The sequence below is a fragment of the Lytechinus variegatus genome, chromosome 19 (genome assembly GCF_018143015.1).
Source record: "Lytechinus variegatus isolate NC3 chromosome 19, Lvar_3.0, whole genome shotgun sequence".
In the NCBI taxonomy this organism is placed as follows: Eukaryota; Metazoa; Echinodermata; class Echinoidea; order Temnopleuroida; family Toxopneustidae; genus Lytechinus; species Lytechinus variegatus.
In genome coordinates this window covers 3874941-3939092 of record NC_054758.1, presented here as the reverse complement: position 1 = coordinate 3939092, position 64152 = coordinate 3874941, and the positions used below count along the sequence as shown (strand labels likewise).

At 37.0% G+C, this 64152-nt stretch overlaps 2 protein-coding genes across 2 annotated transcripts; one reads left to right on the top strand and one right to left on the bottom strand.

The window, feature by feature from the left end:
• The first annotated feature begins 8737 nt into the window (after window positions 1–8737).
• Window positions 8738–39764, top strand: LOC121405724 (catalase-like). The gene is made up of 11 exons (XM_041596665.1): window positions 8738–8931; window positions 15465–15642; window positions 16692–16802; window positions 18256–18437; window positions 28534–28824; window positions 29403–29483; window positions 30670–30822; window positions 31897–32035; window positions 32805–33043; window positions 34866–34934; window positions 37421–39764. Exons 1-11 carry the CDS (start codon window positions 8881–8883, stop codon window positions 37448–37450), a joined length of 1524 nt encoding a protein of 507 aa, XP_041452599.1. The 5' UTR covers window positions 8738–8880; the 3' UTR covers window positions 37451–39764.
• A 4806-nt stretch (window positions 39765–44570) lies between these two features.
• LOC121406219 (tyrosine-protein phosphatase non-receptor type 23-like) lies at window positions 44571–46655 on the bottom strand. The gene has a single exon (XM_041597241.1). The coding sequence runs from the start codon at window positions 46653–46655 to the stop codon at window positions 44571–44573; it is 2085 nt and encodes a 694-aa protein (XP_041453175.1).
• Between the last annotated feature and the right edge of the window lie 17497 nt (window positions 46656–64152).

Below are 64152 nucleotides of genomic sequence, written 5' to 3'. Positions count from 1 at the left end.
TATAAATATCATAGATCTCGAATGTGCTGATTTTCGAATTGTATATTCCTCTTCAGCATAGTAACATTGATTCATTGTTTTTGCCCCAGTCCAATTTTCTAAAAAGCTGGCATTAATAATCATATCTATTTGCTGGAATTAAGTAATATTTTACTTTATATTATGATTAACGTTTATGAATGAAATTCATATGATATGGTATTGTCAAACAGAGAGAACTGTGCATATTTTGCCCTGCCAAACTATATTTATTGTTAGGGAAACGGTAAAAACATGTAATTTACCACTTCTGTATCTGTTGTAAATATATCTTCGCCATGAAATCTCTCATCGATATTTATTATCTATTTTTAATGAGTAAATAACATAATCTTGTAACCTATGGACATATTACTTTATCCAATGTATGGGTACTTAAAATCCAGTTTTATTTGTTTATGTCTATTTCATTCATTAGTATTTAGCAATGCAATTTGGTGATTCTAGATTTCATATGAAAACTAGTTATATATACGATGTGTGTACAATTCCAGTGGCCATGCTACTTAAAGAGCCCATTTTTCATTTCACGTTACTTAAATGTATATGCTTAGAGGGGAAGATTTAGACTGCAATAAATAAGGAGTTGTGTAAATGTATCAATCTGAATGAAGATGTGCCATTGTAAAGCAAACTCTCTGGCCAAAAGTAAAAAAAAATTATAAAATTGTAGGTGTAATTGCATGGATTGAGATAAGCATACAATATTAAATTTAAGTATTTGGTAGTCTGGGGGGTGTTTCACAAAGATTTAAGTATGACTCAGACTCAGACTTGAATGCCTAGTTTGGTAAGGTATAAAAGGCATGACTGCAGTCGTCAGATCATGCCAAGCGGACACGCACTACTGCGTATTGATCAATAAGATTGCGTATTGCATATCATGTACCATTCAGCATCTAAGTTTGACTCTTAGTCATTCTCAAATCTTTGATGAACACCCCTCCCCTCCTGATATTTGTATTATCTTCAATTACATTTTTTCAAATTATACATTTCTCTTCATCTTGGTATTTATATTAACATTTCCTCCAAGTTACCATTCTCTTTCATTGAATACTTGTGCATTATTAAAACGTGTTCAGTTTAGTTCTTGGTACTGGAATACTCCATCGGCCATTTCTTATGAAAGGTTTACAATTTTTCTCTTATTTCAAAACGCAACAATATTCTTACTATGTTGACATCCTAATTGTCTTTTTCAAGGTTTTCAGGGTACTGGTAAAATTTCTATTTATTACTAATTAAAATATGGTATTCAGTTTATCTTTCAAGGTTGTATTCTATAGGAAAGTGAATTTTTCAGGATGGAACATTTATTTAATGTATTCAGGGTTAACATATCCATGAGATAAACATGTAAAATAAGATGTGTATAGTTGTCATTTGTGACAACATTTTAGGGATGTATTTACCAATATAAAGTGGCTAGACAGATATCCCGAGTCTAGACACAACACTTACAATATTTACAATTTTTCCCAGCTGTATAAACAAACTCTGGTTCCCAATCTTGGGTTTAGAGAGAATTACTTCTGTAGTCTTATTTTTCAGCAGAGCTTTATCCATGTGCAATTTTATCTGAACAACAGTATGAGAGAATAGAGATGAATATTCATAGCTGTAGTCTTGGAGTCACGCCCACACTGGGATGTGGTCATGAATATTCATATTGCACCAAGGGAGTTATTAGTTTGACTTTTCATAATGCAATTCTGGGGTCGGTAACACAAAGCTTAGCATTGATCTCAGAACATATCTTCATGATCGATTACATTGACTACAATGTACAATCAATCTTAAAATTGATTATATGACCAATTGCTATGCTCTGTGTCACAGGTAACTGGTGTACACTTTCATGAAGAGACATTCAGTTTGCAGCATATTTCAAATGTTTGAAGTGCAGTGATAGAACTTAGAAGCTTGTTTTAAAGACGAGCTTTAACAGGTCTTTCATTTTTTTCAAGCACACATATCTTAAGCAGATCATAGATCCTATGCTAATGGCAGTGTACATTATATCCATCCTCAAGAAACATTAATTGCACTTTAGTTTATCCCAAGAAAAGAAATTGTAAAAATAGCTCACATTGTGCCTGGACGCTGTTAAATAACTCCAAGCACTGCGCTACTCTAGGAAAAGTTCAAACACACTATCAATCCAGAATTATCGTCAACTATAAGGATATATTGCACTGCTGAATATATCATCGGAGAAGTTTGAATAACTCACTCCCAAGAAGGACGTAAAAAAGAAAGTTCTCACTACTCTCTGTATTTTATGAAAAGTTTATACATTCTATGAGTTCGATGTTAAACTCCCTCGCGTTGCTTGCACGATGGCGGGATCGGGATGTGAGCATCGGGCGGGTCCAAGCACAGCCAATAGAGATGGTGCACACAATGTTTGAGTGCAGGCTTGTAAATCCGGTCCTGGTGTTCTTGCGATAACAGGTGCTTGGTCCGAACTCGGGTAATCACATCTCTTGCATCCCATTGGTAGGAGTAAAGAGAGTTATCAGATCAGATAGACCTTTCTTCACAGGCTTGCGATCCCATTCGCCAGTCTCAAACATTTAAAGAGCAAAATGACCAGTGTAACCCTTTTCTTAAGCTTGTGGTTCATAATCTTAACAACCTGAATGGATGGTCATGTATTGAACTAGGTGAAATTCAATCATCGGACATCATTTGGACTTAGTCTAAAATCAGGGCCTGGTCCCTATTGAGTAGGTAAAAGGAAATAACATCCATTATAAATAGTGGGATGTTACTTTTTGTTCAACTTTAATGAGTTTCTGTCCAGTTCTAGGCACATGATCATTAACTCTGAATCTATAAAAACCCAAAATATTTGAGACTCATTTGTATCGGTTCCTTTATCCGGTGACGACTTTTGTACAGGTGGTCACAGTGCAAAGCTTAGGGGAATTACTGAATTTAGCCATCAAACGGTTAACTGAAAAATATTCAATGCTAAGAAATATGTAACATATTTTAGATCATGCAATGGTTTGCTTATTGATCAAGAGTAGTAATTTCATCTTAAATGAAAACAAAAATAAACACACACAAAAATCTTTGATCGGCACTGTTAGTCATTAAACTTATGGACGAGCTGAAAGTATTTCTGCTTGATTTGACTAAAATTGTTGAAACGTAATCGTTCATAAGATAGGATCCAAGCCTGTGAAGAAATCCTCTATTTGATTTGGAAGAAATATTAGTCTTGTGTCTGTATCCTGTGGTTACCCTGTGCTAGTTTTATGTAGAGTAGGAGTGATTTTTTTTTGTTTCTGTTGTTGTTGGAAAACCAACAATGAAACCAAACTAAGTCTGCACTTTCATTGTAGCATAAAGTTGGGGTTAGTATACATGTATTCAAGACATTCCATATCTAAACCTTAACAATACATATTTTCCTTTTCTTTTTATTTTTGATAGTCACTGATCGACTTGTGCATTCCTAATTCTAACTTTACATTTTAATATTGAGTCATTCAATTTCACCAGTAGTTTGTTTATTATTTTTAAGCCGACTCCTGAATATATCGCTGTATGTATTCCTCACTTTCTGTATCTTACGGCTGAGTTATCCCTTATTTTGATGCTGATGTATTCATTATTTGTAATGACATAAAAAGGAAGGCTGTTTCAATTTACATAGCCCCTATGTAGAGTTAGGTCATTTTTAAAATAATTCTTGGAAGAAAAAGGCAAAAAGAAGTTGAACCCGGGTTACCAAAGACAAATTTCTGTTCATGTACTTAATGTTTATTCAGTACTTAATATTCCTTTTTCTAACATTTATTCATTCCATGCAATATGTCTCATTCCTTAGCATGCATTTTTAATTTTTATATTTAAAACATTGAAATTGATTGTTTTTCATCCAAATTCTGAATTCTTTTTCATTGTCCTCTGGTATTTTACAAAATCCTCAAAAGTCTAGGAAGTATGTTTCTGGATTTTAAATTTCCTGTCTATAGCTTGGCACATTGAGGAAATATCCTCCAAGATTTTTTTTTGTTTTACTCATCTCACTCTGCACTTAAAGAAACGAAATATCCTCCAATTTTTTTTTAACTCGTCTCACTCTGCACTTAAAGAAACGAACGTGTATCCTTGCAAGAACATTTCTTTCTAAGATTGCTTCATATCTTGATGGATTGTTGATAGAAATGCAGTATGCACCGAAACTATATGCACCCAAAATGTAGAAATGGAGTATGCACCCAAATGTTAGAAATGAAGTGTGCACCATAAGTGGAAATGTAAACAGTCCTCAACCATAGTAAATGGTAGTTGTTTGGGGGGGTCAGAATCACCTGTTTTATGTATAGTCTTTAGAGTTTCTTAAATAAGGACAAGAATATTGGATTAACATCGTAGGGACACCAGGACTGGTCCTACAGCCTGCAAGCAAAATTGTGCACCATTGATTTCCTTGGAGTATTGTTTAACACTTAAGAAAAAAATACCTGAAAAGTGGTATGTGGGACTACACACAATTCTTTATGCACAAAAAGTTTAATACAATATTCCAAGAAAATTACTCCCAATATTCTTGTCCTAATGAAAGGCTTGATGCTAGAAGTTTCCAGCTTGTAAAAAAAAACCCCTTTATAAGTAAATATTTCGTCATTTTGGTTCTTTATACATGCATGCTTGTTATATAATTTGACGTAAGTCCCTTGTTAGTTTCACATCCAATTCAGTGTTGATATCATCAGTGCTTGATGTTCATCATAGTAGGTTAGGATTTTTGGAAGATCTGCAAGTGATATTGCAAAGGCAAACATATTATCTACATTAAGTAACTGTCTGAAGTCATGTTAGTCAACATTTCATCAATATTTTGATGTTCAAACTAGTAGTCAAAATAGGGGAAGAGTCGATATTAAGTGATATACCCCTGCCCTTACCCAATTATACACCTACACCCATGCACACACAAATGCAATAGCTTGAATTATGTTTCTGAAAAAGGAGATGATTGATCAGAAGTGAAACACAAGACTTGCATCACAAATTTAAATATTTCATTTACCATTTTGTATGGATCTGTGTTGTGTGCTGATACATGTATCTGGCTTGGGGGAAAACAAATGGTTGAAAATATAGAATTATTTCATGTTTTTGCACTGCGCTACCTGCTATTTGTTATTAAGATGTTTGATATTGGTATATATTTGGAAAGTGAAGTGAAAACAAGAGCATTTAGGATGGTAGTAGTATTCAGAAAATTACGTATGAAATCCCTTAGCAATCGATATTGGTCCCATGTGTAGGCATTGATGTTGTGTTTTTAGAAGGGACTCCAAAATAATTTTTTTAATGTACATGTATTTAGAGTACAGAGGCAAAAAAATAACTATGCTTGGTCTGAAATATGAATGGGTGCCGATTTTTTTTTTAGAATGGGAACAGACTTGTATACTGCTAAAACTATGTTGATTTAACACCAGCCGGAATTATATATGTCCACACCAGAGAAGTGTTAAAAACACCAATTTCGTATTGGTCTAACACCAGATAGTTGTTAATACAACACCAATTAGTGTTAAAACGGCATCGGTTTGATTCCAGACTGGTGTTGTTTTAATACTTCTCTGGTGTGGACATATATAGATTCCGGGCTGGTGTTAAATCAACACCGGACTTTTTGCAGTGTACTTCAAGTATCATGATTATTAAAATCTTTAAATTTGGGTTTCCTTTGCAGGGATTATCTGTTAACTTACAAGTCTGTGCACAGTTTCTTGTATATACTTCTATCAGTTAATTAAGAAGATGTTAACTACTACTCAGTCTTTTATCATCCAAATTCTTTGTCTAACAAAACTATGGAAAAAATGATCAGAACTTGTATTTGCTATATGCCATTGACATACAGGTATATGTATGCATGTAGGTGATATTCTCTTACATTATAACATTTCTTAAAGCTACTTAAATTAAAATTGTTTACAAGTGATGAAATCCTTAATTGCTGCAGCTTCAAAGCAAATGCAAATTTGCGAACATTTACAGCTTCATCTACTAAAATCTTATATTTTGGAGAAATCACGCACATTCTGTTATTTTCATCTATTTGAATATATATGTATATGTTTTATTTGAAATACTGTAGATGTGTTTGCATCGAGTTAAACCAAAGTGAATAGGTCATTAATTTATCTTCAAAAAGCTTATACTGTAATATTGTATCAGATTCTCTTTCCATCCATAATAGTTGTATAAATGAATAAAATAGAGAAAGAAGATAGCGGACATTCCTTATTTTTCGGAATCTATCTGTGGCTTTGTGAAAACTTGTATCTATAGTACTACTTCTATATATCATATAATTCTGGATGTGTTCTTGAAGTTTATTGTGTATTTATGAAAAGAAATGAACCAAATTTTATCAGAAGATAGGTTGGTACATTTGTATAAACAGATTCCTTATTCATTGTGTCCCCTTTGGTTATTGTAAGCATAGTTGTACAGTACAAACTGTGTACATAGTCTCCCCCATAGGTTTGAAAGAATAAATGTGTGCAATTGTCCATGTAAATGTCACAGTGAAGAGAAATATTGTCTTGTGTTTTCTTCTTGATGTTGCTTATTTCACATTAAATATAGGAGAAAGGAGATGAGGGCCTATTTCATTAAGAAAATATGTTTATGGGAACTTTGCTATATTGACTGCTACCATGGTAACAGAACTAAGCCGATCCAAGTTCAGTTTTTTCATGGGAGCTCCCATAATGGCAAAGATACCATTTGTGAAAGAGGCCCCATAACAAAAAGGGCTAATGCTATTTTAAGTTGGATAGAGAGAGGTAGGAAGGAAGGAAGGGATGGAGAAAAGAAGAAAGCAAAAGAATGGAGAGGAAAGAGGAAGGGAACGAAATGAGTTGAATAGATGGGAGGGAGGGGGAAAATAACAGAACAAGGGGAGATGGAAGGAAGAATAAAAAGGAAAGAGAGGGCAAACAAAATGAGTTGAATAGAGGGTAGATGGGGTGGAGGGAGAAAAAAATAAAGAGGGGAGATGGAAGGAATAGAAAAAGCAAAAGGATGGAGGGAAAAGAGAGGGAACAAATGCGTTGAATCTGGGGAAGATGGGGTGGAGGGAGAAAGAACAGAAGGTGGAGAGATGGAAGGAAGAATGAAAAGAGAGAGAGAGGGACAAAATGAGTTGAATAGATGGGAGATGGGGTGGAGGGATAAAAAGAATAAAAAGGGGAAGATGAAAGAAAGAAAGGAAGGAAGATAGGAAGGAAGGAAGAAAGAAAGAAAGAAAAAGAAAGAATGGAGAGGAAAGAGAGAGGGAACAAATGTGTTGAATAGATGTGAGGGAGGAAAATGGAAAAAGAAAAGAGGGAATGAACAAGAGAAAGGAAGAGGAAAGGGGAAGAATGAAATAAATGAGAGGGAAGGGGAAAGGCAGAAAACAAAAAGCAGACAGGAGTGCCTGTTTTTCAGCTCATATTAAAGATTTCATGATCTCATTCTATCATTCAGTTCATGGTCAGGTGTGAAGTATGAATGTATAAGAAGAATTAGCCACGATTTTTCCTCTTCCTGCGAGTCCATTTAACTATAATGTTGCAAGCAATAGGTGGCGCACTCAAGACATTATAAAGCACAAATCCATAAATTCATTTATCAGTGGTTAAAATCGCTATAGAAAATAAAAATGAACCTGCCTATGCCATTATTTTAATGATCCAGGAACTTAACTTAATCAAAAGCTAATTGTTCATATTTTTCATTAAAAAAAAATATCTTTTTGACATCACCCCTAGAAAACAAAAAAAAGGAAATTTATTATTCACTATATTTTGATTTTTCTTTTTTTTTCATTGCTAAGGCTATCTATAAATAAAACTTGATATTTGGTGATCAAGACTCGAGAGATATATTGATATAAGATCTCCCCCCCCCCCCCTCTCTCCATCTTATTCCCTTTCTTTCCAACAACCAGTCTGCCCAATGAAATAACTGAGAGAAGCCTTTGGTCCTCCGTCATATTAATGATGCAATACTTCTTTTGGTGTTAATGATATCTTTAGTATTATTTATTCATGTTTTTTTTAAGAATTCTATTGCGTTATGTTTTGTAAATTTTCCCTATTCATGTTTAGGTCAACTTTATGTGGGGTAGACTTTGAGTTGCTGAAAAGAAAATCTAAATTTTTCCAACAAAGCAGACCTATTTGATAGTTTTGTCTTTTGTTGAAAATCAAATAAACCAACGACCAAGATGGTATAAATTCAGAAGTTTGATATTAATTAATTAGGTCTCAACAAATTGCATGGCCTTGCAATAAGCTTTTTAATGTTTCTGTCAAAACTAGTATATATGCAGCCAAATCTTTACTATTTTTCCTCATTCTTTCTTTTCTTTTATTTTTTCTCTCCTTCTTTCTTTCCTTTTCTCTCCCGCGATGTGGCCTTTAAGATTTAAAATGTAAGATTCGTGTGACGAAGACCCGTTTTTATCAAATCAACCAAAAATCTCTTTTTTCTGATTCAAGCAATCAATTACGTATGCAAATTTGTGTATTGTGACGTTGGGGCGAGCCTTCACTTTTCCAGCCAATCAGCGATGCGAACTGTGTGATATAACCACAGACTACCAGTGACCTCCATCGAGGGTTTGTGAATGAGGTCAAAGCGTAAATTCAGTGTATACAGGCATTGGCTAATCTCTGCGGAGCGTCAATCGCTAGCGCGCGGGCGGCTTTGGGGTGCACTTGTTTTGATTCCTGCTCCCGATCAAGACGTGGATTCGCTGTTCTCTCTTCTTAATTCCGCAGCAGTACACAATAATATAAAATTGAAAATATGGCAAGCAGAGACAAGGCATCGAATCAGCTGGAGGATTTTAAGGCTCAGGTATGCATTAAATTTATTCATTATATGTTTGAATTTCTACATGTGCAATTTTAGCCGACTTGCAAGTTGCAGACTTGTTTCGATTAATGAATAATGTGTTGTGTGTGGCGATGTGGGCAACGCGCCAGGAACTGTCGCAGTGCAATGATTAATGGTATTTTATTTTGGAACTAGGCCCTAAATAATTTGGGCAGTGGAATGTGGGAAACCATGGCATGGACACATTTTATATTATTGTTAAATAAGTGCATGGTTACAAATTTATGACAAGTCAAGACTCAAGAGTACCAAGTCCTCCTGACCTTGTGCACGTGCATGTTGTGTTTTTTTCTAATGTTAGACCATGTAGACAATATTAATAACGATGTCAATGTTTTTTTTTTAAATTGTGACGTGAAGACTGATGTGTTGACCAACTCCAGTCTCCACCATGGACTCATCCTCATCCCTAGACAGCTGGCAGCCGTCTGTTTCGAGGAGTTTTTTAACATAAAAAAAAATTCTCCTCCTACACTGATGGCTCGCTATCGTGCAGCCACCATTACTACTTGCAATGCAAAGTCCCCCTGGCCCTGTCGGGGCTCTTCAATTTTTGTCTTTAATGAATAAAGATTTGAAAATTAACGCGACCGAAATGCAAATTGATATTACCTCTTGGCACAAATTGCCAAAAAACAGAAAATCAAGTTAAAAGGAACAAAAACAGTGACTTACCTGTGAACAACCAACATTACAGAGACCGAAGCTTTTGGTCTACCTCATCCCCTGCTCATTAGCCAGGAGGCTCCTGAGTCCTAGAGAGTAAAAATCATTTACTAACGCATGCTTACCCTCCATAGAGCCAGGGATTGCGTCCCATTCATGTGCTTGTACTGCGAAAAAAACTGAATTTTTCGACCCCGAAATTTCTACTTCTGATACTTCTAAAAGATCTAGCCATAAATCATGTAAATGGGTAACCCAGGGAGCTCCGGCCCAAAGCAGGCCGGATCCCAAGACTTGTCCGTGTAATACTAGGCAGACATGGGTACTCTCCAAAATGGGGTAGAATGGGGTCACAGTAGAACTCCAAATAAAAGGGGAAAAATAAATTATGCACTTTCCTTGATTATATGGATGAAGGTCTATTGTGACACAGAGTCCTGACATGGAGGCACAAACTGGACCCTCAAACAAAGGAAAAGTTAGACATTTTCGACCTCCATGGCGCGTTTCTTCTCGGTATTGATCGGCCATTTTGTTTTCAATTTTGAAAGAAGGAGAATGAACGAGACAGAACTTTTCCTTTTTTTGAGGGTCCGGAGTAGAATTCATTAAAAAATGTATTACCCAAAATGCATTTCAAAATATACATGTAATAAAAATAAAATCCAGCGTACAGTGTATCAAGTACCCAAATTTATCACGTCAATTTCTACACAATTGAACAAAGCACAGACAAGTAATATGTTTTGCACCGTATGTAATTCTTGTCAATGTGTCATATTTTTAGGGACTTAAAGGGGAAGTTCACCCTGACAAAAAGTTTATTGTAAAAATAGCAGAAAAAATGATAAAAAATATTGCCGAAGGTTGAGAAAAATTCATCAAATAAAAAAAGTTATTAGAATTTCACTTATTTGATTTGTGACGTCATATGCGAGCAGCATTTCTACATAGCGAATGGTAAAATTTCAATGAAATGTCATTTTCTCAGAAAATTGAAAATGGTTTTCACTGTACCTTTTGTATATCAATAGACAAATCATTTCACACCCGATCATGAATAGAAAACAAAATTAAGTCATCAGGAACCATACAAAATTTGAAATTCATGCATTTTATATTACATAACACATGGGGCAGCTGCTCGTTTATGACGTCACATATCCAAAACTTTGAACTCTAATAACTTTCTTACTCTTTAACAGATTTTCCTCAAACCTTCACCAATATTTTTTACTATTTTTTTACTATTTTTACAACAAAGTTTTCTTCAGGGTGAACTTCCCCTTTAACTAGCAGAATTACTCTTGTGTCATATTTTTGTAAAGCACCTTTAGCATGATAATGGAAAGGAGCTGTATTCAACTCACTTTTATATAAATTTGTTGCTGAAAATAGGCAAAGTTGGTGTTTTCTTGTCTATCTACTGTACTGTATACATGTATATTTTCAGTAAAAGCCCTGGATTATCTAGACAACTATTTGACTTTCAATCTCAGTATCATAAAAGACATGAATGATAATAATTTATTTTAAAAAAAGGGGGGGGGGGCAAGGGAAATAAAGAAAGGTTAGAAAGATTTTAGAAAAAAGAGAATTTCTATTTGATATTTTATTTCATTACTTTTGTTAACGAAAACAAAATTGAAGAATATTCATGATGACTGGTAACCAAATAAATAAGAACATCCCTCCCCCAAAAAAAAAACTTATGGGAGGGGGATCAACTACAAAGGGAAGAAATGGGGGCTTGGGGCAAATTCACCCTAAGATTTCTACAAGCTTTTATGGATGATAAATTAGCCTTGAATTTAAGCCTAGTCATGCACTGTATATTATTGGAATATTAATTTCAGTTTTCAACCACACAGGAGTTGGTGTAATGTAAATAAACGTGATATGCAGCTTACATGTACCTTTTCAATGGCAGTATGATAAATCTTGTTCTAAAGAATGAATGTTGAAAATTATGAAGTTATGAAGTGAAATGTCTTTTGAAGCTACAGTGGCATACATGTACAATAGATTTATCTTTTCTTCTTCAGAAATTTGCATTGTGCTCGAGATGATAATAGATATTCCTTGCTTGCATAAGTGAACTTTGGAATTGCGGGATATATTGTTTGATCGTGTGATCTTATTGTCTTGTCAAGTTTTTCTTATTAAACCTTATCAATCTGCCCTTGTGCATATTTTCCAAGTTATTGCTTGTTTTTACGAACCATGGTTTTCTTTCATCCATCTTGGTGAATTTGGGTTTAGCTCTGATCAAGCTTTTAAAATATATTCTTAGAATGTGTAACAAATCGGGTTACTATGTGTACATTTAGATGAATTCCTGAAAATAACCCAGATCTATACTGCAGCTGAAATTCCAAATATTTCATGAAACTACAAACATGTAGGATTGCATAATTCATATGCCAGAATTTTGATGTTTTTATTTTCTGTTTTTTATCTTTATTTCATATTTCTGGGCAATGCCATGATCTGACCCGCTATATGTGGGACGTTTATGTAATTTTCTGTCTCTAATTTCTTGTTGTTTTGACAGTCTGAAATGCTGTCAAATGACCATGACTTGGTCAGTTTATAAAGTGAAGTAAGACTTGAGAAAAATGGGGATTAGACATACAAAATTTGGATCATTTGATGAAATTTTTAAATATTTTTTAACTCCCCCCCTGATTTTCTTTACTACATGTATGAGCCAATCAAATCAAGTTGATTTCAGAGGATGTAAACTATATTCCAAATTTATTATAACTAGTGTACCATAGGTGTAGGCCTATAATTTTATTAGGGGATGTATTTAGATAATTTTGTAAAATAAAGTGTGTAGGTACTTGTGTGATTTGCAAGCCTCAACTGGTTTTCAAAAGGGCACTTTTTACAGTCTAAACTCTAAGAGCAAAACTTTAAAAGGGCACAGAAATACCCAAGGACAGTGAAGGGTCAGTGAGGTCAATCAATAACCCTGGCCTGTGATTTAAAGTATGACTGAACTGACCAACATTGCAGGTATGTTCTCTGATTTACTGTGTGGTATAGTTTCAAATAAGCTTGAGATACCGGTAGTTAAGTCTTGTAATTTCTTGCTTATAAGAATCTAAAATGTTTTTGAGAGGATAGTGACTTTGCTGCGTATGAAAAAAATATTTTTCAGACTCAAGAGAATCCTTTACACTTCACTAAGAATTAGATTTAAAAAAAAAACCCTCTAAAAGTTGACAAGTTTCTATACATGTACAACACCTTGCAGTGAGTTTAACCAATTTCCTCCCAGCGGATTTGGAGCGGGTGGATATTGGATGCGACACTGCTTGGCTCGGTGGCTTCTTAATAGCGGAATTACAAGGTCAATATCGGTGTGTGACGGCACCCTTTGCTGAGTGGATTGATGGGTGATTCACCTTGTAACGGAATCCTGCCTGTCAGGAGAGTTACATCCTGTGTTTACAGTGCCATCTTGGCCATTTTGATCTTGCAATCTTAGATTCAAGAATTTGTTCATTCCATTTAAGAAAAAGACACAATTTTCAAGATTTACATTTACATAATATTCAATTTATTTTGAAAATGGCATTGATTTCACAAACAACAAAAACAATTTGAATGGAATTGGGTCACTGCAAAAGTAAAAATAAAAGGCATAAATTGATTGTAAGATTGGTCTTTATTGTTGCCGCATAATTGCTTTGATTATGTTAAGCGGAATCAGTGACAGTGCCATTTTGGCGTCTTTGGCATGTACCTTGGTGCTGCCCCTGCGCCCTGCAAATACACTCGGTGAATAGCACTGCAAGAAGTTTGATTCACTTTAAAAAAGAATGTTTTACTGAATTTGCTCTATACAGTACATGTATGTGTATAAACTGTAGACCATCTTGGTTTGAAAAGTTTAAAGACTTTTATATAAATGCAAGCGTACTGTAGATTTTGTAAATTGCCAAATAGTCTACTGCCAACTTGTTGACTTACCACATGGTCTACTTTCCTTTAGTCTAATGCCATTCCATCCATCAACATTTTGTCTGTTAAACAACTATTTGGTCCAATCATTAATTTGTCTAATCGCCATTTCGTCTCATACCCAGTTGGTCTACTCCATTTCGTTTTCATTCATTTTGCATTTTTAACACTTTTTATTAAACCATATGGTATTTGGACTAAATGGCTATTGGACCAACTGGTTGTTAGAAAAAATGGTGAGTGGACTACTTGGCAATTAGACCATGTGGTTTAGTGGACAAAACTGAAAGTAGACAAAATGACAATTGACTCAGCATTACACAAATTGAAATAAACCCTGTACATGTATAAACCTGTAGTGTGCCCGTGAACGACACATGCCTTTATTTCACATCTCTCTACATTTCTGGAAAGATGCCTGTTCTTTTCCACATTTCTAATGTTGGAAGGCAACGCATGCATGCGTACATTTCGGTTTGTTGACACTCGTCGCCATACCGAGATATGCTCCTCCAGATTCACCATGATTCATCAGAAAATATCCGCAGGAAACTTCTATCAACTGTCTCCAGTTATTGCCTATTGCCACTTCAATGCTACCAGTGTGTTCCCCTTCTACCCTCAGAAACTGGTTATGCTACCCCTATCACGCCCCCCTTGGGGGACTGGATATGATCTTTAACCCTTTGCTTGTCTTCATCCTGGACATTTCAGAAATTGGCTAGACTACAATCAAAAGAAGGGAATATTCTTCACTTTCATGGTAGTTTGCAACTATATCAAACAAGATGCGAAATATAAGACAGATTGAGGTTTTCAATGGATGTAAAGATGTTAAATAAAAACAACTTTTTGGAGTGGGGCAGGGGGATGGGTGAGGGTAGATGGGTAATCCTCTCTGCCGCTGGTGAGTCATATCCACTCATTTAAATTTATGGATCCTTTGGTGGTCACTCATCTCATTGGATTCTGTTTGGTCTCATTTTGATACCAAACTTGGCATTTTTTATCAAACAAGAAAACAATACAAATCATCTAATTCAGATGAAAAATGTACCCAGGATGTGAATCAAATTAAAATTAAGACCATCTTCCCCAAAATAGTGAACGTGGCAGTGTCGAATAAAGTGTAGTTTCACAAACCTACTTTTCCTTTTGTATTTGTACTGGTCTTGCCTGACTAGCTTCATATAGGGGCTGGTGCTCTTATTTGCTAGAGCTCTAGTAAATACTGAACTAACCGGGCTTGTCCCTTAAATTGTCGGTGAACGGAGCAGTAAGCAGGAGGGCACCAGAACCCAACCGGATGTAGCTAGGAATTCCAGTGGGTGATGCAACAGTAACAACACTGTACTTTTGTAGTAACTTAGATTTTTTTTTCACTTCATTAATATTTATGTTACTAAATAGGTTCATTATTGCGGATTGAAATAATCGCTAGAGGGTATTCATTTGTCTCGCAATCTACTATGGTCAACCAGGAAATTCGTGATCACTCTCGCAAAAAGTGTTCACTGGCTTTCTAGGAAATTCGTGATCACTCTCGCAAAAAGTGTTCACAAGCTTACAAGTTCATGAGCTTTATGTTTGTAGTTCTTTACATACATTTCCAAAGAAAGTGTTGCTGCGCTTGCACCATGAGCATCTCTGGACAGTATGTGCACACAATATTGACATCACTATTAGTATTATTTTAATTTAATACTGTAAATGTACATTGATTAAATTCATTTAATTTTCTGCAGAATAAGTTGATTCTAAAGTTTATATGTGTTGAAAGAGACAAGCAACATTCTTGATGAATTCAACTGAAAGAGATCTGTCCTCGGTGTTTTGATCTCCCTCTTTATACATAGGTGAAAGAAAAGAACAGACTGACCACATCGACAGGATGTCCAATCGACAACAAGTTGGCCACGATGACGGCAGGAGCACGCGGGCCGGTGCTCCTCCAAGATTTTGTCTTCACCGACGAGATGGCCCACTTCGGTCGTGAGCGTATCCCAGAAAGGGTCGTCCACGCCAAAGGAGCCGGTGAGTGATTTTTTTTTTATACATCAGTATCAGTATGTGGAGCGTTGTGGCCCAGTGGATTAGTCTTCGGACTTTGAAACAGAGGGTCGTGGGTTCGAATCCCAGCCATGGCGCAATTTCCTTCAGCAAGAAACTGATCCACAATGTGCTGCACTCAACCCAGGTGAGGTAAATGGGTACCGGTAGGAAGTAATTCCTTAACTCTTTGCCCGCCACGTACACTATCCCCCCTGCGCCACATTAATTTTGGGGTGCCTTATGCATTGTGTGCGAACTGTGACTTGAGTCGTCGTTGGCAGTCTGCTGTATGTGCCGCGAGTCGTCCGTGGCGGGCAAAGAGTTAAGAAGCTGTGTGCGCTATGAACGCCTAGCTTAGCCGGGTAATATAGGAGCACCTAACAAGGTGGATATGTGCGCAATATAAATATCCTATATTATTATTATCATTGAAAGGGGTATTAATGTCACAGATATGAACATGCCTGTTCACTATTAGTCTGCTTTGCAAATCCGTCACTCGAGGTAAGGGTCTGAATGTGCAGCCTACTCTTGCCTTATGTACTGAAGTCCCTTGAATTGAAACAGCAAGTTTTGTATGTGCTAGTCTTTGCATGGAGACACTTTTTGATCAAAGTTTCAATCAGGGTCTGTGCCTGCAGACTAGAAGAAGGCAGGAGGAGAATATAGAGAAAGAGTGGTGAAGAAGAAGGGGGGAAAGGTGGGATGAGGTAAAAGGATGGAGAGTAGGAAGGATCTTCAATACTGTTTGAGTTATTATTATTAATCAAATTTATATTAAATTGAGATTGAAAATATAAGGAGGGAGAATGGGTCACTTTGGGAGGGAAGGAGAGGGGTATGGAAGCGAAAGTATATTTCTTAATAGTGTTAAGAAGTGTTTCTTAATATCTTAACATCTTAAGTCTTCTCCAATTCCTTGAGTCTTCTCCGATTTTCATGTTACAGTGCACTTATGAAAGTAGTTTATTATTGGAATGAATTTGTTTCAATCTTATAAATTAATTTCCCTTCTTTATGTTCTTCTGCAGGTGCTTTTGGTTACTTTGAGACAACAAACGACATCTCCAAGTACTGCAAAGCTGCTCCGTTTGAATCTATCGGAAAGAAGACACCTGTCGCTGTACGATTCTCCACCGTCGGTCAGTAAAACAAAAGAAATGAATATTAGCCAATATTCTGGCGTAGTTGTACATATGATGTGTACAGTTTGGTTCTGGGTTATGATCAGGCGCGGATCCAGGGGGAGGGGGGGGGGGCACAGGGGACACATGCCCCCCCTTTTGAGAAGAAAAATTAAAATTTGTAATGTAAAAATGACATTGAAACCGATATGTGCCCCCCCCCCCTTTTTTGAAATTGAAGACTTTTTTTTTTTGGTACGAAATATCCTTAATTTGTGGTTGAAAACCTTTTTTTTGGGGGGGGGGGGGCTTGTCAAAAATTTCCCCCGAAAAATTTGCCCCCCCCTCCCATTGGGAAATATTGGATCTGCCCCTGGTTATGAATATATTTAACCCTAAGTTAGACTTGTTATCACACTGAATTCAAGGTTGAAATCTACAGAATTTTTTTCAGCTAGGTGTTGATTTTTTTAAATAGTTTTATTTCTCAACAATCTAAACAATCAAGAAAGATCGCAATATTTAAAAGTAGATATTGCACAATTAGAGTACAAAATCACCAAAATAAACAATAAAAATAAAAGTAATGAAAAATGGCAGAACAAAGACTAAAAACAAGAATGCCCAAGAACATTGAATTGTTGCCAAACATTTAACTTAAAGAATTGTAAACATTATGCAAAGTGATACTGTAATATAGACGTGTACATGTAAAGACCATGTGATATACCAGCAAAGATTCAATCAATATTGAAAGATTTAAAAAAAATAGTTGTCACATGACTTAGGTCTGCTTCTCCATGGGAGGCATAAAGATTTATTGCTATTGTTTGTAACACTTTTAACCTCATATATACTGGCTATCAGATATCTAATATCAGGGTCATGACTGTGATTATAGAAAAACAAAGCAGACTTAATATGTTGAGACCTATTGTGACATCATTAAAATTTGCTCACAGCTTTGTAACTAAGTACTTGTATGAACATTCTTGATTGTAAATATTCATTTTAATGTATAGATCTTTACTTGCCAAATTTGATGAGGGCTGTATGAAATTGTTTCATTTCGTTGTATGAAATCGTTTTATGAAGTTGTATGAAATATCAGGGAATATTTGGGATTTATCATTTACATGTAGAAAACAAATGTTTACCACTTACATGTATGTGTGAAAATGAGACATTACTTTTAATAATAACAGCACTCTGAAAGTCTGAAACAGTCCTCAAGTTTTTAGAGAATAAAAAAACTGCCTCTTGTGCCCAAAGCTTTTAGAATAAAATGCCAGCACTTGAAATATTGCAAGTGTAATTAGTCAGTGAGAGCAAACCTGTTGTAGACATATTTCAGGTAATTGCATTTAAATGCTAAATTGAAAACTGAAAATTAAACAGTTTGTGAAAATTAAACAGGTCTTGTATAAGCTTTTTTTAATCAGCAGCATGCCTTTGTTTGGTTTGATCCCAGGTGGGGAGTCCGGATCAGCTGATACTGCCCGTGATCCTCGTGGCTTTGCCGTTAAATTCTACTCGGAGGACGGCAACTGGGATCTCGTCGGGAACAACACGCCTATTTTCTTCATCCGTGATCCCATCTTCTTCCCAAGTTTCATCCACACACAAAAGAGGAACCCTGTCACTCATCTCAAGGTTTGTAAAATTCAGTGTTTGGTGCTGGTGTTCAGTGTTAAATGAAATGTGTTAAGTGATTCCATCTTTTATTAAGTTTCATCCATACACTGAAGAGAAACCCTGTCACTCATCTCAGGGTTTTTGTGAAACTCAGTGTTTGGTGTTAGTGTTTTGTGCTAGTGTTTGGTGTTTGATTTTGGTGTCCAGTGTTTAATGTATTAAGTGATTCCATCTTCTTCCCAAGTTTCATCCATACACAGAAGAGAAAAACCCTGTCACTCATCTCAAGGTTTATAAAATTCAGTCTTTGGTGTTAGTGTTTGATGTATGATGTTGGTGTTCAGTGTTGAAGTTCAGTGTTAAATGTGTTACATCATCTATACACAGAAGAGAAATTCTGTCACTCATCTCAAGGTTTGTATAATTCAGTGTTTGGTGTTGGTGTTGAGTACTGAAGTTCAGTGTTACTCTGTCACCCATCTTAAGTTTTTTTAATTTTACATCAGGTGTTGATGTTTGGTACTTGGTGCTGGTGTCATTTATCAGTGTTCCATTGGGTGTTCAATGTGTTGTTTATGAATGTATCTCTGTGAAAGTTGTTATGATCCGTGATAATACACTTATCTTGATAAGTCTCTCTTCCTAAACTCTACCTTGTTTAAATATTTGGTGATCACATTTAGGGTGTTTTAGTGTTATTTCAGAGTTAAACATTGTGAAAACTTCAATTATAATTCTTAGAGCTGTATCCTTGATTCATCTTTCTTTGTCTATTAAGTCTTGCCCATCAGTGTTTGGTGTTAATGTCTAGTGTCTTAAGCTAATATATTGTATTTATGTGTGATTTTTAAGTGTTTGTGTAACTGTAAAAAAGTGTAGAAATTTCACACAATAGTGTAATTCCTTGTTTCATCCTCTAACTCCATAATATCAGTGTTGTGGTGTTTAAAGGTTTCAGTGATGATTTACCACATGATTCTTACATATATCCCACCTTATCCATCTTGTTCAGTGTTTGGTCTCTTTGGTATTCATTTCTAGTATTTAAAAGTGTTTAATGTTTATTTAAGTAAAAACCCTGTATAATGATAAGAAGTGGTTTGTTATTCCATTAATATCCAATTCAACTTGTTTATCAGTGTTCATTTAATCATTTATTTTTTCTTTTCTCTCATCCCCATCATGAAATCTTGCACTGCTTTCTAATATACATGCACAGGTACTTTTCAAAATTAATCAATTGCCCATTTGACTTTCAACCATGTTTCATCTACATGTAGTTCTTTTCAGCTTCCAAATTTTGTACTTTTGTATTTGCTTTATGGGGAATTCTTAAAATATAGAAGGGGCAGGTGTCCCTAAATAGAAAAAAAAATATAGTAATTTGCATTGGTTAGGATTAGGAACATGAAAAATCAAACAAGAAGTAAAAGTTCCATGTACTTTTATTTTCATTAAAAGGAACTGTATGAGTACCAGTTTCAAGGGCTGACTTGGCAGTTAAAACAACTGCAATATCGAAACTCTTCAAATGATTACTTTCTTGTCAGCATTTTGAATATCGCCTCTTGAGCTTCTATTTGATATGTGTTATATATTTGTGGGTCAAGATAATCAGGTTGACCCTGTAGCCTCAATCCAGTCTTCTGAGAATATCTTCCAGCATAAGGCTAACATAGCAGTTCTTACCTGTCAGTATGCTATTACATACCATACAAATTGTTACCCAACTGCCCATAGAATTCTCTATCAATCACACACATTTTTATTGTGTGATTGAACATGAACTGCTGTAAGTTTATGAATCATGCTTCAGAAAAAAAACAAATCAATATTTATTGATGTGTCCTAACTGCCAGACTAGCATATTTTCAGACCAGTGAGCACACAGAAACGCCCACTAACCTTTGGTCGCTGTACAATGCTCGAAACCTTGTTGAAACAAGTATTACAAAACACTTCTAACACAAATCATTTTTGTATTTACCTGTACCGTACTATGGTATAGATTTATTACTGTACTACTGTGTGGTAGATGAGTTTAAAATGGTAGATTGCTAAATATTACAAATTATTGGGAATTAATTGTGAGCATTGTAATTCAATTTATTTATTACTGTTTGTTATTTTATGGAAAAATATGAAACATATTATTGGGTTTGTAAATGTAAATATGATTTCTGTTTGCACCCAGGAAAAAGCACATGAAAGAATATGCAATCTTAAGCCAGTAACATGAAACATCCCATTCTGTATGTATTAAAGAGTTGATGCTAGGAAAGCTGATGATCATGGAGGTAAAACTTAAGAGATCTATTCAAACATTGATGGAAGAATATTCTTTTTGGGCTGTTTGCAAACTCAAGACTAGAGTATCTTCATTATTGATTGAAACCAAAATATGTGTATATCCTTTCAATACAACAACTGATACCATCATCATCACTTTCATCATCATCATCATCACCATCATCTTCACCACCATCTTCACCACCACCATCATCATCATTATCATCATCATTATCACCGCTACCATCATCATTACGATCACAATCATCATCATCACCATTATCATTATCTTCTTCACCATCATCGTCATCACCATCATTCTCATCATCCATTGTCAATTTCTTGACTTCATTTCTGGAAATCAAACTGAAAAAAGTAAAAAAACTGAATACATATAAGCAATATGATAATGCTGCCATTCTGCCATTTTTTTTTTCTTGAGAATATTCACACTTGAAAACATAATCATGTAAGATTAATTTTTCAGAATTTTTTTTTCAAGACACAGACTGTCTCGATGATACAAAAGTAAACAATACAAGAAGTAAAATTATTTTTTAAATTAAGTTTGGCATGATGTTAGGAATACTGAAATAATATTTTTACTGCGGCAAGCCCTTTGGTCGGAGTAAAGTCCAAATCGGCTTCAATCCGTAGCCGCTGATGATGTCATTACGATTTGGAATTGAATTTGTTTTTATTCCTTCAGGGAGGCTCAAACTGTACTGAATTTTGATTTCAGTAGTCCTACCACTATTCTGAACTCTAATTCGTAATATTTTATTAGTTGAAATGGCCATATCAATTGTTATCACAATTTCTTTAGATTTCAGATTGCAATGAATCGCATAGTGTGAGATGGGCGTTATGTACATAAATTCCAGTTGTGGCAATGTTTCATTCAAATAGCATCCAACAAAATGAGCATCCAAGTGCTTTTATTGAAATATTCAGGTATAAACTTTCAGATTGCTCAGTGATTTATATAGCGAAAAAAGCATGACAATTCAGGTGGTGGACATGGAGTTTTTCCACAATGTTATATCCACGATGGCAACTTCTGTGCCAGGACTCTGTTCAGCCCAGATTTTATCTTTCTTTTCACAGTATTTGTAAACTTTTTTTGTCAGAACTTGATACTGGAGAAGAAATGGTACCAGGATCTGTATGATGAAATAAAAAAGGCTTAGGCTAATGTGTATAATCTAATCTAGTTCAGGTTCAAGAGTGACTTGAAATTTTTTACAGCCCATACTGCCTTCCCCAGTGTATCGTGATAATTTGCTGAATTTTGGCTTGAATAACAGTTTTTACAGAATCCCTCTAAAATGATTTACAAGGACAGCGTCTGATACCTGTCTGCATGCCTGTACCTTCGCCCAGGCCTACGTGCAAGATATGCCTATAAAAGACTTCCTCAGAGGTTTTGAAAAATATTGTACCAGTATTTGATGATCAAAGTTCACAACTCTTGACTTGAGGCCAAGTTTTTTTAAACGCTAAATATATTTTATTTTGTGAATCTTATGTATGGTCGTCCTTTATATATTTTACATAAAACGGGTGGTACCATTTTTGTTTGTAAACTGATACCTACTCTGCCCTCTTTTTAAAAATTCTTTCTTCCATTTTACTTTTGCCCCCACCCCCATCACCTATGGCCCAATTTTTCTCCCCCCACCCCACACTCAATCTGTCTGGTTCTACAGTGTACGTTTCTTCCTCATGAACATCTCCTTTTCATATCTCTCCCAATGTTACTCAATCTCATTTTGTACACCCTGTTTGCCAAATTATTTCTTCTCTTTTGTACTCCCCCCTCCCCCTTGACCACAATCTGCTTTGTGCCCCTCCCCATTTCATGTCTTTCTCCATCACGCTCTCTCTTTCTCTGCTCTTTCTCTTCTTTTTTCTCTCCATACCTCAATCACTCTCTTCATTTTCTTCTTTCCCTTCTCTTTATCCCCCCCCAATTTTTAAAATGTTTTTGTCTCTCCTTGGTCATCACTGCCACCCCCCATCCCTCCCCTATTCTCACCTATCATTTAGTGCCTCGCATCAACAGTTCTTGTAATTTGCTTTCACATTGCAAAAATCCCCAGAACTTATAAAGAGAAATCACCAAGAATGTCATAATTTTTTATTTGATTTGAGGGTATTTTCTTTTAGAGATATTACAAGTTCTCTAATTTCACAAGAAATTTAGATACATGTTGTTTTCTCAATCGGGGTTAGTGTGAAACATTCCATCTCTGATATTCTCTGGAGTTTGCACTCTCCCAAACAAACAATGCCATATGGGATGGTGAAAAATAACCCTGGCAATAAGCAGACGGAGCTCTGAAAGCTACCTGTAAATCTGAACTCGAGGTTATTGCCATGTATTGAGCCAACAAATTTTGATTATCTAAGACACCATTCTCACTACCTTCCTAAAACTAGTTTACTGGAAACTAGTTTAGTGGGCACTAGTTAAACGTGTAGTGAGAACGGTCAAAGCGATCTTCCAAACCGGTTCAGAAACCACTTCATGATGTAAGTTTTCAAGATCGCTTTGCCTCGTTAAACTGGTTTTAGCGTATTAAAGCGAGGACACAACCGTTCTTCGGGAAGCGATATTCGCACATTTTGAGTGTGCTACTCCATACGACAGGTGTAGTAGAATGCCTACACTGCAGTTTCGAATTTCGCATGAAATGTGTCACCCCACTGAGAGCGTTTCCATTGCATCAAGGTCGCTTTACGTGAAGTGATTTTGAAAATCACTTTTGTGTGATCAAGTGGGAACGCTAGCAAAGCGATCTTTCAAACTGGTTTCATGAATCGGTTTCCAGTAAACTAGTTTTAGAAAGCGCAATGAGAACAGCCTCTTAGAAATCAAATGTAAATTCAAGAATTACCACTTCTTCAATTCTGTTCAAACTTTTACAGTCATGCCTATTTAAGGAATGGTGATTAGAAATTGCCAAGTCACACTTGTCCAAGTAATTACCATAGATTTGAGATAAAGCAAAGACATTATAGGGTAATGACCACTGAATACAGGAATAGAATTTGAAGGAAGAAAGAGCATTGACATACTCTCTGTAGAGTATATGACTTGGCAAAATTTAAGAAGGCCATAAACTCTTTATATTATCGCCCTATTATACATATGAAATTTTCTGAGATCTGCATCTTTGAGATTTTTTTTATTTATTCAGTCAACTTCTTGGTTGGGTGAACTTCACCTTTACGATAATTGGGTTGACATCTTTATTGTATTTTCTTAAATTACTCCATTTTGTAATTCTGTGCCTTGCTAGTACAGATCAAAGGTCAAATCTTTAGTGATGATTTGACATGTGCTCAAGCAGACGTCTTGTGATTGTATTTAATCTGATAATTTAGTTAAACATTGGCAAAGGTCATTATTTTTAGTGTCACATCCAGTCATGAGGGTTTTGTAAGGTTATATCTGGTCCGACCTCATGGGGGGAGGGGCTTTAAACACTAGAAATACACCATTATTAACTACTATGGCAAGATCTGTGGTGCTAAAAAGTTAGTGAATCCCCACCAGAGAATGGAAAATGAATATATTTAAAAGTATTCAAATTCTGCCATCTTTTAAGTACAGTGTATTTAATTATGAAGTCAGATGATAAAATATTACATTCCATACAGTTTGTTTCTCTGGGCTCGCCAGAAAATGTATAGCAATGTTGTCTATTTTCAACACTCTGCATGAAGGAGTGCATTTTCTGGTGGGGATCATTAACTTTTTTAGCACCACTTTATTTAAAAGATTTGGCTATCAGACAAGTTTGGGTTGAGCTACTTGTTTTGACAAAGTAGAAATTAGACCTAGGGGGTGTTTCACAAAGATTTAAGTATGACTTAGAGTTGCACTTAAATGCCTAGCTGCGTGCGTTATAAAAAGCATAACCGCATTGGTCAGATCATGCAAAGAGGACGCGCACTGCTGCGTATTGATCAATTAGATTGCGCGTTGTATTTCAGATACGCGTCGGCATTTAAGTGCGATTTAAACTCATTGTAGACCGAATGGCATTGAATGAATCCATGTAGTGTGGATACCCAGAATCTTAATATTCGGCAAAATGGTGTTAAGCCAAGCGGTGAAGTTAAATGAAATATGGTAATTAGGCAATTGGAGAGATAAGATTGCCTGGTACTCACTCAAAGTGACTATTAAACGTTGAACTTGCATTTCTTTTTATATTATATGAATGAAGATCGTGTACACTGTACATGACACTCAATTTGTACATTGGCTGATCTGACCTTGTTTCATATCGATTGTCTAGGGGCAATGATATAGGCCTATTTGATTTTGATAAAACTTTGACCAGAAGGTCCGTGATGAATAGCACGGTGCCACAATAGATGAAATGTTTGTTCAGTTCATGCACAGATTCACAAAAATGCCTGTCATTCATTTTAAGTTTTATGCAGTAATGCACACATTATGTAAGGAATTATTTGCAATTTATACCTTGTAGAATAATATTCTTATTGCCCAATAAGAATAATGAACATTTGTAATGTGCCAGTATCCATCTTGAGTATATTGGTATTGGGCAGGAAAGAAAGAGGAAAAAACATGCAAGGGGTTGGAAATTATATTTATACCTCAGTCCCTTTTGCTCCATGGTGGCCGTACGACGAGTCAAAAATAGCCATTTTAACATTTCTTGTTCTAGTATTAGCTGCGTATAGGTGGTTTGAATACAAATGTACAAAACGCCTGTTTTTGACTCTCTGTACAGCTGCTGTACATAGAGCAAATGTGACTGATGTATTACTGGAGTGCTTGCCTGGAAAGCCAGGTTTTACATGAGATTTTGAAGGTGCCTAGAGAGGAAATTGCGAGGAAATATATATTACTTGTGGAGGTTTATTTCTTAGGAATTGTCCAGCTTATTAAAATGATTGAGATTGTTTTACAGCAAGTAATAGAGAATTTAACCACTCACTGATAATACTTTTTCACCCAGGTTTCTACAACACAAGTTTCCCTTTAAGATATATTTACAAAAAAAAAGAATTTGACCTAACCTACTCTAGGGTTTGACAGCGATACAAACAATTTTGTACAAAATCCAGATCTAGCATAAATTTATTGTTCCTGTTTCCTCCTTTTTTTATGATTGCAGCCTTTACAGATAGGCTTATCAATTGTCAAGTTCAAAAGAAATAATTCAGGTCACTTAACAGGTACAGGTAGCTGTTAAAGGATTGACTCATAATAGGTCAAGTTAAAGAGATTATTCTCATGATCAATAGGTTGTTTTTACATCGACAAAATCATGTGAACTGTCATTGATTTCATGCTTACCTTGACATGAAAACAGTGTTTTTTGTTGTTGTTGTTTATGTTGATTTTTTCAAGGCCTCAGACGACCAGTTACATGTACTAGTACTCGATTCTCTTTTTATGACAAAAGTTTTAGCTGATCGCAGGGGTACATTTGCTTACCAAATTTGATTAGCATTTTTGGTTGTAAGAGAAAGACTTTTTGTGTATTGCCCAGTCATTACTCAATCTTGACTGGAGTAATTTTGCTTTGCGATATCAGGAAAATATACTTTCTTGATCTTTGATCACTTTCTCACCAATTTTAGAGCTATTATGATTGAATGTAAATTAGTTTCAAAATTATGTAGATCAGTGGTGAATAAAGTTTATTTCCTTTTAAGCTGCTACCCTCTCAACATATATTTTTATGCTGGGAGAAATGGAATGATTTGACTCGAATTTCTTAACTAATCTACAGCATATTCTGTTGTAGTATTAACAATTGTGATACATGTAGATATTTTAACCACTTTTAAGGAAATGACTTGCAAAGATGTATGCATATTTTCAAGTACTTTTCTTTCCTGTATCTGACCAAACAGTTCTATAATACAGTATAAAGTTTCATTTTGCGTATAGTGGAAATATGAAGCAAGTCAAAGCCCACACCAATAAATTGCAAAATGATTTGAATACGTCTATATAAAAATCAACTTGTTAGGATTTACTTGGCCTTAAGTGAATGTAGCTTTAAATGGAAATTAAGAATTCAAATACCGGTATTCAAATACTGGTACAAAACATGATGAATTTGATTCTGCAAGATGATTTTCAGTGAGCTCATTTATGCAAGATGGCTCGTATGGCTGATTTGAAAAAAAATGTGTACATCATGTTGTCTTATTAGTGAAAACCTACATTAGGCCATGTTACATGAGAGTATGGACTTTATGCATATACATATGACATCATAACCTCATAGCGCCCTCCCTCAGAGGATATAGGAATACACACAAACAGAGTTGTCAGAGATGCGCCAGCTCCCAATCACCAATGCATGCAAGGCAATGAATGGCTTTATCCTTTAATATGGTGATTTGATGAAGTCAATGCATGAAGTCTTACATGCTAACCAAAATTCTTGATTTTGATCAAGGAGATATCATATCTCCTTGTTTTGATCCAGTGTTTAGCATTGTTACATATATAGGTACATGTAATTACATGCACCATTGCATGACTTTATTGTGATAATAGGAATTCTTATGCAGCAAGGCCTTGAACAATAGACAAATTCCAAGTTGCCATCTTTCTTTGAACCCAATATTATGAAAACAGCCTGAAAAAGTAGTCTGAAATATAACAAAGGACGAGGTATAATAGGAAGATATTTTAATCCAGTCCAAGTGCCAAAGAGTCAAGGTTTATTTTGTAACAGAGCAAAGTCCAACCATGACTTTGTGTAAATATTTCCTTTAGGAAGTTTTGTAATGAGAATTAAAAGGGAATGGTAGGACTGTTGAATTTTAATTTTTTTTTACAGGAATCCTATCTGTATCACAAGACAATAAGGACTTTGATTTAGTTGTAAATGTACATGTAAGAAAAATTTAACATTGTACATGTATATGGTTGTGTTTGTATTAGGGTCATGTCATGTTCTGATCTGCTTGCTGGACATTTTTTTTTTCATTTTGAATTCTTATTTCATTTTTTTTCTGATATCTGTTTCTCTACTGTTTCTGCAAAATTCATGCATTAAAATGATTTCTCCTATGTATTTCATTTTACATTTCAGAAGCCCTTTTCACTTGTTTCTGTGAAATATTATACACATTAATGCAATGCGAAATGATATCTTGGGATATTCCATTCAAGCTGTGATTGTAATGTAACTTTAAATCCCAGGCAAAGGCTGAATGTTTACATGATGCATTACATCATGTGATTGTGGTAACTTTGTCATCTTTTCTCTCTCAACACAAATATTGACTCATGAATGTGATGTAAAGTGCGGCTTGTGTAATACACTTACATGTTCTCCCCCCCCCCCCCCCACTTAGACTGCCATTTTGAATACATAACAATGATTTTGCAACATACATTTTATTTGTTTTTCATTATGTAAATGGCAGGGGGGTGTAATTTATCTATTTCATATACAATGATGTACTCTATTTTTATTCACATTATGCCAATGAAGTTAATGAACAGATCTATTTGAATGGATAAATGAATGATGACATGAACGAATACATTGAGTGAATGAACAGATGGATGTATTGATGGGTAAATGAAGGAAGGAAGGAGTGGATGACTGGATAGTATGATAGATAAAATAATGGACTTGAATGCTAAATGAACAGATGGAATAGAGATTGGGCAAATGAATGAATGTCTAGAAGAACGAATGAAAAATATATGACCATTTTTATATTTTATGAATGAGCAAATTTTTTTTCAGTTATTGAATTATTCTTAAAAAAGACAAAATAAAATCCTTTCAAATTGATTGTCTTTCAGGATCCTGACATGTTCTGGGACTTCATCACCCTCCGACCGGAATCCACTCACCAAGTCTCCTTCCTCTTCTCCGACCGTGGCACGCCGGACGGCTACCGTCACATGAACGGCTACGGAAGCCACACCTTCAAACTCCGCAACAAAGAAGGCGAGTACGTCTTCTGCAAGTTCCACTTCAAGTGCGATCAAGGCATCAAGAATCTGAACCGCCATCGTGCTGGAGAACTCTCGGCAGGCGACCCCGACTACGCCATCCGTGACTTGTACAATGCCATCGCCACCAACAACTTCGTAAGTTTCTACTTTGGTTTTTAACTTAGAAAAGGCTTGATAATTTGTAGGCTATTTTATACCAATGTTTCAAATTGTGGGCTGACTTATACAAACAAAAAATATGAGCAACAAAGAAAAAAATCATGCCAATAATGAAAAGAGGTGAGTTTTAAGTAACGATTTGAATATTGTAATAGTAGAGTTAAATTTTGATATCCTTTTTAAGATCATTTTATAGGAATAATAAAGTAGCAAAAATGTTCAGTGAGAAGATAAGCTCAGTAAGCATTGTACTTCCATTGTCATGTCATCGAGCCTAGATTTAGTTTGGTCCCGTGTATTTGTTTCTGTGTGTAGTTCAACTAAGCATGAGCTTGTCCCAAATTTTTTTTCTTTGATATTTGGGAAAGCACCATATAATTATAAGTATTATAATTATTGTTAGTAGTAAATATTAAAATATCTCTTGCTAAGATTTTACTTTGTACCGTAGACATCGTAGTATATTGCTTTGAGAGATAAGGCAAATTTCAAATTTTGTAATTTGATGAAAGTTTATTTGAACACTGTTGTCTCTTATCCATTTTGTCTTCCAGCCATCCTGGTCTCTTCACATCCAAGTCATGACCCAAGAACAAGCAGACAAACACCGTGATAATCCATTTGACCTCACAAAGGTAATCATCTCTATAAAGATACCTTGTTTAAAGTCAGAGCTGCATCTCTTCTGCAGGAATCTCGCAAGCGACCTCTCTTTACCAATACTCTTCATCATATGTAGACAAAACAATGGGGAAGGCAGGAAAGCCGCTATGAAAAGGGACTATGGAGGGTGTTTCATAAAGCTGTTCGTAAGATACGAATGACTTTACTCATGACTGGTGATCCTTTCTTGTTTCTGTTTGTTGTAACTCCCGTAGGAACTCGGCAGGACAGCATTTTGCTGGTAAACGCCAAGCTGGAATAAAACCAATTACCTACGAAACATTTTACGTCTAGGTTAATCAGTCATAATGGCTGACGTTATAGACGACAGATATCACTCTCGGGCCTTTTTATCAAAGTGGAGACAATGGCAGAGTTGGGATTCGAACTCACAACCTTGCGATTATGAGTCCAGTGCTCTAACCACTGACCACACGACCCGTGTAATATATGATATCCCAATGTAATTGATTTATGACCTAAGAACATGGTCCAGTCATACATAAACTTTACATACCCACCCGCTAATAGACGCAGATTTTTGACAAGGTCCCTAAATGCATATTTGGAGTCCACCTACTTGATCTAACTACCAAAGGCCGGTTTCATAGTAGCACTTACAACTGTTGTAACTTTACCATTGTGGCAACTACTATGGTAAGAGGGCTCAGTAGCCAATCATGGTCAAAGTGTCCATAGTAGTTGCCATAATACCCTAGTTCCTATTATTATCTTTAATTTTGAAATGGACCCCAGATGATCTATTTTGGTGCATGTTTCATTTATGTAACTGGCTCTAAGTGTAATTGTTCGAAGGAATCCATTCTGGCCACCAATAGATGCTGTTATTACAATTTTTACCTTTGTTGTTGTGAAAAGGTATGGTACTAGAAGGAGCCCTTGCTAGACACCATCTGCGAGATGACCTGAACTCTGTATTCAGATAATATCATCACTTTTATTTGCTTTTGTTATGAATAGGTATGGCCCCAGAAGGAATTCCTTTCTGACCCCATAATGCTGATATTACTACATTTACAGTTGTTGTAATGAGTAGGTATGGTACCAGAAGGAGTCCTTGCTGAACACCGTGGGCGAGATGATTTGAACACGATGGTGAGATAATTTCATTACTGTTATTGCTTTTGTTATGAATAGGTGTGGTCCCAGAAGGAGTACCCACTGATCCCTGTTGGTAAGATGGTGCTCAACCTCAACCCCAAGAACTACTTTGCAGAGGTGGAGCAGATTGCGTTCTCACCAGCCCACATGATCCCTGGAGTCGAACCCTCACCAGATAAGATGCTTCAGGTCAGTGAATAAATTAGCTGGGGTTAAGGGCGATTAGCCCTACATGTACCTCCCCCCTCCCAAATCTTAGCCATTGTAAATGATAAAGACACTCTGACAAATAGTATGTGACCAGCCAACCAATACCAATAATAATCGCCCAAAAGAAATTTTGAGATTTTTATTGAGTTTGAATAAGCACATCCTAAGCTTAACAATGATACATAATGTCTCAAAATTGATCATGGTGTACCGTAAACCATCTCCGAGATTGTTCCTACCACCATGCAATCCTTTATTATTTTTCATCATTGTTTTTTCGGCGTCACCTGTGCCTGGGAGGCGAAAAGCAAACTGAATCAATATGACCCAGGTGCAGTGGCGTACCTAGGATTTCCCACAGAGGGAGCAAAACCGGGCAAAGATAAAAAGGTCTTCAATCAAAAGCACGTCAATCTTACCCGAAAAAAATTGACAAGCAAAAAGGTCTTCAAGCTCGTCAGGGGAGGGGGGGGAATAGGTATTCAAGCTTGTCAGGGGGCAGGGATGTGTCTTTTGTGTGGGTTGTTACTCGTCAGGGGGGCAGACTGCCCCCTCTCCCCCCTCGTAGGTACGCTAGTGCACAGGTGTCTCCTCCCGATATAACTGATTTGGGGGAGTGCAGGTGGACCACTACACCGGGGGTTTCCCCCTACTCTTATACAAATAATGCAGTGGGTTCTTAACGTGCAAAGGTGGTGACTCTCCTTTACACCGGGCCTCCATTTATCATCCTATCCGAGGGATGTTTTCAACTGTAACATAGCCTGCATGTAGTGAGCAGCGGAGAGATGTTTACACACAATGCAGGCTTCAGCCACTGTCCGGGGTGGAGTCGAACCCACGATCTTTGGTTCAACAGGCTGAAGCTTTACTGACTGAGCTCTCATTCAAACATTGTATAGGATTTTATTACATGTATGTAGGATATATTAATGACTGTTTCACCCTGGAAATGAATATTTCTAGATGCTTCAATGTCTGTTGTTGATATTGTAGTTGGTATTTTCATTAAGATATAATAATCTCTTATTTCTTCCATTCTTCTCTCTATAGGGACGTCTGTTCTCCTACTCAGACACGCATCGTCACCGTCTGGGCACCAACTATCTTCAGATTCCAGTCAACTGCCCCTTCGCTGCCAGGACCCGTAGCTACCAGAGGGATGGACCGCAGTGTGTCACAGATAACCAGGGTGAGTTCACACTGTGGAAGAACATGTGAGGAATGGTGAGGATAAAGATGATGATTAGAATGGTGATGATGGTGATGTTGATGAGAGTGATGAAGATGATGGTGATGATGAAGAAGATGGTGATGATGATGTTGATGATGATGATGATGATGATGAGATGATTATGATGGTGATGTTGATGATGATGATGATGATGATGATGATGGTGATGATGATGATGATGATGATGATGATGATGATGATGATGATGATAATGGGGATGGGGTTGATGAAGATGATTTGCTGGGTATACTTATCCTTGACATCCATTATTTCTCCTGGGGTCTTAAGGTCCAGGTTCATATTCCAATCATCAAGAGGTATGAATTATTTCCTGTTCATCACGAACTCCCTGCAGGAGGAGCTCCAGACTCCTTCGCAAACAGCTTCTCTGGACTAGTCATCAGCAAAGACTTCCAACAATGTCTGTTTGATGAGGAGGGGGAGGTGGAGATGATGATGATGAGAGAGATGGAGATGTTGATTATTGTAATGATGAAGATGAGGATGATAATGATCAGAGGAATGATGATGGTGGTGACGATCATGACGATGATGATCATAAGGGTATTTGAGGGTGATCATATATCATGAAAATGATGAAGATGATGTCTGTTTTAATAGCAGTAGTAGTAGCACAATCAGTGAAATGCCTCATCTCTCCCAAGGTTTAGAGGTCCACCCTTCAAGCAATCTGACTAACATCATATTTTGTACGGTCACTTTCCAGGAGGAGCACCAAACTACTTCCCCAACAGCTTCTCCGGACCCGTCGACAGCAAAGACTACCAACAGTGTCCCTTTGAAGTCAGCGGAGTGGCCCAACGCTACGAGACCGGCGATGACGACAACTACTCCCAGCCCGGTATCTTCTGGCGCGACGTCCTGTCCGAAGCAGACCGCGAGGCTACCGTAGACAACATGGCTTCCCACATCAAAGACGCTGCCGACTACCTGCAGAAGAGAGCCGTAAGTAGCCGCACTTGATCTTCTGAAAGCCGCCATGTTTCCGTCAAATGAATCGTGTTCAACTCAGATCTTCCAGCTTTTCTTTGCTCTATTTGTATAGCAATAGGATTCCTAAAAATGCTGCCCCCTTGAGTTATTTTCCTACACTCGTGCTGGACTGATCCATGATTTTACGTAATGGAGGGAGCGTCGTGGTGTAGCGGTTCTGACTCTCGCCTCGTAATCAGAGGGTCGTGTGTTTGAATCCCACCATAGCCTAGCATCCTTTGGCAAGGCGTCAATCCACGTTTGCCACTCTCCACCCAGGTGTTAAATGGGTACCCGGTAGGATGTGAAAGCCTATATGTAGTATGCATAGCAATTAAGTCTTGGAACTCTCGTTGGAATGCTCCCCAGGGAGTGGAGAAGGTGCATACATTGTATGCAGGCATGCAAGGATCCAGTGACTTGGGTAATAATTCGTCTGTTAAGTGCTTAGAGACTTAGTTCCGATGTATTAAGCGCTATAAAAATGCGGAATATTATTATTATATATACTGGGCGTTGTGGCGTGCGCCTGTAATCCAAGCTACGTGGGAAAGTTACTAGTCGATGCAGAGGTTCGAGGTTCGAACCCTGGTCTTTCGGATGGTGACGTTAAAGGTCGGTCCCAGACGTAAATCATATCTGATTGATACACGTCTGACAAAACTCAAATACACACCATATATATTATAATTAGAGGGTGCAAAATTTTGTGACATTAATAAATTTAATACAGCACATGATCCGAGTTGAAGAGGTTTAAGACGTAGAATATGCAAGATGTGTCACATATTCAAAACCAAATTTATTCTCTATTTCTTTGTTCGACAAGAGATTGTACACTGATACCCCTTTCATAGTGAGAGCCAAAGTGGAGTTAGTCCTAGGTCCAGGAGGAGTTACTCCACTTTGGAGGGTAATATGAAAATTCTGAGATTAGTTCGATCCGGATTCAAAGCGGAGTACTCAAACCCACTTCGAGAAGAGGGTTAAAAACGGAGTTACTCCGCACCGGAAATGCGGTATGCGCTTATCACTGTGATCTCCGTAGTTGTAAGTCGAACAAATGGTCAATGTCCCGCATTTTTAACCGTGTTCTTGCGGCCAGTTCAATCATCATCACAATCGTCAGAAGTAAGAACTGACTCAAAAGTAACATTGTGATATTGATACTCTACTATACTGGCTAGATAATCGTTGGCTATGATATGATATCGTAATCTGTTCGCTTCAATATCACAATGTTGGTATTGATACTCTACTATACTGGCTAGATAATCGTTGGCTATAATATGATATCGTAATCTGTTCGCTTCAATATCACAATGTTGCTTTTGAGTCAGTTCTTACTTCTGACGATTGTGATGATGATTGAACTGGCCGCAAGAACACGGTTAATAGCGCAGCTTCATTTGCAAAACAAATTTCGGCGCAAATCGCTCGTTGGGGAATTTCGGCCACACGTATGGCGCGAACTCGCTTGGAAACCATGGCAACGACTGCGGATACACCGCTGCAGTGCTTACCAATATGAAAGGGGTTTTAAAGTCTGTCCGCAGTACAAGCGGATCAACTCAACCCGGAGTTACTCCGGAGTAACTCTACTTCGCCTTCACTATGAAAGTGGTATTACTGATATACATGTACTGATATACCTGTATATCTTTTTGGTTCACATCTATCAAATCCCAGTTTCATACCCTCACTTAAATCATTACTCAACCCATGACACACATCCATGGCTCTTGTACTTTAGATAAAAAACTTGGTAAATGTTTCTTGTGTTTTTGATTGCCAGATTGACCAATGGGGCAAGTGTGACCCGGAGTGGGGCAGGCGTCTGGAGGCCAAGATTGCGGAATACAAGGTATGTATGCAAGTCTACAGTGGGTGATTTCAAGTACGGTGTTGATATCAACCACAACACCGTACTTGAAATCAGGCTGGTGTTGGGATTGACCTCGGAAAATATGTATTTCCGCCACTTCGTGTTGAAGGCTGGTGTTGAATGTTGTCTGCTGAACCCGCACTGCAGCTGGTGTTGACTATCTACATGTATGTGCAATTTCCCCATTCACCAACCCCCATGGATTTCAGAAAATCATGATTTCAAGTTCGGTGTTGGTGTGTAGCTCACGAACGGGCAGCGAACACGATGAAACGTCCCCATGCAATTAAGATGAGTGCAAATCAGAGTTTAATACATTTTAATGAAAAATAATATTCACGCTTTCTGATTCTTGCAGTGATTTTAACCTTTGCATTCTAAACGATAAGATTTTATTGCAATTTCTCCCCGATTTCACTTTTGTCGAGAATTTCTCGCGTAAAGCTGAGATGGTCAGCAGCGCGAGGCATGACGTCATAGGCTATCGCTTGCGCGATGGGTATCGCTCCTCTGAACCCGGCTTGGTGCTGGAGCTCAGTTCAGCAGCCCTCTCAAGCTCTTAACACCAACACCGAACACCTTACTTGAAATCACCCAGGGTTGTGCTTGAAGAAAATAATACTTGTTTAAAATGAAATATTTTAAAGTGATTGGTTAACATTGGTTTGACTGTTAAAATCTGAGCTAGAAGGTCACACTTGTCACCTGTGTCTGTGATATGTTACAAAAATGAAGCCCAGAAAAAAATTGCGTTCGAAAATAATTATTAAGTGCTTCAAAAATTGAAATATAAAGTGACCGGAAACACCATCTTAATTTCATCCCATACACTTTGTGCTATTTAGGTGTCTATAAGACGCCTATTTACAAAATCGGGGTTTGCCTTGTAGTTTTAGCTTTTCAATCTAATAGTGGTTGTTTTCAGGGTTTATTAGTTCTAATACATGCACTTGTACACATGTTTCATCTTGGTTGAGAATTTTTTATCGGCGGTCACAAAGTTAAACAATACCTTTAACAGTACATCATTTTGATTGTGACTACTTTGGAAGTCAATTCCATTCACATGTAGTATGTGTATTACAGTGTAGTATAGAATACAAGGTATGCGATCCTCTAGGCCCGAAGTCACAAAGGTTGTTTTAAATAAAGAAGTGTATGGAACTGCAAAATCGTAAAATAGCTTTAAAAACAGATGTACTGAAGCTTTTCAACATGCACTCATCGGAGTAACTTTGCATGGATGACTAAAACGCTAAAGCAAAACAATATCTAATACTGAAGAATCAATCTAGACAATGATGATGCTAAATGGCAAGCCATTGGTTTATGCAGATTTCCTGTATAAATTTGGCTTACTTACCACTTATATATTAAAAAATGTTCAATGCTCATGCACGCTTTTGTCACAGTGCACCGAATTGACGCCTGTTTCCATCGTTAAGCATGCTATTTATTAATGAGTCCATTGTTTGAAGAGTGTACTCACGAATAATGTAGCATGCTTAACCATGGCAATAGTCGTCGATTTGGTGCACTGTAACAAAAGCGTGCATCAGCATTGGATATTTTTTAATGTACGCGGTAAGTAAGTCGAATTTGTTCATGAAATCTGCATATAACCGATGGTTTTCAAAACCACCTTTGTGACTTAGGGCCCTAGTGTTTTTTGTTACAAAATGTTTGAATCAAATGTAAATGAATACAAAATGAAATTTCTTGATTGTGCCAAGCCAGGGAGTCAATCCTATTTACGTGTACCAGCAATGGAAGCATTCTAGGAAACGATGCATTCATTAAACAAATTTCCTTTTCTGTAAAGTGTGTGGTTCTTGCCCCTAATACATGTACATTAGAATTTCCTGAAATGCTTTTTCTGTTTTCTAGTTCATATAAAAACTTGATATGCCCTCAAATTATCATAGCTTGGGTTGTTCATGAATTCACATGAAAATGGAGAAAGATGGACTAATTATTTTGTGGGATTTTTTCTAGCATACTAAGATTAAGCATGCATTTTGTGTTGGAGATCCACATCTGCAATATAAGTTTACTGATATATTGTAGACGTGATTAGTATTGTTATTTGGTAGGAGTATACCTTATCCTTAGCAATATGTATGTTTACTTTGACGTTGTGGACCGTTGTGGCCCTGTGGATTAGTCTTCTGACTTTGAAACAGGGTCATGGGTTCGAATCCCAGCCATGGCGTAAATTCCTGCAGCAAGAAATTTCTTCAAATTGTGCTGCACTCAACCCAGGTGAGGTGAATGGGTACCTAGCAGGATTAATACCTTGAATGCTTGAGTGCTATAAGGCAGCTCGAGCTAAAGCTGGGGTAATAATGATAATAAACAATGCCACTCGGAATAGAATATTTCTAGATAGATGGCGCTATACATGTATGAATGCCTATTATTATCATTGTTATTATTTTCTCTCATTTTTTTATCTGCTTCTTCAGACCCAGGCCACCGCCCAAGCTAACCTCTAAGGCCAAGGCGTCCCGGACGATTCTACCAGCGAAAGATGAAAAAGAATATGATTGCATCTTCTAACCGATGTGGCCTTCGTAAACGGCATATTCAGTGCATCTAATACATGTTGCCATCCATGTATCACTATGTATTTAATCAAATCATCTACAAAAATTAGAATTTGTAACTTTGATTTGGTGACGGATAGAAATATATTGTGTATATACAGTTTAAAAATATGAATTTTATCAGGAAATTTTGGGGATGATGTATAGCAATATTCATTAAAATACTGGATGATAGGTGATGGTGGCTGTGACACTGACACAGATGGGTGTATTTTGTATTTTGTCAGTTAAAGCTTAATTTGTATATTGATATTTGTCCACTGAAATCTATGTTCTTATTAAGATAGTTATGTCGGGTGAGTGTAGTCTGTAATATTTGAATTAAAAAAAAGTCAAATGACGTAAGCCTGTTTAAAAGCTACAGAATTTGTTCTCAACCATAATATGAGGTTAAATTGGGATGAAAGATTATTCTATTCCTAATGTAGCAGTATTCTTTAAGAGTAGAAACATATTTGACTAGATATTTCTGTGATATCTTTAAAAGAAATGTAACTTTGTTTTTATGGAATGTAGCAATTTGATATTCTACTTCAGGCAAATTTTGTAATTTACCTCAAACACTAAAATATTAAAAGTACTTTCATGAAAAAGAAGAAAACATTCATTTTTTTTATTGCATGTATGTTGGAAGAATTTGAACATGTGTCCCATTTGTCGAGAGAGCAAAAAAAAGTATCATTCAAAGATTCATGTAATTGCAATATACTCATTCATTTTGGAGCCCCTCCCCCCCCCAAGTTTTGCGAGACCTTTTTTATTCAAGTGGGCTGCATGTATACGCTATACCACAGAATTCCTTGACATTCAATTGTTATTACATATGAATGCGTTTACAAATTGTATTGATGTTTTGACAATGTTATCATGTGTGTTTGATATCAGTTACATTTTCTAAAATCACAAATATTGATGGTTTTCAAAATCATGTGTCCTTTTGTATATATGCAATCAAATATGATTTGATAAATGTTTATGTAAAAAATAATGCACCGATCTTCCATAACCATCATACGTAGTCAAATATTCCATAATTATATTTTGGGCCATATACAGTGCATGTGGTATTTGGAAGAGGTTATTATGCCTTACCGTTTTCCTGGTAAAATTTTTGTCAGTTTTCATTGCTCATCGTGCTAAAAATTCAAAATACATTTCATGTTGTTTTTTTAAATCACATGAAGACACAAAATGATTTATTTTCATGCCTCACCAAATTTCAAGATCAAGTGTCGATAATGAAATAACATGGCTCAGTGATGTTTATATTAGAAGTTGGTTCCTCAACTCAAATGGAATGTTGAAGTGTCGTCTGTTTCTTTCACTGCTGGTGTATTCCTGATGCATTTTTTTCAGTTTCATGTACCTTCATGTTCTGTTATTGAATGATCATTTTATCAGTCTTTATGAAAGATCACTTGTGTAGAAATTTGATATTACCTGTAAATGATTTATGTCATACTTGTATGATACATATACACTGTAATGAAATTGCATATCTTAGTATGGTACATTGTCTGGCATGGAGACATCATTTATAGGAAAATTTTACATGAAGTAAAGCTTCTGTGAATAGATATGTCAACCCAAATTTTGATTGTTAAGAACAAAAGAATCACTTCATAGCTGAAAATACCCCCCTGAAGAAAATATGTATTTTAAGATATATCAAAAAATATTAATATAAAGAAATAAACATGGCTTATTATCTCTTGTGGGTGAGTTTTTTTTTATCAATCTTGCATAATGATTCTAAAACTTTTGCAATACAACCCCCTTCATTCCTCAAACTCAATCTCTTTGAGAATAAAATTCTAAAGTGTATTCTCAAGTTTATCATTTATTTGGTCATCACATTCAATAGATGCACGGCAGATAATCACGTTAGCATACTTAGATCATTATTGTGGGATTGTTTTGATAATGAGCAGTATACCACTACCAGCTATGATTTGTTGTTATATTCCAAGAAACCCAACGGCAAACTTCGAAACATCTGCCTTCATATTTTTAGTTGGCATGTAAAGCAATATAAAATGCGCACATCATTAGAAAATTATATTGGTTTTGCTGCGCAATGTCCAATCAGGTGTGAATGGGTCTCAATGAGGAATGCATTTCCAAGAAGTAGTTCCATGTCCTTTCTGACTGTATAAAATTCTACATCCGAGACAAATAATCTCCAATAAAATATGGAATGCAATTTTGTTCTTGTCAGGTGTTCTTCTTTGTTTTCTCCATTTTTTGTTATTTCTGATCACCTTTGGTAGACATTCAGTCATGTTAGAAGCCAAACATGAAAAATGTACTGTAATTAAAACTGCACATTAAAAAAGAGGTACTTGTATCCCCAACAAATTGGACTAAGAATAAAAAATAATAAGATAGTAAAATAAAAAAATAATCATGAATAAATAATTAAAATTACAATGGTTAAAATAGAATGAAATAAAATAGTATGAAAAATAGATTGAATTAGGATAAAATAGAGTAGAAAGAGAATGAAATGATATAATTTTTTTAAAAAAGGGAAAAAAACTAGTTGCCCAGCTCTTCCATTTTTTGCTCTTCTCTCCATCTCAACCCCCGACTTAACTTTTCTACTTCACCTGCTGTTGTCTATCTTTCCTTCTGACCCACTGAATTCTATCCGACTTATGACCTCATCTTTCTTTCTCCAACCTTGCCCCTTCCTACCATCCAGTATTTCCCCAATCTGACATTCATTCACCTTTGCCTCTGTCTTTCTCCAACCTTGCCCCCTCCCCTACTTGCCCCTTCCTACCATCCAGTATTTCCCCAATCTGACATTCATTCACCCTTGCCTCTGTCTTTCTCCAACCTTGCCCCCTCCCCTACTTGCCCCTTCCTACCATCCAGTATTTCCCCAATCTGACATTCATTCACCTTTGCCTCTGTCTTTCTCCAACCTTGCCCCCTCCCCTACTTGCCCCTTCCTACCATCCAGTATTTCCCCAATCTGACATTCATTCACCCTTGCCTCTGTCTTTCTCCAACCTTGCCCCCTCCCCTACTTGCCCCTTCCTACCATCCAGTATTTCCCCAATCTGACATTCATTCACCCTTGCCTCTGTCTTTCTCCAACCTTGCCCCCTCCCCTACTTGCCCCTTCCTACCATCCAGTATTTTCCCAATCTGTCATTCATTCGCCCTTGCCTCTGTCTTTCTCCAACCTTGCCCCCTCCCCTTTGCCCCTTCCTACCATCCAGTATTTCCCCAATCTGACATTCATTCACCCTTGCCTCTTTCTCCAACCTTGCCCCCTCCCCTACTTGCCCCTTCCTACCATCCAGTATTTCCCCAATCTGACATTCATTCACCCTTGCCTCTGTCTTTCTCCAACCTTGCCCCCTCCCCTACTTGCCCCTTCCTACCATCCAGTATTTCCCCAATCTGACATTCATTCACCCTTGCCTCTTTCTCCAACCTTACCCCCTCCCCTACTTGCCCCTTCCTACCATCCAGTATTTCCCCAATCTGACATTCATTCACCTTTGCCTCTGTCTTTCTCCAACCTTGCCCCCTCCCCTACTTGCCCCTTCCTGCCATCCAGTATTTCCCCAATCTGACATTCATTCACCTTTGCCTCTGTCTTTCTCCAACCTTGCCCCCTCCCCTACTTGCCCCTTCCTACCATCCAGTATTTCCCCAATCTGACATTCATTCACCCTTGCCTCCGTCTTTCTCCAACCTTGCCCCCTCCCCTACTTGCCCCTTCCTACCATCCAGTATTTCCCCAATCTGACATTCATTCACCCTTGCCTCCGTCTTTCTCCAACCTTACCCCCTCCCCTACTTGCCCCTTCCTACCATCCAGTATTTCCCCAATCTGACATTCATTCACCCTTGCCTCTGTCTTTCTCCAACCTTGCCCCTCCCCTCCTTGCCCCTTCCAACCATCCAGTATTTCCCCAATCTGACATTCATTCACCCTTGTCTGTCTTTTTCTCCATCTTTGCCCCCCCCCCACCCCAACATGAGTAAGAAACCCACCCCTACCCACATTGAAACCTCCAGCTGTTCTCCAATTATCCCCAACGCCTTTCTTCAGGTTTGGAATTGACTTTTACACAACAATTGGACACACAGGTCACTTCAATTTTAAAGGGGAATCCAGCCTTGACCATAAAATGTTGTGTTAGGAAGAAGAAAAATGAATTAAAAAGAATGGTGAAAGTTTGAAAGAAATCGGACAAGCAATAAGAAAGTTATAGCTGCTTTAAGATTGAAATCACTAATACTATGAAGATTTCAAATTGGCAACTGGGTAAGTAAATCATGACAAGTGGCAAGGACAACTTTCATAGGCCATGTACTTTATTATCAGGGATTTGTGGTTTTCTCCTAAGTACCCATTCCCCTGGGGCAGAAATCTAAATATAGCCCAGGTAGTATATTGTTTTATGTCCTCATGAAAGAAAAATATGATATTAAATAAAACTTTTGGGGAAAATGACATTTTAGCCTTAATATGTATTGGAGTATATGGAAGAGTAGTCCTTGCCTTACATCACTATGACATCCCATATGCTGCCAATTTGAAGTCTCCATGGGTATAGTGATTACCAATATTTACAACTTTTAAAAATTCATAACTTTCTCGTTGTTTGTCCAATATTGGTCGAACTTTCACCTAACAACTTGTCTGATTTTCCTTTTCCTTATAAAAACAAGTTTTTATTTGGGTTGGATTCCCCTTTAACAAAAATCACATTCTATTTAGAATATATTAAATAACATAGATACAGCATCAAGCATAAGTGAGTACATCCCTTGCAAAGTGGGTTAGTACGTATCACTGTAGCTCTTCATATTGATGATTTTAGATTGCAAGCTTCGGAGAGGGACATTGGCCCCGAATTCTGATAGCAGGTGTAAAGTTGTGGTTTAAGTATGGGAAGCCAAAAGTATCAAAATCTTTATTAAGTTGTATGTTTCTAATGTTTGCTGTGCTCTTTCCTGATTCATCGATGGTGAAGACAATCCATTGAACCATATTTATACTTCCTACACTATTATGAATGATTTGAGAGCCAAATGAGCTGAAATATGATATCTCTACTGTTAGTGATTTATGTAACAATTGGCTATCCATACTTAAACCACAACTTTAAACCTGAGTTTAAGTTAAAGCTGCTATCAGAATACGGGCCAATGTACCTAAATAAATACCCCAAATTTGACACATGAATGCATAATTTCAAAGAATTTAGGTATTGAAATTTGATTGTACTTTCAAAATGATTACTAAAACAAATGAAACAAGATATAAATTTTCTCTTCATTGCAAAGTTTTGCCACTTATGAAACAGAACTACAGGCAAGTTGCCCAAGTCAAACCAATTCAATTTTTGATACCATGGTAGCAGACTATCTAATGAATCACGAGAGACTCTCAAGAATTGGTGAGATTTTCGAACATTTGACTGTCTAATTCGAACATTGAAAAAAAAACAATATTTGAATTTCATTGATTTTTTGCCTCTGGACATTTCTGAACTGTAGCGAATTGATGACATCTCTTAAAATTTGTATTCGCTACCAGTGAAATAACATGCATTGATGTGTTTAGTACATGGATGAATAAGTGTTTGGTACTGTAAAATCAGAAAATAGTTTTAAATAGACGGGGGAGGGGGGGGGGCACTTCCACTGACGAGTGGATACCATGCTTGACCACAAGGTCTCGAAAATGCACCCCTTAACAAGTATTGGCAACAATGGTACCCTTGACAAGTATTCCCCGAATTGACCCCCTAAACAAGTACAACTTTATAATAACTGTTATGTCACAGACATCGGCTAGCTTTCACTTTACTTTCATTGGGTTTAGTACCACCCCACACACCTTGCTCAAAGACCCTAAACATGTAGTGTTGGGGCAAAAAGAACATCCTTTATAAAGTATATTTTAGTCTTTTTATACCCTCGCAAATTTGACCGTAAACACATAGTTTTCCTAGCGAAATACATACCCTTTTTTTCATTTTTTTAGTGTTTTTGACACCATTATTATGTAACGTACATAGCATGCTCTATCTTGAAAAAAGAGATCCTTTTTACATTATTTTTTGGTCACGTGTGGTATCCACTTGTCAATGGAAGTGGTCTCCCGGGAAAAAAGACACATTCAGAGGCATTTTGACATGCACTCATCAAAGTGCAATCGCATGAATGAGCAGACCGCTAGAATGAAAAAATACAGTATATAATTGAACCAAAACAGACTGTGGACGCTGAACGACGATCTGTGATTGCTGATGTGGTTTACGGTACACCATGTGGAGTGTTATAGAAACAGTGCATAGAAGAGAAGAAATGGATAGGCGAGAAAGTGGAGATTTGAGAGTAGAGTATTCTTTTTTGAAAGTAGTCCTGAAAAGGACTGTAAACCAGAAGGAATGTTGAGTGAGAACAGCTTGAGTAGTAGAGCTGATGAGGAGATGCTGGCTTGAGTCGGCTAGTAGAGATGATGAGTAGTAGAGACTCGACATTTCGGACAGGTTGACTGTCCGACTTCAGGAGTCCTTTCAAGAAAGAAGACTCAACTCTCAAATTTCCACTTTCTCGCCTATCCATTTCTTCTCTTCTTCTATCCACTGTTTTTATAACACTCCACATGGTGTACCATAAACCACATCAGCAATTGTACATGCCACCATGCAAAACTTCAAACAACATCTGATCTGTGATTGGCTGTCAATGTTAAAAAATCAGGTTAGTAAACAGCAATTAATTAAAGCATAAGCAAATAAAATAACACAAGGGTTCTTACAGCACAGATAGGGGTCATGCTTAAGGCAGCATAAATTCATTTTACTGACCCAATTCTGTGCTGGTATCCTTACATATTTTTTTTTTCTTGCTTTATATTAATTCACACGATTTTACTTCGACGAGTGCATGTCGAAATGCTTCAGTACATGTATGTCTGTTTTCAAAGATGCTATTTTCTGATTGGTACTTGGAGTGACCAGCCCCTTTGAAGTTAGGATCCGTCTGATGCAACGGTTGACCCTGAGAAGTGGGTCGAGCAAGGGTCAAATGATGGAGGAGCTGGATGGTTAACATAAATGGGGCAGGCTGAAGGAGTAGGCTGTGATGTTTGATTGGGAGTGGGTAGGTACTGCCTGGGTTGTGGTATAGGATGGGTTGGTTGATGGCTCAAGGGTTGTCCAGGTCCGGGAAGGGTGTAGGGCGATGGCAGATGCTGCGGCAACGGCTGAGGCTGCATCATGTGGTGGCCAAGCTGTGAGGCTAGGTACGAAGCAGTCGCACCTGTTTGTTGGTTTGTCCCGGTCAGAGGAAGCAATTGCGAATGCTCCTTGTATGGGTACGGAGATGGTGCAGCTCTTGGGACAATCTGCGTAACAAGCGTCTGGGACATGACGCTACCTGTAGGTGTGAGGCTTGACTGACGAGGGATGTATTCCGACTCCTGATAGCTGTGATGCTGCGTTGCTGAGGATAGAACAGGTGGCAGCGAAGACACCAGCTGAGAGGACAGCGCTGAGAAATCAGTCATGCTAGGTGGGACAGTGGCTGGAGGAAAGAGGTGCCTTTGTTGCTGATGGAGTGGTGGAAATGAAGGCTGCATGGCATCTGCCTCTAGAGGACTAGATTCTGACATCCCTAATGTAGATGATGCTGTATGTATTGTTTGGATGTGGGGCGTTGCAGGAGCATTCATGATGATCTGTACCGGTGAGTTCTCTCTTGGTGGATTCATACCATCACAGAAAGAGGGCAATGTTGTATTTGTTGTCGCTGGAACCATGTAAACGGCATTACCAGGCTGAGTCTGGGCGGATGAGGTTATGACAAAGGAGAACAAGTCCTGGAGTGCTGCAGAGGACTTTGAGGAGTTTGTGGCAATGGATGGGGCTGGGGGTAATGTGGCTTCTGCTTTGGTAACTGGTGCTTCTTCTACTTGATCATCTGATAACCTCACTTGCTCTACACTACTCTCTTGAAGGGAACTAATCTTAGACTCTACTGCTTTCTTGATAGCCGTTCCTCTCATCTTAATCTGTAACAGTGAAAGCGGGATGGCAGCTTTCCGTTTCGCTCGCCTTCTCAGACCATCTATAGACTCGGCAGGCACTTGGGCTTTGCACTTTGCCACAATAGATTTCAATTCACCAAGAATGTATGGGAACATGGAAGCTTGTATTTGCTTACTTTCCAGAAGAGCTAGAAGTTCATCATTGACATCTAGAATTTTTCTTAGGTTTACGGTAGATGTCTCTTCATCTTCCATAGGAACTGGTTCAGCATTGTAGATCAAACCTGGATCCTGCTTATCATTGTCATCATCATCAGATTCGTGAGTGTCAGCCATAAAGAGACCTCCATCATCATCGTCATCATCATCATCTTCGTCGTCATCATCTCCACCATCCCCTGCTGTGACACCTTCGGAAGCAACACCATCTATATTGTTCTCTCTTGTTCCTTCACTTTCATTTGAATTTGGAATAGATTCCTGGGCTTGGTTAACTGCCTCTCTTTGTGCTTGAATTACTGCCTCTTTCTTTGCTTGTCTAGGACTTCTCCTAAGTTTCTGTTGCGGCGGGGGTGGAGGTGCGGACGAGGCATTGCTTTTGTGAGTAGGATCTGTCAGCTGTTTTTTTATATTGACTAAGAATGAGTTTTGCATCTGCATGTGGACCCTGTGAATGTGGTGGCAAAGTTGTGACTCCTCACTACAGATACATGTATACAGATGTGCACAGAGCTCAAGGCAGGGGGCCTCAAGGCAAGGGGGGCTGCATGACGTATCCTGACAAGACTTCTTCACTCTCTTCACATGCAGCAGTCCTGTTTCGGTTTTCACTGAATACAGATTTGCCAGTACTCTTGTCACACATTCAGCGGGTATCTGGAGGGCTTCTTCATGTGTTGATCTTCTACCCGATGACTGGGTCGGTTGCAGACAGCCCTGTAAGAGAGGCTGATCACTGTGTTCATCAGCAGTCTTCACCAAGAAAGCAACAAGGTCATATATTTCCCCTTCTTTACCTTCACCATCTAGGTAATCCTTGAGGGGTTTGTGGAAGGCTTCATCGTACATCGTAGCCTGGTTCGAGTTAGAGGCAAAGTTGCCATAGCAGGTAGCCCACTGCGGACAGTGATCCAAGTAAGTATCTTTGAAATAAGCTACAAAGTTCTTTGATTTTACCTTGTTACGGTATCTGTTCAAGAATGTGCTAGTCATACTTGTGAACTGATTCAAGTTGGTTTCCTCCATAAGCAAGGCCAAGGATGTGTATATCTCTCTCCCGGATTTCTTTGTCTGTGACAAGTACTTGAAGCTGGTGAAGCCAGTCAAGGTGAACCACACGCCTGCAGAAGATATGTGTAAGGCTCTCACCAAAGACAGCCAAGAGGATGTTGATGCAGCTTGAAGATTCGTCGGTCAAGATCCCCACCATCATGGACTTGTTGAAACTTTCTGCAATGACCTGGAAGAAGTAAAAGAGCGCCGTTTGATCATTTGGACTGCAAATCAGATGCGCCACAGGACTTCCTCTACCATAATCATCTCGTATGCTGACATTGACCAGTAGGTGATCCTGATACTGTACTGAGTCCACACAGAGGTATTTAACCGTTAATAGTTGCAAGATATGAAGCTGTTGTTTTGTCTGCACACCAACAACCATTGAACTGTCTTCAACTTCAAGAGGATCACCTTCAAGCTTTCCAATGATGTATTGTCCTCCTTTCAGGTTTATACAACATGATAGGATTGTGGCCTTCAGATCTGTGTTTCTCAAGGACAATCGCCAAGCTAGAGATGCTATCTATACTTTCAGGATTCTTCTCTGCTCTCTTGAAGATATTCCGCCTCATCTGCTGCATGTGATGTCTGGAGATATTCAGCTGCTTCTTGAATACAGTCAGGTTATCAATGTTTTTTATGGTTAGGGCGGGAGAGGTCCTTCTGGATATCCTCAATGGTGACCCCAAAGGCAATCTTCAGCTTCAAGTCGTCCCTCAGTTTCTGCGGCAATGGATGGAACTTGATGTCACTGGACACAAGTGGGTGAGAGTGCGAGCTGTAGTATGTAACCTTGAGGTTACCTGTCTTCAGGCATTTGGATGTAATGATCCTTGCAGGGCAGATCATATCTGTCTTGACACAGCCCTTAGTCAACTTTCTGGAGGTCGTCCTTGCTGGACTTCCTTTGGCTTTATGACTGCGAGAACTGCCATTCCTCTGGCACGCATAGGTCTGATGAATACACAGAGATGACTGGATAGCACCTCTTTCTTTTGAAAAATATGCAAATTTCGAACTCTCTTCTCTTTCCTTCCATGCCAGGAACTTTTCCACATTCTCGAAGGAGATCATCACTTCTGCAACGACATACCATGACCATTCTCCAAGTGCTCAAAGGTCTTGGTATCTGAGGATGCATGAAGTCCTGGCGTTGCTGGTGGTTGTCTCATTGTGGATCTTCCGAACATGCCGTTGGAGATTGGTCTTTTGAGTGAAGAGGTGACCGCACCTGGTGCAGGAGAACTTGCCATCTTTCTGCAAAGACAACCAGAAAAAATGTTTGAATAATCAATCTAATTACAGTAATTACATTTAAACTTGGAAAAGTCAAAGCATACATGTATAAGAAAAAATATAAAATTTCAGTCCAGGTGAAGGTACACAGCATATATTACATCTTCGGAAATGAAATTCTTTATATCCCTTTATAGGAAATTTGATTTTTTTTTTCTTCTTATGTCTTTCTGAAAAATGAAAGGCGAATTGAATTTATGTGCTTACTAATACTAGTATTAATCAAATACATTTAGCTATCATCTACAAAATAATGCTGTATCCGATCACACCTCATTGGCTTGATGATTAATCATTAACATTAGGGCCAATAACAACAGGTTTACACAGTTTGACTTTGACAAACTCATGGCACCACAATTGTTTTTATTCAGTCCAGCAATAATTCAACTGATAAATAGGTAAAATATAATGTTTTGCAAATAAATTTTATATTTGTTTCAAATGGGCTCAATTGTCTGGGGAAAATAGTGACCCTACTATCCTAGCGCTCATTCTACTTTACCAACAGGCATGGCTAATACTTCTTTCTCCTAGTTAATTCTGGATACACTACAGTACTTTATATTGTACAATGCTTACTTAGCTATGCAAATGAAGATGATGCTAAATGTTCAACATTTATACTGTTGCACTCTACTGTCCAAAATATACCATTGTACGGCTTGGTAGTTGACGTCACAATCATTGCGTTAGGTAAATAAGTCAAGATGCAATACACGAAGGATCAACTAGGTGAGTGCGTGCTCTTGCTGTAGTTATGAGGCATGTTTGAATCAATGCAGCACATGCCTTTCCTCAGGGGTAATGCTTTCATAATTATGTTTTCAAGTTGATGATATAACCTTGGAAAGTCTATATTTTTGCTAATATGAATTATCCAAGGCAATTTACAATACAAATAGCAAATATTCTTATTGATGCGATGGTAAAAATATTTTGCATGAGGTGAAAGAGGGATGCTATTCAACACGGCTATACCTTGTTGAATAGAGCATCTTTCTTTCACCTGTTGCAAAATCTTGTACCATCGCAGTCATGCCCATTTGCCGTTTTTACAGATGCAATGCGGTCTTACCATGGTAAAGTATGATGTCTTGGCATCAGTAGAATCACTGCTCGTCTCTGGCTCCGCATCGGGAGTCTCATCCTCGCCACCCAGCAGGTATGCCTGTCAAAGCAACAAGAAATAATATTCTATTATTATTACTCTTATTGATGATTTTCAATAATAACCTAGATGCCAGATACTACTACTAGTCAACCATATACTCTCCAAAATGGGGTAGAATGGGGCCGCAATAGCAGTCCAAATAAAAGGGGGAAAATAAATTATGTACTTACATCGATTATATGGATGAAGGTCTATCGTGACACAGAATCCTGACATCGAAGCACAAACTTGACCCTCAAAAAATGGAAAAGTTAGACGTCTATGTCTCGTTCATTTTGGTATCAATCGGCCATTTTGTTTTCAATTTTGACAGAAGGAGAACAAACGAGACAGAACTTTTCCTTTTTTGAGGGTCCAGTTTGTCAGGTTTCTGTGTCACAGTAGACCTTCATCCATATAATTGAGGTAAGTGCATAATTTAATTTAGCTCCCTGGTTCAGATGCCAGAATGAATTTCTTGTCACCAACAAGTAAGCAAACGCTGCAGGCCTCTATGCTAATAAACGAATGAGAAGGATTTATTTTAATTCTCTCGCAGCTGAATCATCCTCCCCCAAATCTCATAAATCTTAAAAACTTACTTTAAGAATTTAATAGCCTGATCCTTGTTTATTATCTTAAATCTACAACTCATCATTCAAACCACTACATCAAAAACAATTCCTTTAAATTGTTATTATGATTATGAAACCACTTTTAAAGAAAGATAACAGTCATGATATTGATTTGAAAGTGAGTTCATACAGAATCCAATAAAAAGACTATAACAAGGTGTCCATTTGCATTTTAACTTGTGCCAAAGGATTCTGGAAGATATTGTTAAATTTCCCAAAAAATGGCATAGCTAATTGAGCATAGTATTTGACCGAAATGTTGGTTATTTTTCCATGCAATGATAATAAACTGTCCCACATGTGCATATCTGTGTTAGTGATCGACAATGTAGTTTATGTAATTGTACCAGATCTGGAATCCTCATGATATACATGTAATAGCAATCACTCTTGGTTTCACAGCCTTCCACATGAAATCAGTGTTTAATGCAAAGTTCTTCTTTCATTTATCTAAATATCTATTCTGTCATTTACCTGTAATGTGTCCATGATTGAAATCTAATATCACCGGCACAGGAGGTTAAATTCTTGTAAATCACCTCAAACTTCTTCGGCTATCTTGTCATTGGAAGGGAAGAGGTGAGAAAACTTGAAGAAAATGTACCAGCCATGAGCCTTGCGTTCGTTGTTGATTTTTTTCTTACACGGTAGAGAGCTTTATAAGCAGTTCTAGTCTTTCAGGGTTTTTTCCTTAGCAGTTTATCTTTCTGCAACAGCCAACAGTATAGTAAGGAAGAAAGAAAGAAATTGAGTTATATATTCCGTTATATTTCTGAAATGAAAATATGAAAATAAATGAAACTGAATACAATGGACACTACTTGTATATTTTTTAATCCTTATTTGCAAAACATCTGAAGGCATTATTTTTCTACAATGAATAGTGCAAACATTCTAATACAGCAATTACCATCAGGTAGAGTATAAACTAAATCTTGTTTAAAGTGATATATTTTTGTAATTTTCTGTACATTCTATGACTAAGTGTATTACTAGCAGTAGGCTGTACAGATCAAATGAAAATAGTGGAGTTAAAACTTTTCTATATTTATATCACATTTTTTTATCATTACGACCAATCGATGATACAAAGTAAAGAAGAGGAAATCTGCGGAAAAATCCTTTCCATAATGAGCAAAATACCAAGTGACTAATTAAGTTATAGAATGCACAGAATATCACCAAATATGTATCATTTAAAACAAAAATTATACTTAATGAAAAAAGCGGTCTTGTTGATCAAAACAATTATTGAAACAAAACATGTTGTTCTGCTGAGCTCTGTTGGCTCCACTCACCAATTACAGAGACAGAAGTTCTAACTCAATCTGTACAGGAAAAAGATTGGATAAACCAGGGAATTGTGAGTTGTGCGACAGCCAAAGTAAATCCCTTTTTTCCCTTTAAATATAAGTATATTTTTCCCCGTTTAGGTGCAATTCAGGCCAAAACAAAATAATAATCTTTATTTGGTCCAGTCCTTTTTATATATTTTTATGAAATAGAGATAAAAATCGATAAGCCCCGTCAGGGGTTTATAGCAACTGCATGATCGCAAGCCATCTGTGTATACGAGGAGAAATTTAAAAATAATAAAAATGTTTAAAAAACTCCTCGTCCTCGAAACAGATGGCTGCCAGCTGTCTAACTGGGTCTATACCTGGTAAATTTCATTCTATTGATAATTGGTTGATCACAGCTACATGTACCATGTTGAGTGTTGGTTGTTGCAATTCTCTTCTGTGATGGCTGATTATATCTTTTCTAATTGTGACTTCATCACAGTGGCTGAGCTCCAAAGCAGATTAATAATAATAATAAGTTAGCTGCTGTACTGTACTTACATGACTTATGCCCTACTGTCTGATTTGTGTGCATCACATAGGATATTGACATTATTGGCGCATGCCATTTTCATGAACACAAGTTATATGGAGATATCACAATTTCGTGAAAAAACAATACGAATTGCACAGGAGATAGAGCCAAATCAGAGGTTTCTGTCGTACATTACTGCACACTAACTTTAGTACCGTACAATACAAACAATCGTAGTAGTACGGTACGCGATCGCGCGAAGTGATCTGACCGAACATGACAAGCAATTGGTGAAAAATACGGATTTAGACGAGATTTACGTGGATGAAACATCATTAATATACGCAACGTAGTATAAAGCTTGTAGAAATCATGAAAGTCATTTGAAATTTGTGAAATGGAAGAGAATATTTGATACTTTACCTAATTATTTGATTTCGGCATACAGAAGCACAAGGCAGACTCTCTCTTTGATGCTAATTAAATGCGCATGCGCGTTTTTCATCAGTCTAGTCTGAGTCGCAGTCACGGAATGCTCGGCGTCTATCTGTGTATGCCCTTGGCTTTTTTGTTTGTTCGGGGGGGGGGGGGGGTGGTGAAAGTGGGGCGGCGGGGGAGAGATATCATGGGGGGTCAGTCCTGATACAGTTTTAAAGAGAGAGAGAGAAAAAAACGAACTGGCCACCTGGCGTCAAGGGAAGATGGAACTTTTCAACAATACAAAGTGATAAGGGAATAAAATAATGTTGGTGCTTTTTTTTTCTATTATTCAACAAGCATAACACTGAAAATTTCATCAAAATTGGATGTAAGATAAGAAAGTTATGACATTTTCAAGTTTCGCTTCATTACACAAAACAGTTACATCACGGTCGGTGTGCAAATGAGGTAACTGATGACACCACTCACTCACTATTTCTTTTGTATTATAATTATGAAATATTTTGATATTCTCGTCATTGTCATGTAAAATGAAGTTTGATTCCTCCCTGAACACATGGAATTCCATTATTTTATTATTTTGTGTTTTAGGCAAGGAGGTCCTAATCATCCAATTCGTGGAAAATTAAAATATTGTATAATTCAAACAATACAAAACAAAAGAAATAGTGAGTGAGTGACATCATCGACTCTCTCATTTGGATGTAACTGGCTCGTTCACATGCTATTTTGTTGAAGATTAGCGAAAGTTTGAAATGTCATAACTTTCTTATTTGATCAGATTTAGTGATGAATTTTTCAGCATTGTGCTTGTCTGATTTTTCTCTCTTGATTCAAATCAACATTTTTCTGAGGTGGACTTGAGTTTAAGAAAATGAAATGATCTTTTGAATGATATCAAAATATGTTTGTGTAAAATTGGGAATTGGGCGAAATTAATGGCCGAACTCAGATTTCCAAACCTCTTTTAAGGGGTTTACATCAGTTCGCGCCTCGCGCTCGCACCACTTTCATTGCGATCCACATCCATGCACTTCACAATTCCCTACACAACTTAATAGTGCATAAAGTTGACCCTTCTTCAGATCGGAATATCATCGTACATTATACATAATTGATCCAGACAGGAATATTTTCATGTCATGTATTGTCATCATCATAGGCGGCGGAAGCGGGGGGGGGGGGGGGACGGGGGACGCCCCCCCCCTAAATTGTTGTTGATGACCTTTTTTTTTTTTTTTTTTTTTGCTTGTCAATTTATTTTCCTACGTCCCCCCTAAAATTTTTGGGTTGAGAACCTTTTTTTTTTTTTGCTTGTCAAAAACTTTTTGGTTGTCCCCTCCTAAAATTTTTTGCTTCCGCCGCCGGTGGTCATCATAATTATGGCCTTATTTTCTTATCAATCTTCCTATATAGGCTCGAGATTAAACTTGTCGATATTCCACGCAGCAAAAAATGTGGTGTTAACCGGTGTACATAGAGGACCACATGTTATTTTACACCGGTGTTAAATTGGTGGTGTTAGTTTCGCATACATTCGTTATTCCGAAGCTTCGTAATTCCGAAGGTTCGGTTATTCCGAAGGTTCGTATTTCCGAAGGTTCGTAATTCCGAAGGTTCGTCAATCCGAAAACGAAATAAGGTTCGTAATTCCGAAGGTTCGTTGATCCGAAAACAAAATGAGGTTCGTAATTCCGAAGGATCGTTAATCCGAAAACGAAATAAGGTTCGTAATTCCGAAGGTTCGTATTTCCGAAGGTTCGTAATTCCGAAGGTTCGTCACTTAACGAAATAAGGTTCGTTAATCCGAAAATTAAATAAGGTTCGTATTTCCGAAAATGAAAATTATTCATTTTGGTAACAAAAACGGTGTTTTCATTACAAGATTACACGATATTATGAAATGATAGCCTGAATAACGATCGATGATACATTCGTGTGTTGTGGCCAAAAGCATGTATTTCATTAAGAATATAGGCGCCCTGATCAAGCATATAGGCTAATTTCGATTTTATCTGAGCAATTTCTGCCTAAGCAAATGGTTTAAAGATGCAGGGGATCAAGTGTGTTGGTCGCGTGCGAGTAACCTCTAGATAATAGGATTTGTATTGGAGGGGATGTCATTTTTAATAACAGCTTCTGCTGGTAATAAAAATAAAATTAATACTAGTAATGATCCTTGTGAGATGTTGAAAGCGCGAATCGCAAGCTCAAACTAGTAGACATTTCATGTAACAAGACGTGAACTTAAACATTCTGAGCATTTTTTGTAATCGTGAGAAAGATGTGTATCTTTCTAAAGAATTAACTCGAGGGCGAGCTGTAATTTGTTTATATACTAACCTGGGGCCCGTTGCATAAAACTTTTTACCTGAGAAAACTCAGGTTGTTTTTACCGGAGTTTTTGGCCTGTGCTAAAGTCAATGGCGGAAATCAGACTAACCTTAGTTTTCAGTTTTTACCAGAGTTTTCTCAGGTAAAAATTTTTATGCAACAGGCTTCTAAGTAATCTTTTAAGGACTGCATTTAGTGACTCATGAATAGAATATATATCTCACGAACTAAATAATGAGAGCGCGAACCGCAAGCTTAAAATTTGTGATATTCCACCTGAAAACTGGACATTAGAATGAGTTCCTCAATAAACAATACTTGATGCGAGCGAGAAACGTGAGCCAAAATTTTCCGATTTTTCAACCTGAAAACTGGACATTCTAAGCATTCTTGTAAAAAAAAATAATAGCTGAGAGAACAGTTTTCAGAACTGAAGTGGCTTCCCTGGGGAAATAATATCTATATCATTATTATCATTCTAGGCCTACATGAAATTTCCAAAAGTTTGAGCACGTGATTCGCTCGCAACATCTCACAAGGATGCCCTTTTAAAAGTAATTGACCAAAAAGGCGAATTTTACATCTTCAGATTTGATTTTTTCCCCCCAAACCGCTTGCTCGCTACGCTCGCAGAAATGAAACGTAAATATATAATTTATCAATCAGTGATCACTTAAATTTTTTTGCTCAATTCAATTACCACAAAACACACAACTTCTTTACACAGATGACAATCTCATGGTGAAAATATACGTTTGCACCAAATTGCCCCTATTGGCCCCTTTTTTTGCTTTGCCCCCCCAAGGAAAATACGTTCTGCCGCCACAGTGGTTGAAACACGCATCGTCTTCATGGCTAACTGCAAAAAGTTCTTAAAATGTCCCCTTTAGATCAGGTCAGAGCTTATATATTTAAAATTTCTGTTTGCGCTTCTTGCTCGCAGTTATTATCTAAATTTAGTTACATAGGCATCTCGTTTTGAAGATCACAAACATATTGCCCATCATGTCAAAAAAAAATGTAGCTCGCGCTCGCATTATTTAAAAAGGGTTTATCATGTTATTACATATTTACTTTATTTTATAAGTATAAAGCTAATTATTGACTGTTAGGACTACCCTTTCAAAGAAACAAACGAAAATCAACTTTAAGCTGCCGATCGAGGAAAATATGGCTGAAAAAAATTACCCCCTCCCTATTTGACGAAAGTTGGATCCGCCCGGGAGGGAGGCAGGGGGCATTTGCACCCCAAAATGAAATTAAAAAACAGGGAAATGAATATTTTCCAAAATGGGAAAGTTCCTTTTTCAAAAATAAATATGCCGTTTTTCGTGTTTTTTCGAAATAAAATACTCTTTTTAAAGTATACAAGTTAAGTTAAGTTTTCAGGCTGGAATATTGCAAATTTTCAGCTTGCGCTTCGCACTCTCATTCGATTGGTGAAATATACATCCTAAAGAGGTCACTAAATGCTTTCTTTAACAGGTTCCTTATCTGGACAGTATGTTTAAGCTCGCGTTTTGCGCTCGTGTTAATTCTTTAGTTAGATGCACATCTTTTTAATGACAGCAGAAATTTTGCTCGGATTTTTAAAAACTTATTTTCATTTTTTATTGAAATACCCTAAAGTTTTAGCTTGTGATTCACGCTCGCAACACCTCGCAATAATGCCATTTCAAGAATAATTGACCCCAAAAAACGTTTTACAACTTCACCTTTGAATTTGTTTTACCAAGCCGCTCGCTCATTATACTCTCCCGAAAAATAAAGCCTATATATACGTTTTGCCATAATAAGAAATCACTTAAAAAAAGGTTTTTCTCTACTTAATCACTTTCAAACACACAATGACTTCAAGCAGATGATAATCTTAAGGCGAAAATATCACCAAAGTGTCCATTTTGACGTATGAGTTTCATTTTTTGGCTTTATCCCCCAAACGAAAATTCGTTCGGCCGCCCTTGCATTCCCATCCTCATAACAATTGAACGGCAACAGTGTCCCCGCCCCCCCCCCCCCTCCCTTGCCTCTGCCTCTGCTTTCCCGGTTTTCATTTTTCGGATTAACGAACCTTATTTTTTTCGGATTAACGAACCTTCGGAAAAACGAACCTTATTTCGTTTTCGGATTAACGGACCTTATTTCGTTTTCGGATTAACGAACCTTTGGAAAAACGAACCTTATTTCGTTTTCGGATTAACGAACCTTATTTCGTTTTCGGATTAACGAACCTTCGGAACAACGAACCTTATTTCGTTTTCGGATTAACGAACCTTCGGAACAACGAACCTTATTTCGTTTTCGGATTATCGAACCTTCGGAACAACGAACCTTATTTCGTTTTCGGATTATCGAACCTTCGGAATAACGAACCGTCGGAATAACGCCACAAATGTTCGGATTAACGAACCCTTTTTCATTTTCGGATTAACGAACATCGAGGTATAGGCAATTTACGTGTTTCGGAATTACGAACCTTCGGAATTACGAAGTGTAACCGTTAGTTTTATACCTATAGGTGTTATTACAACACCTTTTGTTGTTACATTTACACTCTTTGGTGTAATGTTTAATCTCTAGGGTGTAATTTTAATACCTCAGGGTGTGGTACTCTATTAACACCAATTGGTGTCAGTTTTAACACCATAGTTTTTACAGTGCAATCTGAAAAAAGGGACAATTTGACACTCACCAGGTCCTGGATCTGGATCCGTCTATGGAAAAAGTGGTTGTCATTGTCTTGTTTATTCATTGGCAGAAAATAATTTTATGCCTATATGACTCTTGCGTAAATCATGATTTTGTACTGCACTATAGATGTAAGAACTAAATTTTGCTAATTTCTGTGTAATATAACAATTTTATTTTATTTTTGTACTTAAGAAATTATGGGGGGGGGGGCAAAACGATATGCTCCCCGGTCCAATATTTGCATTGGTGTGACGATCGCTCCTTGCCCCCCCCCCACCCAGGTTGTTGTTGTTGTTGTTTGTTGGATATTAATGGAGACCAGTCATATTTGACTATTACCACCAACTCGTTAAGCCTACTATTATTTCATTTCTTTTCTTCGACGTGTGCTTTAAACTCATTCCTCTCCTTCTTTCTTTGGTTTTTGATTATTATTATAAAGACTATCGTATAGATGCCTCTGCATGTCCCAATTCCTCCCGATCATCCAAGCGTAAACATAAACCACACTGAAAATGCTAAAGGTGCACGTGCAACCCCCCCCCCCGCCTATATAACGGCTTCAAAACATGCTTTTATGCAACAAAAATAATTTTTTTTTATGGTCTGTGAAATCAAGCGATCAATCGTGATATTCATGAGTACCTCGCTATTTCGAAATGGAATGATCCATATGTTTTCCAAAAGATCATTCTGAACCTTCAAAAGGGACTTCCAAAAATACTTGGTGCCATATTTCCTGAGTATCATACTCGAAAGTTAAGTAATAATTGTTACAGAGAAGATGAAGCTTCTTTTGATCGTTTTCTTGGCCGTTCATGGATTGGTTGTCCCGTCGACCAATGTAAGTAACTAAATAACTTTCAAGTATATTTGAATTTTATTCGATGCTTTCATTTTTACAATCACTGACGATCTTCACTGTTAAAATTATTTCCTTAAAAACCCCGAATTTCCTGCAGCAAAATCTCGAGAAACCCTGTACACTGTAAAAAAAAAAATATATTGGGTACAATTTTAACCAGCACGAGAGTAATTATGTGTCCAACCAATTTTGGGCAGTATTTTACCCAATGCGGAAGCATACTGTCCAATGAGGTTTAAAAATAAGCAGCAATTATTTTAAAATGGGATTAATTTTCATCACACTGGATTAAATGAAATGCCCAAAAGAAATGCCAGTTGTTGGTTGGACACATAACTACCCTCATGGAGCATTTTTACACAGTGTTTTCTTTTTCGTTTTAACAATTCCACAGGATTCCTTTGTTGAAATCACTAAAATACATATTTTTCGACAATACATAATTGAATAATTAAAACTGCATATGACTTAAACTTTAAATATTTATAGTGAAATATTCCATGAAATTTATCATAACATTTGTATAGAAAAAAAAGAAAAATCAAAGTTCAAAGGAAAGAAAAATTCCAAACAAAATATATTGGAATGATATCTGAGAGATTTAATGTAATAACGTAAAAGATGACCACCTTTTATGAATTTCTTCTCTTTAAGATTTGCTTTATATATATTATATATATATTATATATATATATATATATATATATATATATATATATATATATATATATATATATATACATTTTTCCATATACCATAATGAGATTTTATTTCAGACAAAATATGGTCGAAAACTAGAAGACGATGCTTTGCATTTTGCTGCAAAAATTCTTTTCTAACGATTATAAGAATACAATTAAGAGCACCATTATTGTTTCCGTAAAAACCGAAGTTTATTCTGGTCTGAAAGTTTGATATTCAAATCGTTACGAGAAAACCGAATTTCGAATTGAGACCATATTTCGCTTGCATTGTGTAAAATCACAGAAAATTGTTACTTGGTTTATAAATTCCAGTAATTGTAACTTTGTTCCTTTTTCTCTTTTTTAACAGACCTCTTCACTTAAATTGCAGAAAATATCCTTTTAAAATAATGATTCTGTTTTATTCATTTTATTTCTCGTCTTTACCCAGTAAATAACAATAATAACACAGGTATATTTACCCAGGGAAGCCGCTTCAGTTCCGAAAACTGTTCTCCCAGCGGGCCCTGCTATTATTATTACCCCGGCTTTAGCTGGGCTGCCTAGGCGCTCAAAGCATTCAAGGAATTTCCTCCTACCGGGTACCCATTCATCTCACCTGGGTTGAGTGCAGCACAGTGTGCATAAATTTCTTGCTAAATGACTCAATGTCTTTTATCGGGGCCTTGTGAAATACATATGCACGTAGAACAAACTTTATATACAATACATGATATAAAATATACATTGTTACATTACAATACAATTACAATAGAGTGAAATAATATGAGTAATTGAAAAAAGAACCAGTAGAAATTCAGAAGGAAATCACGGGGGAAAAATATCTATTGGCATGTCAGTTTACTTGTATGTTACTTATGTTTTTATAATTATCTTTTTTTTCTAACCTTCGGTTAAGACTTGCCTAGCCGTTACCTATCATTTTGTCTTGTCATGAATGGCACTTTGTTTAAGAATTGGATCTAGATAAAGATCTAAGTTTATGAAGCCTACACTCTATATAAGGGTGTTGATGGCAACGCAAACGTCCATGCACATGCGTAGTCTTATTCCGAAGACGAAAGTCATTCATATTGATATCCGGAACTGCGGTGGGAAAATAATTTCGCCGGGTGCGGCAACGAAAACAAAATTATGAATTTGTTCATAAATTACGTGACAGAACGTATGACATAACAACAATCATGCAACATTAACAGAAGATAAAACAAGCTCACAAAATGCGATTAAAAAAAATAATAAATACTTATCTTCAGTGGTTACAAAATTGCAATGAAAATATTTACGTTTTGCCATTTTCCAATGTGTTTATTGAGCTTGCTTCTCTTCTTTGCAATAACCTCCTCGGTAACTTTATAAGGCATGACAATTAAATTGTTTCAAACTAGGGGAGTCTCTTGATATTTATAACATAAAATGAATTGTTTACCAAGTAAAATGCCAAAATAAACGGCTGATGTGGCTTGACTTACATGTAATGGTTCAAATAATCCAAATAAAATAGATTCGCATGAAAGGAAATAATTAGGATTGAAATCAGTCTTGGGTGTCGCACTACAAAAAGGGCATAGTCATGATAGTGCGGTGGTTCTCTTTACTATATCTTTGTAAGCCATTCAACTATTCAAAATGTTGTAGTGTGTGATTCGGAGACTGGTGTCAATAGTAATATTTAATGGAAGAGTGGACCATTTTGGAAGTCTGTTGCCTATTGATGTTGTAAAAATCATTATAACGAGTAAACACCTTGGACGGTTCAAGGTTATTGGTATTCAAACAAGGCATTAACGATGTTGGTCTCGCCCACTTGTGAAAATAACCAGAAATATCGCGATTTGCGACGGCACGCAACAGAATTTCATCAAAAGTTCATGAATAACTGGGACATGTGGGATGGAATAACACTTATCATAAGAGAGTCTTGCACATAAATTTGAACGTCGACCTTAAAATGACCTCTGACCTTACCATGTGACATCCGACTGCAGCATGCATGTGTCCTAAGTACTTCTACAACCCAAGTTTGACCTTTGGTTTGGTTTAAAAGCGACTAACGGTTGCGGATTTCTGATGTGTCATATGAGAGTCTTGCAGCACGTAAATTTTAACCTTGACCTCAAAATGACCTTTGACTTTACCATGTGACATCCGACTGTAGCATAACATGCGAGTGCCTCCTAAATACTTCTACAACCCAAGTTTGACCTTTATTTACTAACCCGAGTTTGGTTTAAAAGCGACTAACGGTTGCGGATTTCTGATGTGTCATATGACTTTTACGTTGACCTCAAAATGACCTTCGACCTTACTATGTGACCTCCAACTATATGCAGGTCCCCTAAGTACATCTGCAACCCAAGTTTGGATGAAAAGTGAATTACGGCAAGTTGCGGAGTTATGTGTCAAAAGAGAGTCTTGCACGTAAACTTTAACGTTGACCTCAAAATGACCTTCGACCTTCCCATGTGACCTCCGACTGCAGCATATATCATGCATGTCCCCTAAGTACAACCCAAGTTTGACCTTTGGTTTGGTTTAAAAGCGACTAACGGTTGCGGATTTCTGATGTGTCATAAGAGAGTCTTGCACATAAACGTTCACGTTGACCACAAAATGACCTTCGACCTTACCATGTGACCTCCAACTATATGCAGGTCCCCTACAACCCAAGTTTGGATGAAATGTGAATTACGGTTGAGGAGTTATGTGTCATAAGAGAGTCTTGCACGTAAACTTTAACGTTGACCTCAAAATGACCTTCGACCTTACCATGTGACCTCCGACTGCAGCATATAAAATGCATGTCTCCTAATTACAACCCAAGTTTGACCTTTGGTTCGGTTTAAAATGAATTACTGTATGAATTCATACAGTAATGTGTTCACCATATGAATAAATGAATAAGGTATAGATATTATGCTGACTGCATAGAAAAGCTGAGAGGAAGCAAAAGTTCCATAAATCAAGTTGAGATTTAATGTTGGATATTTTTTCATATATTTTCTTCAAAAGAGTAAGAGATGTCGATGCCAGGAATATTGTCAAAACTAAAAAAACCCTTTATATCTATTGGTATAACTGAAATTTGCAAACTGAATTGTCTTATAAACATTGCTTTCGTCTCATCGAAATTCAGTAAAAGTGATGAGCATAAGTGAGTTGGTGTTACGATTCAAAGTTTGACAACCGTTATATCGTCGGCATAGGCCTACATGGATATTCTTTAGTCTTATGCGTTGAATATTTCAATTTTTCTTGTTTATGGCTAGCGTTTCTGTGGTTAAGATAGAAAAGATATGGAGATAAAGGACCCCCTGTCGAATACCTTTTCCTACCTTTAAATAATCACTTGAAACGTTATTGTTTCTCACACAACTTTCAATATTTTTTTTTTATATAGAACACCGACAAAACTGTAAAAATCATTTCCAAGGTTGAAACATTTCACAACTTCAAAAATTGGTTGTTCAAAGAGTCGAAGGCGTTTTTATAAGGAGGCTTAATAAGAATACCGCCCAATCGCTACAGCCTATACATGTATAGAACATTGTCGCAAGTATACCGTCCTCACGTCTTCGTCGCAGTATCCAGTTTTAACAGAATCTACTTAATCGGGGACGTTTCATGAAGCTGTTCGTAAGATAAGAGCGACTTTAAGAACGACTGGTGATCCTTTCATTGCACGTACCTTTTCAATTTACGATTTGATTTTCTTTGATGAAAGATATTTCACTATTTGTAAACAACCTGGGTTATTTTTTTTTTCAATTAATGCAGGCCAATAATGATGATGTCTTGAACTTACTTCAGAGGGTACTCGATGGTGCCAATACACCAGAGGATACCATTAAACAAGGTGTGTGGAGTATTTACTTTCCAAATGGGGTAAAATAATATGCACTGGTCTATTCATCAACACAGAGCCGCTATGAGCATACATGAACATTTGTAAAGATCAGAGATTAATTATTGGATCAGTCTATATATCTATCAATCAATCAGTCAATCAATCAATCAGTCAATCAATCAATCAATCAATCAGTCAATCAATCAATCAATCAGTCAATCAATCAGTCAATCAATCAATCAATCAATCGATGTTAATCGATCAATCAATATTTTTTCTCTCTTAGCATTATATACTCTTGTTAATATTTCATTTTGTAATTGCTGGAACGCATAAGTCATGTAAGTGTTATTTTCCAGTCTTTTTATGGATTTGTTGTATAATTCATAATCATGTTCCAAATAGGTTGTACAACTTGCTTATGGAATGTGAATGTGTATTTTGATTTGAGAGAATACAATAAAACATCCTTTAAAAAATCGATTAATCAAACGATGTTGACCGATTAATTAATCAATCAATCATTTTTTTGTATTAAATAGTTTTTATTGACAAGTTCAATTTATATACAAAATTAAATAATGTAACAAATATACGTTTGATGTCATTCCAAATTAATAAATACCTTGACAACTCATAAATACCATGCGTATCAAAAAAAATTTCGCTTAGAAAAAGTCCTGTAAAATTATACGTTTGTAATATCGTGAAGATTTTTTTCCACATTTTAACATTGGTACAGATCCATTCAAGCAAATGACGATATAACTGTCGAAAATATATCCGCTTGAGTGAGCAACACTTACTTTTGGAAAGTTAGTGAAAAATGATTTTTGCAGAAGTTTGAAACAGTTATGCAAATAAAAGTAGACCTTAATCATCTGATCATGAAGAACACATGGACTTTAGCTAAAAATAGATTTGAAGATATCTTTTACCATTTGTAACTTGTTTCTTTGCCCAAAACACTACGAAGAGTGCTATTGCGCCCCACCCCACTCCCTCACACACCAAGGACATCGTGACGATTGCTTTACACTGAGCTGTGATTTTCATGAAATGGCTTATAGGCTTGATTTTCATTTTGTTAATCATTGGCAAGCTTGTGAAAAGTGTGGTGAAACAAGTTTTAAATGAAATATGAAATTGTAAACCCACTTTAAGTGATAAAAACTCAGTGAAAAAATGTTGGAGCTGTCTGATATCAGCTTTTGTTTAGATTTAGTTATGTCCTCAGATCCAGCAAAAATGTGATAAACGTATAAAAATGTGTTAAAATTTTAATTTAATGGCAAATTGTTACAAAGTGCTTGCATATATCCTTTTTTCAATAGACTGAAAGTGCAATGAGAAATGTTCGCAGTGTAAGTTTTTAGTTCCGCCTTTTCCCCTTGATAGTCAGGTCCAGATTTGAGAAAAGTAGACTGCCTTAGGCAAATCGTGTTAATGCTGACTTTAGAAGTGTTTTAACATAATTTGAGGGCGCTGAATCCAAATTTGCTG

Bases quoted from the DNA above. Each gene is read 5' to 3' on its own strand.
- LOC121406219 (XM_041597241.1), bottom strand. From the start codon at position 46,655: ATGTACGATGAAGCCTTCCACAAACCCCTCAAGGATTACCTAGATGGT.
- LOC121405724 (XM_041596665.1), top strand. From the start codon at position 8,881: ATGGCAAGCAGAGACAAGGCATCGAATCAGCTGGAGGATTTTAAGGCT. The intron at 30,823-31,896 runs GTCAGTGAATAA...TTCTCTCTATAG, and splicing joins CACCAGATAAGATGCTTCAG to GGACGTCTGTTCTCCTACTC. The intron at 33,044-34,865 runs GTAAGTAGCCGC...TTTGATTGCCAG, and splicing joins ACTACCTGCAGAAGAGAGCC to ATTGACCAATGGGGCAAGTG.